Below are 72,089 nucleotides of genomic sequence, written 5' to 3'. Positions count from 1 at the left end.
AAGAAAGCAGATGCCATATGCTTTCTTTTTGTTGTTGATTTTCCACACTGATTAGGTCTGTGTATATATACACTGAGTGGCCTGATTATTATTGGATCGATATATATATTATAGGCTCAGTGCATGAATTCGTGCATGGGTGGGGTTCAGCCAGCCTGGCCCGGGGGAGGGGACATGGGCAGATAGCGGGCCTGCCTGCTGGTCAAACTCCTGGTAGAGGGGACAATTTGCATATTAGTTTTTTATTATATAGGATAGACACTAAGTGGCCAGATTATTATGATCTCTGAATGTATAATAATCTGGCCACTTAGTGTATAGGACATACTTTTATGCATTATTCATTTAATCAAACGAATAAAGAAAGCAAAAGAACCAGCAGCCTAGAAAATGGCATTACTAATATTCTCAGTGAAATGTGTTTACCATTCAGCATAAAGTTTCACACCAGTATGTTTTTATCCTGAGAAAGCCTCTGTGGAACCTAATGAAAATCCAGAGTATCTGTATCCTAATAGACATTCATTGCAGAAACCTTGGTGCTGGCCCACTGTTGAGTATGGAGAATGTCTACCACTGTCTTCAAGAACATTCTTCAGACATTCCAGAATCATTATGACTAGTGCTATGGAAAAACATATTTATCAAGGCTTTGCTGCAGACTATTGATTTCTTTTTTTCTGCAGTTGACGTGGAAGAGAATAGGATGGCATTCATTATGAAGTTAGAGGTCATAGTTGTTAAAGAAAGAAATATACATAACAAAAATATATTGCTATACAGACAAGAAATTCTGACTGTTCTATTGTAGCAGCAAACAAATGTGAAAAAATATAAAATAAACTCTCACAGGGATGAAAAGAATCATAAAGCCTATCCCATACATTATATGAGTAGGAAAAGGTTGAAAAACTACATGTTCTGAGTAATTAAATTGCATCATGCTCTGTGCTTGAGGCTTTACCTATGTGAACACATTTTAATCACCATACTAACCCTATGGGAAATAATAATAGCAGCAATAATAATAGTAATAACAAGTAGTTTTGGCCACTGGCTATGTGTCAGAACTAATTTTTACATATATTAACCCAGTATATTAAATTTTTTTCAACTAAGTTGAATAGTAAGACATATAATGATACCCATTTTAGAGTTGAAGAGATGGAATCACAGAGAATATGTTATATTCCCAATAGCTAGAATGTCAGAGACCTAATACATCCTACCTAATAAAAGAGTAATATGCAAATTAACCATCACTCCAGTACACTCACAAGCCACATCCACCAGTCATGCCCACCAGCCAATCAGAGTGAGTATATAAATAAACTCAACCAAGATGGCTACCAGAAGGGAGGATTGGGTTTCCCTGGCAACGCAGGAAGCCAAGCATTCCATACACTCTGTTGGGCCCAGGTCTCCACTCAAGGATACAAAGTTCCAATTATAGAAATGGCAACAGCCATGGATGGAGCAGGAGGCTTGGCTCCACTCCAGGCTACAAAGTTTCAATTGTAGAAGGTAAATAAATTCTAGATACCAGGGCCTCTGCTTGGGTCTCCAGGGGGCTTGGTTGGCCTGCAAACCACCACAGGCCCATAGTTCAGGCCATCCTGATTTGGGACATCCTTCAGGGCAAACCAGCTGGCCCCCACCTATGCACCAGGCCTCTATCCTATCTAATAAAAGAGTAATATGCAGATTGACCATCACTCCAACACACAAGATCAAGATAGCTGCCCCTATGTGGTCAAAGATCCTACCCCCATGTGGACACAAGTTGGCCACCACAAGATGGCCAGCAGGGGAGGGCAGTTGATAGTGACAAGGCTTGCAAAGGAGGGCAGTTGGAGGCAATTAACCCTGCAGGAGAGGGCAGTTAGAGGTGACCAGGCCAGCAGAGGAGGGAAATTGGGGGCAAACAGGCTGGCAGGGGAGCAGTTAGACATCAATCAGTCTGGCATGGGACTGGTTAGGGGGTGATCAGGCTGGCAGGGAGAAGTGGTTAGGGGCAATCAGGAAGGCAGGCAGGCGAGCAGTTGGGAGCCAGCAGTCCTGGACTGTTAGAGGGCAGTCGGACATCCCTTGAGGGGTCCCGGATTGGAGAGGGTGCAAGCTGGGGTGAGGGACACTCTGCCTCTGTGCATGAATTTCGTGCACCAGGCCTCTAGTATTATGTAAAAGCAGTTGGAAGATTCATTCAGGATAAAAAAAGATTCAAAATGGAATCAAGTTGATGGCCACCTCCAAAAGTACAGATGGGTGTCATCCAAAGGAGGTATTAGATTGGATCTCTATGTCTCCAAAATTTCTTGCCATGAACAATGAGTGCAGAATACAGAATCATATTCTGAATTGTTCAAGATTGAACACTGCCTCAGACAACTAGAAACTCCACAGAAATCTCTCCATCACAGGAGTGTTCAGGTAAAACTAAGCAACAACCAGGCAGAGTAAAATGAGGCAAAAAATCCAACCTTTGAATCTCAGTGATCTGGGTTCGAATGGAGGTTTTGCCTGGGAAAACTACTTAGGCACTCTGTGACCATTCTCTTGTCAACACAAATGTAACAAATAAAGGTACCTGATTCACAGATAAAAATGTTTGCCACATGTCGGTAAAGCTCAATACAATGCATCACTTGGCAAAAATGCCAAGGTCATTTTGACAACAGGTTTATAGTTAGCACATTTCTAAATTGTGAAATTGTCATATGCCCTGACTAGCTACATGTAAAAAAAAAATCTACCTGATGGTTTTTTCAATGTTTTTTGCTTTTATATGGATTTTGTTATTGACAGTTCTCTGAAAATTTTATATCTATGGACAGCACAAATAGACTAATGGTGAATATATTCAGGAGATTCTGGGTCATGATTTCTGTTTCTGTGAGAATGATTTATAAAAATTCACTTTATGTCATGGTGGGTGCAGTGGGTATGAGGGGCTTTCTAAATATTTAGAGGATGATGCCTAACTTTTTACTTAATCATTCTGCAATTTTCCTACTAGTGTTATTCATGTGCACAACATCCTCTTTTGTGGATTTTCCCTTTTCTTACATTTTTTCTGTTATGATATGTTTTCCTAAAATACAGCTGCCAGTTTGATCTACATGCTGTGTCAGCTGTGGGGATAGGAAATGCCTCTCTCACAATTCAGCTGGTCTAATGTAGTGGCTTTGATTTCCTTTCCCAGCTGTTGTGGAAATTAGCTGCTCCTTGAGTGTATTAGAACCAGTTTAGGTTTCATAGCATGTAATAGCTCTAGAATTACCAGAAATAGCTGTCATAACAAACATGAAAATGATAGCATTAATTCTTCTTGAAGAGAGAAAGTTTATTCCACACATTCCATCCCCTATTCTGACAGGTAAAGGAAACTACTGTGCAGCAACTATGATTCTAAATTTGCAATCAAGTATTTGTGAAGGTTCTGGAAAATTTATTTCTTTAATTCCTCCTTGCTTTAATTTTTAGTTGTTGCGTTTTCTTTAATTTTCCTCTCTCCATGCACTATTTATCTATATGAACATAATCCCTCACCTCCTCAATTTCACAAAGAACAAAAGATTAGATGCATATGACGTCTACTTTCTGTGTTAAATACGGTCTATTGCAAGGAAAAACAAAATAATAAAATAGGGAGTAGAGAAAACAGAATATACAATCTGAGATATATGGTGAGTTCCCAGTTACTTCATCCAGTGCTCTCTCAGCAACTCCAGGCCACCCAGGCCATTCAGTCTTCCTTTCTATCTCTTCCAATCCATTAAGAATGCTTCAGCTTCAAAATAAATTTTCTCCAATGGGCCATAAAATCTAATTATTTTCTACCTAAGATAAAGTCTTTCCTTGCTAGTAATAAACCAAAATCCTAAATAGAAATAATAACATGAAAAATATAACAAAAATTTAAAATTATACAGAAAATAGTTGTATCAGAGACATCCATCATTTTGGGATTATGCACTGGTCAGAAGAGTATGAAATGGAAGATGATACCTTTGTAGACAAACTAAAGACAAAGTTTTTTTTCAGAACTCTTACCAGAAATTGTCCTGTCCTTAATCATAATTCTGTCTTCAATTTGACCTTCAGGTTATCAGTGAGGGCATTTTTTTTTATTTATTAATCCTCATTATTTGAGTTAACCCTATTTATTCAGCCCCAGAACATCCCGTGAATCTAGCTTCCTGGATTCTTTTCCTCCACTCTCAAACTTGAATAATAATTTTTAAAAATAATATAAATACTAGTTATGCTTACCAATATTTAGACATAATACCTATTTCCTTCTGACCTTGAAAAGCAGTCTTCTTGGTCTTTTATTAAAATATGTATGGATATATTTAAAAATATTTTTTATTGATTTTAGAGAGGAAGGGTAAGGGAAAGAGAGTTAGAAACATCAGTGATGAGCTGCTTCCTGCATGCCCCATATTGGGGATCAAGCCCACAACCTGGGCATGTGCCCTTGACTGGAGTGGAACCTGGGACCTTTAGTCCACAGGCCCATGCTCTAACAACTCAGACAAACTGGTTAGGGCTTCTTGGTCTTTGATGAACTTAAGAAGAAGGTGGAGTGTCACAGATTATTTCAACATGACATTGTGCAACTCCATTGCCTTTGGAAAGGAATGGAGGTCAATTGATACCCTAAAAGTTATTTTTTTTAAAAAAATCCCAATTGTATTCTCCCTACCAACTAAAACTCCAACTTGGATCCAGAACAGTGGCTGTCACTGGGCTTTGAAGGATTTGTAAACCCCAGGACACTAGTTATCCCCATTAATCCTTGGTTTGCTTCTTTGTTTGTTTTTTGTGTGTGTGTTTTTTTGTTTGTTTGTTTTTTAGTTCATGTACTAAGGCCTTATGTGCCTATCCCTTGTTTTGGTTTGCTACAAAGAATTGCAAAAAGAAGCAGTCAGGCTTTTGGCATTTAAAATCCCAAGTGTGGACACTTGTTAACCTCTACCAAGGTTATTTTAACTATCTACTTTATGACATAGATTCTCTCTCTCTCTCTCTCTGTCCTTCCCTCCTTTAATTCTGTTTATTTTACACTCGAAGTATTCATTTGAGCATGGTCAGCTCAAGCTGATTCTTTTGATGGTGCCAGGTGGTATAGCTGAGTGTTTGACCTCCCTTTCATTAAAAAGGTTTTATTTGCACTGAGCCAAACCCAAACCAAGAACTGAACAGGCACAGGACAATTGGCTTGTTTGTAAGCATCTGGTTCAAGTCATTTTTTACTGTACCAAATCCATCTCCACCTGTGAATTCATCCTTGAAGGTAGCCAGGCTTTCCCTGAGTTACTGCCAAGTTAGCTTTCATATCTGAAAAGAAAGGTGCTTTCATCCAACTGACAACTCACTCACAGCAAATGCAAACTTGTTTAATTTTAAGATCCAGAAAAGATCTTGTTTAAAAGTGGCTTTATAAATACAGTATGATTTGGTGGTTGATAGTATTAGAAGAAATAGAAAACACAACTAGCTTTCATTCTTTGGGATGTAGTTGTCATCTCAGTGAAATCATATGTCCCAGGAGAAGACACAATTACATCTGACTGTCTTCTCTTTCTTTTCTATCTACACTGTAATAAATTCCCTCCACACTCTAAAAACAGATACAGAGCAGTGGTAGATTATTATTATGAATATCCGGGTCATTGCTGAGACTCACATGTACATGGTTTGATTGTGACTGAAGAATACTGTGTTTTTACAACATGAGCATTTATTTTCAATACTTACTTTGATATGTCACCATAGTTTTATTCTCTCCCTCTCATGTTTATTCATATCTGTTGAAAATGTTTATTTATGGGCCCAAGAATAGCAGCAGTTTGTTCTTTGATCATTCATAGTTGCCTCAAATTTATAAGATTATATGCATTGTTTTGCATTTAATCAATGTTTTAATGTTAGAGTTCAGAGCTAAGTCTTAGATTACTGAGACTGAGATTGAAAAAATGACAAAGTATCCATATTTGAGTAAAATCTTTTTAAAATTTTCATCTCTCAAACTAGCAATTAAAATAACAAAGAACAAACAAAAAGCACAATTGGTTATAATACTCAGGGTGGACAAGATTCGGGATATTTAATACTTTTGTATGATCTGAATGTTGTCCAGTTATATTTTAAATCAGTCTCTTTATTTTATAACCCATATTAGAATTTGTCATTATTTATTTGACTTTATATCTTCAACACCAGCAGATAAGTATCATGAACGTCCAGGCTTCAACTACTCTATTGTTGACTGACTATATATATATATATATTTGGACATCACATGCTCTCAAATACATTTATTGAATGTATGGAATACAATTAGTCCATTTTCAAATGCAGGAAAATAAACTTAGAGCCTTTGTTCATATTATGTTTTTAAGGAATTCGTTGTAAGAAAGATAGGACATAAATTATTCAGGTGTCTATTCATAAAATAATCGATTTATTCATAGTGTGAATTTCCAGACAGGCAAAACTAATTAATGGTAGTAAAAAATCAAGACAGTGGTTTCCTCTGGCATGTATGTGTAGGATTTGACTGAAACGTATGATGGTATTTACTGCAGTGATGATAATATTCTATATCTTGATAGGAGTTTAGTTTACATAGGTGTATGCATTTGTCAAAACTCAACAAGTATATATTAAATATTTGTGAACATCAATATATCTAAATTTTGACTTAAAATTAAAAGAGTTGTAAGCAATAATTAGTTACAAAATAAACCTGGACAAGGAACAGTAGAAACAGAGTAAGTCCGGAGGTACAGAGGTATGAAACTGTGTGACATGTTTGGAGAAATAAAAGGATGTCTTCCAATGGCTAGACTGAGAATTTTACTTCTCTCATGTTTATAGCTTTCCCCAAGAGAAAATTCATTTTCATTATCTCCAATGTGAAAGAAACACTGATAATTTTATAACAATTCCAAGGGAAAATTACAACCCTTTAAACCACAAAAATGCTTTCTGATACATGGAAATAAGCCTCCATCATTCTCTTTGACCTGGTATAGACTTCAGAACTTGAATATTAATTCTGTTCTCTATGACAATCTCCAGCATCATCCTGGAGGACCTCCATGTGGATTTCCATCTAATTTCTTATACAACAAGCTTCTTGATTTCCCAAACAAAACCTTGCCACACCTAAAACTGTAATGACCTTTGAGTCTAAAATATCACTTGAAACCTTCTCAAAAATGATAGCTCATAATTTCATTCCTACTTCTCTGATCATGTCTTTCCAGTTTCCTTTGTAGGCCTCTCTACCTTAACTTATATGCAAAGGATCATTAGCGAAATCATTCTGTCACTATACACATGTTCTTTATCCAATCTCATCTATGTCATGCCTTCACCACCATATATATTAATGATTTTTGGATGTCTATTGTTAACTCAAATCTTCTCCTGAGCTCCATTCTAGTATATAAGCTACCTAATGAGCATTCCTACATCCCATATAGGGGCCTCAAATTTACTACCTCAACCTGGTAATGGCACCACAGCTATGAAAATGAAAGTCATTTATCTGCTTTTCTTTACCTAGCCCTCCACATTAGGGGCTGTGTCCTGACAATTCTAATATGGTGTGTAATATACTTTATTTTTTGGGTGTGTAATATACTTTATTTTTATATTTTCCAGCATTGTTGAGGTATAGTACACAAATAAAAAGTGTATATTTAATGTGTACCACATGTTGTTTTGGTGTACATATACATTGTGAAATGATCACCATAATCAAGCTAATTGACATACCCATCACTTTGCATAGCTGTGTGTGTGTGTGTGTGTGTGTGTGTGTGTGTGTGTGTGTGTTGAGAACACTTAAGATCTACTCTCTTGCAGCAACTTTCAAGTTTATTTTATAGTATTAATAGCTATGGGCATCATGATATGCATTAGTTACACAAAACTTATTCACTTATAACTGGAAGTTTGCACCAACATCAACAAGTGGTATCCGCTACTCTAGCTCAATTCTTCTGCATGTGGATATCCACTTTTCCCAACACCATTTATTGAAGAGGCTGTTCTTTCCCCATTGTACATTCTTGTATCCTTTGTCATAAATTATGTGCTTCAATAAAAAAAAGAAAAGGTTCATTAAAATATTTTTGCATTCACCACAGAATGCCATATTACTATTATTTTTGCTAATATCCTGTAATAGGTACTACTCTATACATTTTTACTTACATTATTTCATTAATCTCCACCACAGAACTTAGATTTGGGTAAATATACCTCAGTTTTTCAAATGGTAGTGTTGAGGCTCAGAGGGTTAGATGCTCAAAGTGACATAGTCAAGACAGAGAAAACAGTCAATTCACATCTATGCATATGCTTCATTTCTCCATTTTTGATGGATCAATGGACCAATCTAAAGAAGTGATACATATTTTTGCCATGTGATGGTATAATAAGCAAAGTAAGTGCCAAAGATGGACATGTCCTAATCCCAGGAATTTGTAAAGATGTTACCATATATCTCAAAAGAGACTTGCAGCTATGATTAAAGGTCTTGAGATGGGGAGACCATCCTAGATTATCTGGGAGGGCAGATCATAATTACAGGATTCTCTATAAGAGAAAAAAAAAGAGGCAAGAGAGTTAGAGTCAGAAAAGAAAATATGAAAGGGAAGTGGAGGTTAGAGTGTGATTGCTGGAAGGAGGCCATCAGCCAAGGAGTGCAGGCAGCTTCTAGAGATGGAAATGACAAAAAATGAATTCTCTCTTAGAGCTCCCAGAAGAAATACAGATCTGTCGACACCTTAATTTTACCTTAGTGAGAGCCATTTCAAATTTCTAACTTTCAAACAAAATTCTATGATTATAAATTTATGTTGTTTTAAGATGCCATGGCAATTTGTTAGAGTGGTAGGTAACATTAAACTAATAAAGGAAGTAAAATAGAATAGAATAAGTTTAATTAGGTATGTAACCTAACCATATTTTAAAATTTCCCAATTTTAAATATACATAAAAATATATGGTTTATAAAATTTTATTGGTCTCACCCACATTGTCTCCTCTCTCCTCTCTCATGCCCACAATCTTTTTTCCTCTTCTGTTTTCCATGTCATATTGATTGCATGCCTCAGTTGATTCCTCTACGTTTACTATTCAATAATAAACTAAGTATAACACAAGCTGTAATATAATATCTATATACTAAATTTAACCTTACTTTTAGCTTTTCCTCCCACTAAACTCTTACAATCACACAGACCAACCATTTTCTGTCTAACTCACTTTTGATATCCATCCATGGGCCTGTGGACATGAGTTTTCCACCATTGATAATGGCTCTAAAATTTTCTCGGCTTTAGATGCACTCTATTAATATTCAAGGACTCTTTAATTTGAACCATTTTGCTCATTGTATCTTTCCAGAAGAGTCCTTTGTAAACTCCCGTTTCTCCCAAATACAGTATAGATACTATATACCAGGTGATATACCAAGAACTCCATGTCGATAAAATGCCCACTCTGACTAGATGAATTCTTATTTCAAATATCTGTGTGTATCACCTGCAATAAGTCCACAGATTCTTTGATGAGTGTTGTGGGCTGTTTATATCACACTAAAAGTGGTTCCTGATTCTCACCTTGTGAGTCTCTAAACCTCATTTTTCTCAATTGTCAAAATGCAGACCCATATTCACTTCTCCATTGATTGTTGTGAGAAGTAATTAATATGCTGTGTATAGAATTTATAAGGATAGGCCCAATATTATATTTTTACCTCCTCCCTATTTGTAACAGTGATTATTGAATATTTGCTGACTAGTAATTCTATGTATGTCACTCTTACTAAGGTTCATCTAATTTTTTTAGAAGAACATGTACCTGAATTATAATTTTTAAAATTTCAGATTATGTTGAATAAAATCAGAAAGGGATCTATACCTGAAGAAAATTCTGAAGCCTAATTTTGAACTTCCCACGGGAGGATTCTGAATCATCTTATACCTTCCAGTTCTCTGCCTGATGTAGCAGTTGCAATATTTTTACAGCTCTGGTTTCAAAGAACAGAAAGGACACACAGAGGACATCACACTTGATTCTCCAATTTCCAGTTTGGCACAAACGTTAGTATATTTTGAAAGAACTTCCCAGCCTTGAGATTAATTGTACTTACTAGTCAAACATTGTCTAAAAACCATGGGGTTTCACTTCCCAACTTTCTTTTAATTCCATCTTCTTGACTCCTTACACATTTGAAGGTGCCCAAATTGGGGTATCATTGTAATAATCAAATTTCAAACAAAGCTACCAATGGAGATAATTCTATTGTATCTCCAGGGCTCATTCACACTATTCATGGAATAAAACTGCTCTGTCAGGGACAAGTGGAGTATTTTTAAATAATATATCCAACTCGTTTTTCCTTTTAGAAATTTAAATGTGCCTTAAAAGCCAGGCATAATGTTTATCAATTTGTCTAACATTGAAATTTGCATAATCTGTGAAACCTGTTAGGAACATTTCTGTACTGAATTATTACTAAAAAGTTTTTTGTGTTTTTTTCTTTAAAAATCAACATAATTTTATTAAATTGGCTAGAAAATGTAATAACTGTGTTCTTTTGACAGTATGCTAAACCTAGGGACCTCATTTTTTATATAATCAAATGTTTTGGTAAATATTACAGATCCTATTTAATTCATTTACATATTTAAAGGTATTGCCTTTAACTTTTTTTCCTTGAAGTACTGCATACAAAATACAAATATTATGCCTCCTAGGTCAGTAGATAACCCCTTTACCCCATCAGTCTCATTTGTCCTTTCAGCATTTCTGAGGATGTTAGGGATTATTTAAAGGAATATTAATACAAATTTAATTGATCAGTGACATAAGTAAACCATTTCAGGTCAAGTGTGAGGGATAGCCAAACTTTAATAATAAGGTTCCAAAGAGATGTAAGAAAAATGCTTTCAGCCCAGGCCAGTGTATCTCAGTTGGTTGAACTTCATTCTATGCACCAAGAGGTCACAGGTTTGATTCATGCCTCGGTTATGAGCTTGATTCCCAGTAAGGGCTGTGCAGGACACAGCAGATTGATGTTTCTCATCCATGTTTTTCTCTCTCCCTCTCCCTTCCTCTCTCTCTAAAATCAGTAAAAACATGTGTGTGTTTTTAAAAGAAAAATGCTTTCAAGTATATTATATATTTTCCTTTACGTACAAAGAAATGCTATAGACAAAAGACCATCTAATCACTGCTATTAGAATAACTAGAATACATAACTTAATGTTGATGAGTTACAAGTTTAAATTTTAAAAATAAATAAATAATAGTAATAAAGTTTAAAAATCAAGTTAGTCAATTTCTTAACCTGTTAGGTTTTTCCGACACTTATGTAAATCGCTCTTGAGAGTATTTTGGGACAGATATTAAATCTGCTAAGTAGGCAGTTTAGGCATGGGGGAGATGCATTACTAAAAATACCCCATCCCCCTCACATTAAATTTAAACCCCAACACCCATCTTCAATTACCCATAATAGCTGATTCACTTCTAAGATGTACATATGCTGAATAAAATATATGTGCTTTTATATTTCAAATGGTCTGTACTTACATAGGGCCACTGACACACACACACCCACACACACACAGATTTCAACATAAGCTCCAATAAACTGGACTGAGGTGGCTTATGACTAAATTTGGAATTATAAAAAAAGTTAGTATCTTCTCAATATTTTACCTCCATGTTTAACTTTTGGCATCAAATGAATTCATCTGCTGACTTACACCAACATAGCCTACAACATACTGAGCACTGAATTACTGAACACAAATAGCCAATTCTACTGCTTCTTGGTGGGTTTTTAATCATGTTGCATAATAAGTGCTATTATTCTGTTCAGGTGGAGAAATCCTCTCTATGTTAGGAGCTATAAAACATCTAATATCACTCTTTTAAGAGTCTAATAGCAAAACACCAGTGTGAAGCAAATGTGATTCCAAAAGAGAGAGAGGGAACCCACCTCTGTACTATTGGGCAGATTTTCTGGGGTAAGCAAGAAAAACTCAGAACTTTCTGACATCCATGACAATAATAATGGTGGTTCAGAATAGCAGCTGCATTTATTGAATGTTTACCTGTTTTAAGCACTATCTTAGGTTAAGCTCCCCTAGAAATAGACTCTGAGGCAGAAGTTGTGTGCAGCAGTTTTATTGGAAGTTTACTTACTATCAACTGCTGTGAGCACCTGAGAGAAACAGGGCTGGGCAGCAAGAGAATTTGAGCACAGCAGCTGCAACAGAGGTCTCTGCCAATGCCATGTCTAGCTTGGAAGCTGGATGGCCCTTGGAAGCTGAATTGAGGAATGAGGACCAAACAAAACTGAAAAACTTATAGCCTTGTGCTGACACTCAAGAAGGGGAATAACCTTGTTCAATGTAGTTCCCTTGAGGTAAGAGCAAGTTCCATTGGAAGGACTCATCTGTGAGCCTTCAGCAGCCACCTCCCACCATCTGTAAAAATGTCAGTCATAAAGTTGATATCTACGTGGTAACCTATAGCAAACATCTTATGTGTCTTATATGTACTATTTAACCTAATGATCATGGCCATCCTATAAAGTAGAGACTATTCTTACCTCACTTTATAGATGAGGAATTTGAGGTTCAATCATTAGTAACCTAGAGCTTGAGCCTAAATTAAAGCATTTAGTCCTCACTCTCTGAAGGCAGGGTGTGCTATTCTAATGCCCTCAATTAATATATATATATATATATATATATATATATATATATATATAAAAGAGAAACATGCAAATTGAGTGTACCTCCACTACACTCACAGGTCACGCCCACCAGCTAATCCGTAGCGAATATGCAAATTAACCCAACCAAGATGGTGGTGGCCATGGAACTGTAGCTACCAGGAATTTGGGTTGCCCTGGCAATAGAGGAAGCCAAGCTTCCCACCCATCCTGGCTGGCCCTGGCCTCTACTCAAGGCTATAAAGCTTCAATTATAGAAGATAAATAAATCCCAGGTACTTGCTTCCAGCTGGCCCTGGCCTTCACTCAAGGAGGTGCTGAAAAAGGGGGGGGGGGGGGAAGAAAAAGAAAAAAAGAAGAGGCTGGGAGCTTGGGTCGCTGGGGGTGATCAGACCAGAATGAGATGGCAGTTGTGGGTGATCAGGCTGGTGGGCGATGGGGCTGTTGGGGGTAAGCAGATGAGCAGGGGGGTCAGTTGGAGGTGATCAGGACAATGGTGGGCAGTATGGAGTGAGTAGGCCAGAAGAGGGGCAGTTGGGGGCAAGCAGGCTGGCAGGAACAGTAGTTAGGGGCAATCAGGCAGGCAGACAGGCAGGTGAGTGGCTGGAGCCACAAATCCCGGATTGTGAGAGGGATGTCCAACTGCCGGTTTAGGCTCGATACCTCTAAACTGGCAGTAGGACATCCTTCAAGGGGTCCCAGATTGGAGAGGGTGCAGGCCAGGCTGAGGAATACTCTCCCCCCCATGCACAAATTTCATGTACTGGGCCACTAATATATATATATATATATATATATATATATATATATATATATATATATATATATATATATATATATATATATATATATATGCCTAAATGACTGTTAAGACCAAACGACCTGAATGATGACTGGAATGACCAGTCAACCAGTTTCATGACATGCACTGACCACCAGGAAGCAGATGCTTAATGCAGGAGCTGGCCCCTGGTGGTCAGTGTGCTCCCACAATAAGAGTGCTGCTCAGCCAGAACCTGGGCTCACAGCTGGCAAGCACAGCTGTAATAGCACGAGCCTCTCCTGTTTCCACAGCAGCACTACTGAGCAGTGGTGGCAGCAGGCTCAGTGGGGCCAGGATGAGTGGGAGTGGTACCTGCTGGTTAGTGCACTGCTACATCCCTCATACCTCATAAGCCAGCAATTACAATCTCCAGAGAACGGTTGAAGCACGGACACTCATGGAACCAGGACAAGCCTTATATCGCCACTGGCACCTTAGGCATCAAGATCAAATCTCATTCCTTACTGATTGCCCTGAAGTTACAGAGGTAAATTATATAATACTTTTCACTCTAACAAAAGTTTAAATATTTTTAAATAAACATTTTTAAAGTCCCAAGAACCAGAGTGTTTTCCATGTGAGTTCTAAGGGGACATTTTTAATTTAAATATAATCAAAAGTATTTCAGATAAATACAAAAAATAATAAAAATAAAAAGTTTTTCAGTATATTTGATGAAGCCAACAAAACTTTAAAGTTAAACCTAATAGCAATAGTTAAAAGTAGCCCCAAATCACTTATGGATAGAGATGAGTCATTCAAAATAAAAAATTAGGGAGTGAAATTAAAATATATATATATATATAGCACACTATGTATTGTTGGGGTTTAAACTAGGAAACAAGGGCTGAAACCGGTTTGGCTCAGTAGATAGAGTGTTAGTCTGCAGACTGAAAGGTCCCGGGTTCGATTCTGCTCAAGGGCATGTACCTTGGCTGTGGGCACATCCCTAGTGAGGGGTGTGCAAGAGGCAACTGATCAATGATTCTCTCTCATCGATGTTTCTAACTCTCTATCCCTCTCTCTTCCTCTCTGTAAAAAATCAATAAAATATATTTTAAAAAAGAAAATAAAATAAAAATAAACTAGGAAGCAAGGATGAGTCAATTACTATAAAAGATATCAACAAAATCCATTCTATCAAAAGTAAAGTAGGAAAGCCTCGCAATAACAGTAAATGCTAAATAATCATTTGATAAAACCCAGAGCCTTATTAATAAAATCACCATATAAAATAAAAATAAAAGGAGACTGGCAAGAACATACAGTGGGGTAAAGACAATCTTTTCAAAAAGCAGTGTTGGGAAAACTGGACAGATACATGCAAAAAAAGAACTTGAACCACTTTCCTATACCATATACAAAAATAAACTCAAAATTAATTAAAGACTGAAATGTAAGACTCTCATAAAACTCCTAGAAGAAAATATAGGTAGTAAAATATCTGACATATCTCTTAACAATACTTTTCTGATATATATCCTTGGGCAAAGAAAACAAACAAACAAACAAACAAATAAATGGGACTACATAACACTAAAAACTTTTTCACAGCATATGAAATAATCAACAAAACAAAAATATATACAACCATTTAAATAAGAAAACATTTTTTTGCCAATGACATATACGACTAAAGGTTAATATCTAAAATTTATATTTTTAAAAAATATATTTTATTGACTTTTTACAGAGAGAAAGGGGGAGGGAAAGAGAGTCAGAAACATCAATGAGAGTGAAACATCGATCAGCTGCCTCCTGCACACCCTCTCCACTGGGGATGTGCCTGGAACTAAGGTACATGCCCTTGACAGGAATCAAATCTAGGACCTTTCAGTCCACAGGCTGATGCTGTATTCACTGAGCCAAACCAGTTTCAGCTAAAATTTATCTTTTTAAAAACTCATACAACTCAATAACCCTGATATCCAAGGACTAAAAGTGGAAACTGCAGAGATACTGGTAGGAGGGTTGGAGGCAAGAAATAGCTGTAGCAATCTTGAGAAAGAAAAACAAAGTAGGGGGACTCACAATACCAGATTTCAAGTTATACTACAAAGCCACCATAATCAAAACTGCCTGGTACTAACAAGAACTGGCATATAGATCAATGGAATAGAACAGAGAACACAGAAATCAATCCAATTCATAATGCTTAATTAATATTTGACAAAGAAGGCAAGAGCATACAATGGAATCAAGAGAGTCTCTTCAGTAAACAGTGTTTGGAAAATTGAACAGCTTCATTAAAAAAAATGAAACTAGACCACCAAATTATAACTCACACAGGAATAAACTCTAAATGGATAAAAGACTTAAGTGCAAGTTGTGAAACCATAAAAATCCTAGAAGAAACCATAGGCAGAAAAACCTCAGACATCTCTCATAGAAATATGTTTACAGATACATCTCCTAAAGCAGAAGAAACTAAGGAAAAAATAAACAAATGGAACTACATCAAAAATGAAAATCTTCTGCATAGCAAAAGAAATAATCAACAAAACGAAAAGACAGCCTACTATATGGGAGCACATATTCCCTAAAATACATCTGATAAATGTTAATATCTAAAATATATAAGGAACTCACACAACTTAACAAAAGGAAGATGTCCATCAATAGATGAATAGAAAAAGAAGATGTAATCCTATATAATGAATATGTTAAGTGCCCGGTTGTCCAGTTGTCTGTTGTACCAATCAAAGCATAATATGCTAATGATATGCTAAGGCCACTCAACCACATGTTATGACATGCACTGACCACCAGAGGGCAGACAATCCAACTGGTAGGTTAGTTTGCTGCTGAGGTCTGGCTGATTGGGACTCAGTGAGATGGGCCAGACATGTCCTGGAGCCTTTCCTGAGTCATTTTTTGGCTGGTCAACCTCCTGCGTACCTCCCCAGCCCCAATCATGCACCAGTGGGGTTCCTCTGCCTGGCCTGCATCCTCTCACAATCTGGGACCTCTTGGGGGATGTTGGAGGGCTGGTTTCAGCCCAATCCAACAGGTCAGGTTGAGGGAGCCCACTGGTGCATGAATTTGTGCACCAGGCCTCTAGTCTATATATAAAAGCTAAGCAACCAGAAAGATGGAATGATCAGAACAACTGGAATGACCAGTTGCTATACAGCTGTGGTTCGCAACTTGTGGGTCATGACCCACAGGTTGAGAACTGCTAGCAGGGTCGCCTAAGACCATCAGAAAACACAGATGTTTATATTATGATTCATAACAGTAGCAAAATTATAGTTATGAGGTAGCAATGAAAATAATTTTATGGTTGGGGGTCACCACAACATGAAGAACTGTATTTAAGGGTCATGGCATTAGAAAGGTTGTGAACCACAAAACAACAGGGAGGAAAACGAGGAGGCTATTTATGGTAGGCTTCTTAAAAAAAAAAAAAAAAAAAAAAAAAAAAAAAAAGATATACCAAATGGTACTCACTGAAATAATTGTCCTGAAATAATTGTCCTTATAAATTAGGAAATAAGACAAGAAAATTTGCCTTCAGAAACACTACTGTTGTAACATCTGTGTGCTACTCTTCTACATCTGCTATAACAAAGTTCTACAAATAACATAAACAAGCTTTAAACAAGAGAAATTATTTTTTCATAGTTATAGAAGCTAGAATCCCAAATCAAGATGGTGGCAAGGCCATGCCCTCTCACAAAACCTCCTTGCTTCTAGTGTTTTCTGGCAATCCTTGATGTTCCCTGGCTTATAGATGGATCATTCCAATTTCTGACTTTATCTTCACATGTCATTCTTTTCTGTGTGGCTATATCTAAATATCTCTTTTCTATCTTATTAGGAGAAAAGTCATTGGAATAGGGCCCACCTTAACCCAGGATGACCTAATCTTTAATCTTATTTTGATTAAATCTGCAAAAGCAGGGAATAAGTTCACATAATTTTTTAGAGGACACAATTCAATGTGTAACAATCTATCAAAAGTTAAAATATATAGGTAACTTTGGCCTAGCAACCAATTCCACTTCTGAAATTCTACCCCATTAAAACAAAAGCCCTATTTTTAGAATATAGGAGAATGTATGTGTGCATGTGTGTGTGTGTGTGTGTGTGTATGTGTGTGATGATTAATGTTTAATTAATTTTAATTTTGAAAACAAATTGAATTTAATGAATTGAGGAATGGTGGCTTATCTACTCTATGCACCACACATAGAGATTTAAAATATTATAGAATAATAAATTAGAGTTGGACCAGTTGACCAGTTGGCATGTAGGGTACTCTACAAGGTAAATGATAATGAGTAAGAAATGCAAGATGCAGAAAACTTTTCATGATCATAATTTTTCAAAACAATGAAAGAGAATTCCCATGGAAGTATATACAATTTAATAGTGTATATGCTAATGTTACTGTGGAGAAAAATAAAGCATTCAAAGCTGTTAACATGGGTTACTTTCTTGGGAAAATACAATGGGGGTAAGAAAGATAAGAAAAAAGAAGCAGTAAATAAATATCAAAAGGAAAGCCCTAGCCTCTTGGATCAGTGGATAGAGAGCCAACATGAAAACTGGAGGGTCTCCAGTTTGATTCAGGTCATGGGCACATGCCTGGTTTGTTAGCTTGATCACCAGTAGGGAGCATGCAGAAGGCAGCCAATCAATGAATTTCTCTCATCATTGATGTTTCTATCTCTCTCTCCCTCTTCCTTCCTCTCTGAAATCAATAAAAATATATTTTAAAAAATCAAAAGGAAAAATAATACATTACAAGAACATGTATGATTCATATCTATATACAGTTTTGTGTATGTGTGTGTGAGTGTGTGCAAACACTCATACTCCAGGGCTAAATAAACAAATATTTAAAGAACTATTGTAGGTATTCTTACATAAATATTCCTAAAATTAATAAACTTGGAGAACTCTTAGAAGAGGAAATCCAGGTAATTATATTTCCATATATAATTTGGTCAAGATGTGCAACATAGTACAAAAGTGGGTGACAAAATTGAGTAAAAAAGTAATGAATGCTTATTAATGAAAATATTTTTGAAAGTATAATTTGTTTAAAATAAGTATACCATAATACTTTTTACATGTGCTACTTGTGCAAAATAATATTTTAAGAAAGTGAAATTATTTTAATTTCTATAATGCAATTTAGTGGTAAAATATTCCATGGTATCCCACAGATAGCATTGTGATTTCCAGACATCTTTCCCACTGAATTAGTATGAGAACCTCAGTTCTACAATATTTTACTCAATGCTAGGCCTATAAGTAGAGTGTGAGGTTAAAATAGTCACATTTTCAGAGGTAAAAGAGGGATAAGATTAATAATACTTCTTAGTTCCAGTGTTTAATCAGATGACAGCAGATAGGGAAGATATAGTGTGAGCTAGAGAGAGGGGTAAAATCAGAAGCAGAATAAAGAAAACCCAATCAGTGCTCTTTGAATATGTGTTTTGGTGAGTTTACTTTGGTGAGTTTCTTAAGTATTTTTTAGGCTGTATATGCAAGAAACTGGACTTTTAATATTTCCATATGTCCCCCCAATACTGCCCTAGAATTTACCTGAGCAGAAAACTAACTGAAGCATTAAGGTTAAAAGGGTCTTGCACTGTCAGAAGCAACTTTCTGAGAATTAAAAACTAATATAACATACTAAATATAATTTAAACCAAGACATTTTCCCCCAAACCACAACAGTAGTGAATATCCATGCTGAGTAAGCCACTTTACTAAACCCTATGCATACAATGTTGAATATGATGTGATACCTTTCTTTAAAGTATTACCAGTCCTGGAAAGTAACTGTCTATGCCTACAATTTACCAAAATTCAAAATAGAGATAAAAAGTTATAGTAGAAGAGTAAATAATGTATTAGAACAAGAGGAAGAGTAAGAATGTCCAAACTGGGTAACAAAAACTTGTTACAGGTTTTAATCCACTCATACTATGCTGCTAAAAAAAAAAAAGAAAGTGTTGCCATTTGCAACAGCATGGGTCAAACTGAAGAGCATTATACTAAGCAAATTAAGCCAGTCAGAGAAAGATACATATCACATGATCTCACTCATATATGGAATATAAAGAACAACATAAACTGATAAACTAAAATAGATCCAGATACATAGAAGCATCGAACAGACCATCCATCCTCAGGGGGAAGGTGGCGGTGTGGGGTGTAGGGGGTGAGAGGTCAACCAAAGGACTTCCATGTTTGTATATAAGCATAAACCAAGGACATACTCAGTAGCGGGAGGGGGAGGGCATGTGCTTGGGGGCAGACATGAGCAAGAAGAGGTCAATGGGTGAAAAGGGATTCATATGTAATACTTTAAACAATAAAGAATTAAAAAAAAAACTTGGTATACATAGTTAACTCCAATAACTATTCACCTACTAGTCAAAAAAACCCCAATAATAAAAAAATTACAAGATATGTTCTTTTTTGTTCTTATTATGCTTAGCAGTGCAGTATTTAGAATTACCTGCATATAAAGGGTGCAATTGATTGATGGACAGCAGTTTTGAGAACTTACTTTGTGCAGAAAGCTGCCCTGGGAAGCACACTTTGCAAAACTGAGAAGCAGGTGTGCATTTTTCTGTACTAAGAATAGTTCAGGCAGTTACATCAAATTGTTAGCATGATGCTAAAGGCAGCTGTTTTCTCAAATGAAGAAGAGTCTGTATGAGGTTTAAAACTATGAGAACTAAGTGATAGTTCTGATGTTTCTTCAGTTCATTCTCGTGTGCTTGAACAAATCATTTATCATCTTGGAATTCCAGTGGGAATTCCAAAGTAACTGAAAGTAAATCCTTATGTCTAGATCATACAAATGATAAAAATACTACATATATTACATAATAAAAGTGTTTTATCTGAATGTAAGATGATTATTAAAATAACTATCAATAGTACTAAGTACAATAAAGGAATTGAGCATAAGTTTCCTTAAAATTACAACTTCTATAAATAGGAATGACCTGTAGTTTGCTTTATAGTTCATTCTACAGTTAGATCAAGAAGTGAGAAAGACTTTCATCTATTTCATGAACTCCGAATGATCTTCAATGGATCATACAGCCGAAATCAATTTGAAATTCTCTAACATAAAAGGGATGGGAGAAATAATCTCAATTCATTTCAACCTCGAGTTAAATTATAATAGCTAATACAATGATGGTTAAATATTTTGTGGATGTCATATACTATGGTTTTGAATAATGAATGTTTGAATCTCAGAGGACAGAAGAATCTGAATTAGAAGACAAGTAACCAGAGTGGAAGGTGGTTGAGGGACTGGGTGAAAAAGGTGAAGGGATTGAGAAGTACAGATTGGCAGTTACAAAATAGTCACAGGGATGTAAAGAACAGCATAGAAAATATAGTCAATAATATTATAGTAACTATTTATGGTGCCCGTTGGGTACTACAAATATCAAAGAGACCACGTTGTAAATTATGATTGTCTAATCACTATGCCTATAGGTATACAACAAAATAATAATAATATAAACTATAAATAAAAATTAATATAATAAAAAGAAGACAACCACTGACTGATATATTAAAAATTAGATACCATCATTTATTAAAACTTCATTACAGGGACTTTGATTTCAGCTCAGACATATGAAGAGCTTGGAAACAATCATTCCTGTCCTTGCAACAGAAAAAAAAAATGGTACCTGTAATACAACAAACACCAAATACAACCCAACTCCTGGCCAGATTAAAATAAATGCTCACGTTACTGGTCTCAGTATTTAACTTGTTATTTTACGACATACCCAACATGTCTGACTTCTAGCAAAATATTACAAATCATGCCAAAGACTAACAAAACAAAAAATAATCTGAAGACACAAAGTAATCAACTGAACCTGACTCAGCTATGACATCAATGTTAGAATTATAAGAGAGAGAATTTAAAATAACTATATTTAATATGTTTAAGATCTAAAAGAAAAGGTAGACTTCAAGTAAAACAGAAGATGGTAACTATGAGAAAGTACCAAAAAGAAATTTTAACACAAAACCCCCACAGTAGCAAACACAAAAAAAAACCAAAAAACATATTTTAAGATTTTTTTTTTGAGAAGACTTGATAAGGTTGAGGATAAAATTGGTAATCTTGAATAAAGTTCAATACAAATTTCCCAAACTAAAATACAGAGAATAAAATGTAAAAATAATAATAATAATAATAGTAACAGACAACCAAGAATTGTGAGACAATAGAAAACTGTAATATATGTAAAATTGGAGTATTAGAAAAGAGAATAGAACAAAATCAATATTTGAAAAACTAATGGCTAAAATTTTTCTAAAAATTGTGACACAGAACACCAAACAGGATACATTCAACACACACACACACACACACACACACACAAACACACACACAATCTCAGAAAACTAAAGAAAAAGAGAAACAAATTTAAAGCAGCCAAAGAAAAAAACCAATAAAATTTATAAAACTCTATCAATCAAGGCCAACCAAAGAAAATTACAAAGATACAAAGTGCCAATATCAGTGAAAAAATAAGGGGTCAATCAAATCACTACTTATCGCAGAACATTAAAAGGATAATTAGGATAAGTAGGGAATACTATGACCAATTTTATGTCCATAAATTTAATAACTTGGATGAAATCAATTACTTAAAAGATACAACCAACCAAAATTCACATAAAAAGAAATAGATAGCCTAAATAAACATATATTTACTAAACAAATTGAATTTGTAGCTAAAAATCTACCCCCCAAAAATGCTAGTCCTAGATGATGTTACTAGTAAACTCTACCAAAACTTTAAAGAAGAAATAATTAAAATAATACACAATTGTTTTCATAAAGTAGAAAAGGAGTGAAGATTCCCCAACTCATTTTATGAAGTCAGAATTATCTTCATACTGAATACAAAGACATGCAAAAAAAAAAAAAGAAAGAAAGAGCAGATTATTATATCTCATGAACATAGAAGTAAAATCCTATATAATAAAAGGCTAATATTCAAATCAACCAAATGGGAGAACAACCAGTTGCTATGATGTGCAATGACCACCAGGAGGCAGATGCTCAACACAGGAGCTGCCCCCTGGTAGTCACTGTGCTTCCACAGCTGGAGCACTGCTCAACTAGAAGCTAGGCTCATGGCTGGTGAGCACAGCAGCTGTGGCAGGAGCCTCTCCCACCTCCACAGGAAGCAGGCCTAAGCTGGCAGTCTGACACATTCCAAGGGCTCCCAGACTGTGAGAGGGCACAGGCTAGGCTGAGGAATGCCCCTGAGTGGGCAATTTTTTTGCACCAGAGCTCTAGTCTTCAATAAAATATTAGGAAACCAAATTCAACAATTTACAAAAGAAATTATACACCATGGTCTAGTGGGTTTCACATCAATCAATTCATTCCACCATATTAATAGACTAGGGAAACAAGATACATGATCATATCAATAGATGCAGAAAAGTCATAAATAACATGTAATATGTATTCATGATAAAAGTTCTCAAAAGCCTTAGGAATAGAAGGAAAATTCCTTAACCTAATAAAAGGTAAGTATGAAAATCTTCCAGCTAACATAATAGTGAGTGGTGAGAGACTAAATGCTTTCTCCCTTGGGTCAAAGAAAAGGCAAGGATATCTTCCCTTACAACTCTTACTCAACATTATTATAGAAGTACAAGCAAGTGAAGTAAGGGAAGATAAATAATAAAAGGTGTACAGATTATTGCCTTTATTTGCAGATGACATGAAAGTCTACTGAGAAAACACGAAAGAACCTACAAAAAACAAAAATAAAACAGAACACCTGGAACTAATATGAAAGCTTAGGAGGATTAAAGGACCCAAGGTGAACATGCAAACATCAAGAGCTTCCCCATATACCAGCAATGAAAAAATAGAATTTTAGAATTTGAAATTTAAAAATTATGTCATATATATATATATATATATATATATATATATACACACACACACACACACACACACATAATATACAGTGAGTGTATATCCTATATAATGAAAGGCTAATATGCAAATTGTCCCCTTGACCAGGAGTTTGACCAGCAGGCAGGCTACCCAACCACCCATGTCCCCTCCCTCAGCTGGCCAGCCCCCATCCTGCATGATTTTATGCACCAGGCCTCTAATCTACACTAATAAAAGAGTAAGATGCAAATTAACCATACCTTCACAAAGCCCACCAGCCAATCAGGAGTGAGTATGCAAATTATCCTAACAAATATGGTGTGTTGATTTGCATATGCAGGCACCCAGCAGCTGGGGGGCGGGGCAGGATGTTTGCATCATCACCATGGCAACGATGTAGGCTTTCAGCACCACCCCAGCTGCTCGGGGCCTCTAGGTAGTGTGAGAAGGCAGAAAGGCAACTCCGGGACAGAGAAAAGGCAGTGCCAGTAGCCAGGATAAGAAAGGCCCATTCTTGCAAGAATCTTCATGCATCAGGCCTCTAATATATATATTGAGTGGCCAGATTATTATTATGCGTTCAGAGATCATAGTAATCTGTCACTCAGTATATATATATATATATATATATATATATATATATATATATATATATATACAATTTATAATAACATTAAAAATAAAGTAGTTATAAAATTAACAAAATATATGCAAGACCTATGTGTGGAAAACTACAAAATGTGATGAAAAAAATATAAATCCATATATTCTTAGTTCTGCTCAATAGAGGGCATGTAAGCAAATACATCCCAGTAACAATGGAAACAAAAGAAATAAAGCAGCACTGGATTATAACCCAAAGTATAAAATACATTTCTCTAAGTCAATACTGATATTAATAAATGATTAAGTAGAAAAACAAATGGTAGAGAAAAGACAAATTCTTATTGCAGAATTCCAAATAATTTACAAATGTACTCTGCCCTCAAAGAGGTAGAATATAATTCTACACTTCTTAATTCTACACTGCATATGAAGAATTCCTTCCAAAGAGGTCAGTATGAAAAAAGAAAAAGAAAAAAAGAAAAGAAAAGAAAAATGAGTAACTTTGCAATGGAAAAACCATTTAAATACTACCTCAGCCAGTTGGTCAAGGTCAACATCAACAGTGATAAGTCATCTCAAGAGTATTTTCCCTTAATCTGATGTAAAGAAAATGGCACTTTACATCTGTGGTATTTCTACCCTAAATACATAACCCCTGTCTAACCAAGAGAAATATATCACAAACCAAAACTGAGGAGCGATCTACAAAATATGATGGGCATTTCTCAAAACTTACAAAGCCACAAGAAAACAGAAATTCTGAGGAATTGCCATACATCAGAGAAGATTAAGGAGACATGACTGAATATAATGCAGTATCCTTCATGTGATCATGGAACAGGCAAAAGACATTACAAAAAAGTTAACAGCCAAGCTTATGTGGCTCAGTGGTTGAGTGTCGACCTATGAACCACAAGTTCACAGGTTCAATTCCCAGTCAGGATACATGCTAGATTGCAGGCTCCATCCCCAGTAGGGGGCATGTAAGAGGCAGCCAATCCATGTTTCTCTCTCATTATGGAAGTTTCCATCTCTCTCCATCTCCATTCCTCTCTGAAATCAATAAAAATATATTTCTAAAAAGCTAACAAAATCCAAATAAAGTGTGGAGTTTATCTTAATGTACAAATGTTGGATTCTTAGTTGTAATTGGTGTACCATAAAAATGTAAGATATTTAGGATAGGAGAAACTGAATACGTGGTATATGGAAACTATCTATACTATTTTTGCAACTTTTCTGTAAATCAAACCTATTCTAAAATTTTAAAAGTTTACTTTAAGAAGAAGACAAGTGCTTTGAAGATAAGTAAATGTAAAAATAGGAATGAGGAGTGCAGTGTAGGGAGGGATTGAAAGTTGGAGATAGGCATGATTGATAAAGTGATATTTAAACAGACAAAATAATGTGATTACCAGTGGGGGAGGTAGAAGAGGGTAAATGGAAAATAAATGGTGATAGAAGGAGACTTGATCTGGGTGGTGAATACACAATATACAAATGATGTATTATAGAATGGTACCCCTGAAGCTATATAATTTTATTAACTAACTAGGGGCCCAGTGCACAAATTCATGCACCATTAAAAGAACTGTGGGCTGTGAGGATGTAGCTGGCACAGGAGTGGGTCTCAGCCCATCCTTTGCACCCCTGCTTGCACCCTCCCACCAGGGCCCCAGTTTCCTGTCTGCCAAAAACGAGTGCCATTGGGGCAGGTGTAGGCAGCAGGTGCGAGCTCTCTGCAGGACTATGGCATGCTGGAGCAAAGAACTTACAGTAACAACCAGAGGCTTGCCCCAATGACAGCTGACCGGTGCCCCGCCTTGGTCTGATGCCCCCACTCTCTACTCCACCATCATGCCATGGCCACTGCTGATGCCCACCATGTTTCCAGGTGCTCCCTCTGGTTGTCAATGCATGTTATAGCCACTGGTTGTTCATTTGTTCTGCTGTTCAGTCTATTTGCATATTAGGGTTTTATATATACCCTGTTTCCCCGAAAATAAGACAGTGTCTTATATTAATTTTTGCTCCAAAATATGCGCTAGGTCTTATTTTCAGGGGATGTCTTATTTTTCCATGAAGAAGAATACGGTACACATTTATTGTTAAATGAAAATAAAGGAAATTTATTACCTGTATAAGGTACAGTAGTACGATAGTTGTCAACACAAACCAGACAAACTGTGAATCCTACAGTATCAAGAATTTACTCATTTATTCAATGACAATCATGTCATCATTTTCTGGAACATCATCATAACAATCCAATTCCTGAATTTCCTGATGAATTTCTTGTGACTCCATTTCTTTCAGAATCAGTGGACCAAATCGCTCATTTTTAGCCTAGGGGAGCCTTATTTTTGGGGGGATGCCTTATATTTCACTCAGAAGGAAAACTGTAAGTAGGTCTTATTTTTGGAGGATGTCTTATTTTCGGGGAAACACGGTATATATGTGTGTGTGTGTGTGTGTGTGTGTGTGTGTGTGTGTGTGTATAAAATCACCTCAATAAATTCACTTAAAAAGAAAAAATAGCCCTAGCTGATTTGGCTCAGTGCATAGCATAGGCCTGCAGACTGAAGGGCTCCTGGTTCAATTCCAGTCAAGGGCTTGTACCTCAGTTTGTGGGATCCTCCATAGCCAGGGCCCTGGTCCGGGCTCGAGCAGGAGGCAATCAATAGATGTGTTTTGCTGACGTCAATGTTTCTGTCTTCCAATCTCTAAAATGAAGAAAAGGAAAGAAAGAAAGAAAGAAAGAAAGAAAGAAAGAAAGAAAGAAAGAAAGAAAGAAAGAAAGAAAGAAAGAAAGAAAGAAAGAAAGAAAGAAAGAAAGAAAGAAGAAAGAAAGAAAGAAAGAAAGAAAGAAAGAAAGAAAGAAAGAAAGAAAGAAAGAAAGAAAGAAAGAAAGAAAGAAAGAGAGAAAGAAAGAGAGAAAGAAAGAAAGAGGGGAGAGAGCGGGGGAGGGAAGAAGGAAGGAAGGAGGGAGGGAGGGAGGGAGGGAGGGAGGGAGGAAAGAGATCAATGGAAGGACTTGTATGCATGCATATAAGCACAGCCAATGGACACAAGACACTGGGTGTGGGTGGGATGAGGGCCTGTAACAGGGGGTAGGGAAGATTGGGGGAAGGTCAATGGGGAAAAAAAGAGATATATGTACTACTATATGTAATACTTTAAACAATAATAAACAAATAGATAGATAGATAGATAGATAGATAGATAAACTATTAATAAATGGTCATCAGCATCTTCAACTTCCAGATGTTTTATCACCTCCATGTCTAAGATGCATAACTGAATTGTCATTTGCTTAAGGATTTGAGCTTTTCTGCATTCATTCTGGTCACTTTTTTCCTATTAGAATAAGCTGCTTCCTCTCCTAAAATCCTTTCTATCTATCATGCTACATTGCTTAAATTTCTTATTACTTGCAATTTAGCAATAACAAATAGTGGCATTTGCACTAATTGTAATTGATACTAGTTTGTGGAGTATGGTGAGAAATACTTATTTACATTTTTATATTTGTTGATCACTCTTTATTGTTGCAAGTATCGATATTACAGATGTGCACTGTTTTTCCCCATCTAGCTCCACCCGACCCCCACACCAGGCCTTCAACCCATTTTCTGTGTCCTTGGGTTATGCATATATGCATACGAGTTCTTGGGTTGATCTCTTCCCACCACCCACCCCAGCCTTCCCTCTGAGATTCAACAGTCTGTTTCATGCTTCTATGTCTCTGGATCTATTTAGTTCATCAGTTTATTTTGTTCTTTATATTCCACATATGAGTGATATCATGTGATACTTGTCATTCTGTGACTGGCTTATTTTGCTTACATAATACTCTCCAGGTTCCTGCATTCTTTCCAAAAGACTAAGAGATCCTTCTTTTTACTGCTCCTTAGTATTCCATGTTATTAATGTCCACTCATCTACTGATGGGCACTTGGGCTGTTTCCAGATCTTAGCTATTGTAAATTGTACTGCTATAAAAATGGGTGAGCATGCATTCTTTCTGATTGGTGTTTTAAGTTTCTTAGGATATTTTCTAGAAGTGCAATCACTGGGTCAAATGGAAATTCCATATTTAATTTTTTAATATATTTTATTGACTTTTTACAGAGAGGAAGAGAGAGGGATAGAGAGTTAGAAACATCCATGAGAGAGAATCATCGATTGGCTGCCTCTTGCACACCCCCTACTGGGGATGTGCTAGCAACCAAAGTACAAGCCCTTGACCTGAATCCAACCCGGGACCCTTCAGTCCACAGACCGATGCTCTATTCACTGAGTCAAACTGGTTTCGGCTATATTTAATTTTTTGAGAAGACTCATATTTTTTCCATAATAGCTGTACCAATCTGCATTCCCACCAGCAGTATCCTAGAGTTCTCTTTTCTTACACCCCCACCTGCACATGTCATTTGTTGATTTGTTGATCGTAGCCATTCTGACAGGCTTGAGATGATACCTCATTGTTGTTTTATTTTGTGTCTCTTGTATGATTTGTGACTTTGAGCATTTTTTGTCTTTGCCCATCTGTATATCCACTTTGGAACAGTGTCTATTTAAGTTCTTTGCCTAGTTTTTAATTGGATTATTTGTCTTTCTTTTGACAAGTTGTATGAGTTCCTTATATATTTGGGAAATTAACCCTTTATCAGATGTATTACTGGGAAATATGTGCTCCCATACAGTGGGCTCCCTTTTGGTTTTGTTAGTTTCTTTTGCTGTGCAGATGCTTTTTATTTTAATGTAGTTCCATTTGTTTATTTTCTCCTTAGTTCTTTTGCCTTAGGAGATGTATCTGTAAACATATTACTATGAGAGATGTCTGAGATTTTGGTTTCCTATTGGATTTTTATGGTTTCATGACTGGTTTGTGACTGGCCTTGAGAATCCTATTTGGAGCTATCAGCAATCCATAGCTTATGACTCCCTCTGCTGGGGCTGTGTACCTTTATAAAGGACCTAAATATGCACAAGGGTCTGCTTTTCCTAGCCCTGGGTTTAGAAGGATATCAAGCAGAGACTCAAATCCTCCAAAGAACCACCTTTGCCTATAGTCTGGTTTTTGTTCTCAGTCTTAATTAGCCTAGGGCTATGGACCATAACAAGTCATGGACTCAACAGGGTGGAGCTGGATGTTTTCCAAGTGAATGGGACAATTGCTTCCCTATCCCCAGGAAAAAGCTGCCTGGATGGTAAAGGTTGGGTGGAGAAAGGTGTCCTCTTCAGTATGAGAGAATGACTCAGTGCGCTGCCTTTTGAGCTCCAACTCCAGAGCTTCCAAGTCTGGTTCTCCTCACATAGCTCTATACCACTCTGTCCTCCTGCTGCTGGAGCCCAAGGTGAGTGGCTGCACTGGAAATTTTGTGCATCGGCCTGCATTTTTAGCTGTCTCCCTTGCAGACAGCAACCCCACTGCTTTTCACAGCCAGATGTTATGTGGGCACCTATATAAGTTTAGGTGCTCTAGGCTGGGGAGCCCAAATTGGGGCTTAAATCCCAGAGTTATCAGTGGGATCCCCTCACAGCTCAGATATCCTCCCAGAAATTCAGTTGCTGTCTGTGGGAATCCAGCTAGTCCTTCGACACCTCACTATTTACTAGTTTCTATGTGATCTCCACTTTCCTTGGTTATCAGGGTTCTCTCCAGCTAGTCTTCATTGATTTTTCAGGGGGTATTTCTGTATTTTAGTTGTATTTCTAGTTTGATCCTGGGAGAGTGACAGTGTAGCTTCCATTTACTCCACTGCCATTTTGAAACCAAGAAGAATTTTTTTTCAAAGAAAATCAAATCTATCTTTTATGTTAAGTAGCAATGTCATCCTCATTTCTAGTAGTGAACAACCTTTTTTGAGAAGATAACTTGTCCCAGTGAACTAGCACTCATATGTGGTATTATGCATAAGTGGGTCATTGTTGCTTTTTGTTTTTCTGCATACCATATCCCTATTAACTTTACATTGGGGCGAAAAATGAAATGTTCTAACTTACAAAGTGATAACTTACTCAAAATTGGATGAATTACTTTTTTTCTAAGAAAAAAATATCTCTTTAGAAGTATCCATTTATCCTTAGGGACTCCAAGGGCTTTGAAAGGCATGAATGAACTTCACATTACTGTCACTATTTTTTAAGAAAACATCCATTTTATTCAAAGTAAGCTAAAGGGGTGATTCAGAGACCCAGCAAAGTATTTCAATAAATACCTCCAAATATCTTATATAGTTGTTTATTATTTATGATGCTTCTATAATGTGTTCTTCCTTTTATAAAATGCAGTGACCCTAGGTCTTTTCTTTAGAACATCAAAATAAATAAATGATTGTAAAAGCTGAGCTAAAAGTTCATCTTTTATAAGATTGACATCTTAAAGCAATTTGTAGAATTAAGGAAAAGCTAAACCTATCTAGTAATAATAAAAATAAGACCATATGTTTTAATGCTTTATTAATTACATAATACAGTTTTATAAATTAACTTGTTTGAGCCTTAGAATAACTCTGAGATATAGTTAAAACAGATATGCCATCTCCATTTTGTAGATGGGGCAACTGAAGGTAAGAGAAGTGTTGCAATTTTCCCAAAGTACACACATTAAAAAGAAGAAAAAAAAATAACAAATAAACTACTGTTTGATATTTGATCCAATGATCAATGTCAGGCTACAGAGCTTTGAGTGGAATTACTTGTATTAATATAAAAATGTATCACTTGGTTTTCTCCTTCCCAGATGAAACTGGAAAAGGCTTAAGGTAATTTTGTAATTGTGTGTCTTCCTGTCAATATATTACAAATTATTTGCAAGTATCCTCACTTGCTTTCACATCACATCTTAAAAAAGAAGTATAAACAGATAGAACTCACTGTGATGGTTAATATTGCCTTAACAGATGGACACCTTTCTCCTGAAATGGATGTGTTTAGAAGAAATTATAGCCATCTCCAAGATATGCATCTTTTAAGCCCACAGATACATATGAAATTGCATATATTCCTAGAAATTCTGCTGTAATTTGTGTTTCCTAAATGGGTCTCTTACCCAATTTAGTATTCTGAAGGTGAGTATAGGAGACTGACTAGAGGGGAGGGCAAGGTACTCACACTGGCACTGTTACTTTCTAGGTAGGGTGACTTTATGGATAATAAAAATAGAGGATAAAAAGGAAGATCAGAATTACTATAATGCAGAGACTGTTATATTTCTATAGCTACCTCACTTTTATAATCAAATTTCATTGTTCACTATTTAATTGACACCCAACTTAACATTGTCTCTCCAAGTATGAGTAAAAAATGTACCTCTTGTACATTCCAGACAAATGTTTCCTAATATTTAGGTTAGCTCAAATAGCTCACTCTTTAGAAAGGCCTAATATGCAACAAATTACAGTGCTTCCTAATAAGTAAACAGCAAATGTCTTGTCATGAACTCTAAGTATTTATTTTAAAATAAAACAACAGATCTTTATTGTTCATTTATTATGAACCAAGAAGAGTTCTACACACAATCATCATCTTCACCATCATCATCTTGTTTTTCAATAATTTTAATTAATAATAGAAACGGTGTAAATTCCTGATTATTATATCAAAGTTTAAAATATATTAGGTTAAAATTAAGTTTTTCACCTACCTTAGAATCTACTGAATCTTAATATTACCCATAATGTTTGATATGGCATTAATTTATACCTATGAAGCAAGGAAAGTTTTTCATCAGCAAATAATTACATGTAAAATTGACAAGGGAAACAGTAATCTTAGTATTTGGGGTGATGACTACAATTTTTTTAGACAAACATATGGACTGAGGAGAGTTTTACTTCATTATCAGTATTTTTAGCTCCATTAAATAAAATAGTGGTAGAAAATCCATCCTAAGCTGGGGCCTTTTTTCATTCCGCACTGCCCCCTGGTGGTCAATTCACATCATAGCAAGCATTCGGTCTCTTGGTCAAATTCCTGTGGGGACAATTTGCATAGTAAGCTTTTATATATATAGATAATACTCAATGTCCTGGCCACAGTGATCTGAAAAGAACAAAACATAAAGGCATCCAAATTTGTAAAGAGGAAGTAAAACTCTTTATTTACAGATGACATGCTACACCAAAAAACACACTAGATATAATAAATGAATTCAGCAATGTAGCAGGATACAAAATTAAGACCCAGAAGTTAATGACATTTTTATGCACCAATAATGAATTCTCAGAAAGAGAAACTGAAAAAAAGAAAACAACCACATTTACCACTACAACAAAAAATTAAGATACTTAGAAATAAACTTAGCCAAGGAGGTAAAAGACCTGTACTTAGAAAACTACAGGCTGTTGAAAATGAGATAGAGGAAGATATAAACAAGTGGAAGATTATATTGTGTTCATAGACTGGTAGAATCAACACCATTAAAATGTCCATGCTACCCAAAGCAATTTATAGATTTAATACAACGCCTATTAAAATACTAATGACATATTTCACAGATCTAGAATGAACACTACAGAAATTTATATGGAAACAAAAAAGACCCCAAATAGCCACAGCGATCTTGATAAAAAAAGAACAAAATTGAAAGGATCAAAAACCAGATATCAAATTATACTACAAAGCCACTATAATCAAAGTGGCCTGATACTAGCACAAGAACAAGCACGTAGATCAATGGAACAGAATAGTGAATCCACAAATTGACCCAAGCCATTATGCTCAATTAATATTTGACAAAGAAGACAAGACCATACAATGGAGTAAATACAATCTTTTTAATAAAGGTGCTGGGAAAATTGAAGAGATACATGCAAAAAAAAAAAAAAAAAAGAAAGAAAGAAAGAAAGAAAGAAAGAAAGAAACTAGACCACCAACTTACACAGTACACATGAATAAACTCAAAATGAATAAAGGACTTGAATGTAAGTCTTGAAACCATAAAGATTCTAGAAAAAACCATAGTCAGCAAAATCTCTGACATATTTCATAGCAATGTATTTGCCCATTCATTTTCTAAGCAAAGAGAAACTAAGAATAAAATACACAAATTGGACTATATCAAACTAAAAAGCTTCTGCACAGCAAAAGAAACCATCAACAAAACAACAAGAAAGCCCACTGCATGGGAAAACATATGTTCTAATTATACATCTGATAAGGGGTTAATTTCAAAAATATATAAGGAACTCATACAACTTAACTAAAGGAAGACAAACAACCCAATTTAAAAATGGGCAAAGTATCTAAATAGATACCTCTCCAAAGTGGTCATACAGATGGCCAAGAGACATATGAAAAAATATTGTAAGTCACTAATCATCAAAGAGGTGCAAATTAAAAAAAGAATGAGGTATCACAACACACCTGTCAGAATGGCTATTGTCAACAAATCTACAAATGACAAGTGCTGGTGAGAGTGTGGGGAAAAGGGAGCCCGAGCACACTGCTGGTGGGAATGCAGACTGGTTCAGTCATTATGTAAAACAGTATGGAGGTTCCTTAATAAATTAAATATATTAATAGAACTGTCATTTGACCCAGTGATCCCACTTCGAGGAATATATTCTAAGAAACTTGAAACACTAATCAGAAAGAATGTATGCACCCCTATGTTCATAGGTGTGCAATTTACAATAGCTAAGATTTGGAAACAGCCTACTGTAAGTGCCCATCAACATATGAGTAGATAAAAAGCTGTGGTACGTCCACACAATGGAATACTATGCAGCAGTAAAAAAGAATATCTTACCCTTTGAAACAGCATAGAAGGACCTGGAGGGTATTACGCTAAGCAAAATAAACCAGTCAGAGAAACAGAAGCATCACATGACCTTACTCATATGTGTAATCTAATGAACACAATAAACTGATGAACAAAATAGATCTAGAGATAAAAATGTATGGAACAGACTGATGAATCTCAGAGAGAAGGTAAGGGTGGGTGGTTGGGAAGAGATTACCCAGTATACACACACACACACACACACACACACACACACACACACATATATATCCTCATGGAGAAGAATAGTGAGATTTTCTTTGAGCAAAGAAAAGACTATGCTGTCTAGAAGATAAAAAGACTAAATGGCAAGCAATAAGAATATACGGATATCTACTTCAGCAACAAATCAAAAGATAGAATTTCTTAATCTAGCTCAAATAAAGGCCCAAAGCATTAACCTTAGTTTGTAAACTAATGACTATTGGTTGCCCATAAGCTTATCTCAGCAGCATCACATACTCATAATAATTATAAAGTTCTCAAAGGTCACTTAGAACATTCTCTCTGTCTGGGCATGATCACTTTTAACACATAACCATGGAGACTGTGCCAGAAAATGTCCTGTGATGGAGACCAATGACCTATCACAGAGGTAGTGTAGCTCGGTGGTTAAGAACATGTTTTCTGGAGCAAGGCTGTCTGAATTCAAACTGTATATTTATTAAAAAGATCATGTCCTTCTTATTCATAAACGCTCCATTCAAGGCCCCATATTTAACACCTGATGTATTTGCTCAGGATCTATGTGCTGAATGACTGGCAACCCTACCTACTTTTAAAGGACAGTCTATCTGATTTCTTATTGTTCTGATCTTCAAGGTAAACAGTTCTAAATTTTTCACTAATTCTTCATATGTCATCATTTCATCTCCCACTCAGTTTCCTTTCAACATATTCCAATCTTTCAAAGATTCTTGTAAAATGTGGCAGCCAGAACTGTACCCAACGTGGTACATATGGCTTGACAAATACTAATATAGATTCATCAGTTCCCTAAAGTGGACATTATTTTTCTATAAATGCATCAAGTATCAAATGCATTCGGAAGAATAGCTGATATATTTGTATTGCACCACTACACCAGTAATGTATTTTCCTAACAGATGTATTTCATATAAAAAGCATGTATCATCCATACTCAAAATATAATGAATATATTTGTGTTTTATGAAGGACTAAGGTTGACTTGATATTTAAATACCTACATGCTTCTAATTCACCTTCCTGAGGTCACCTACAGATTCATAGTCATGAATAACTACTAAAGTATCTGAAAGTATGAATTTAATCTCTCTTATGAGGCTATGTTTTCTGCCAGTAAACATACATGGACAATAGATTATAGAATCTATATTGAAAAAAAATTGTGTAATACTCACCATCAGCTCATGAGTATATATAACAAGATATAATCAAGGATTGATTTATTTAACAGGCATTAAAGTATCAATGCCTGTGCTACCAGAAGCATCCGACCTTACATTTTCTACTAGTTGAAGGGAGGCTATTGAAATGCAGCTCAAATCTATCAGAAAATGGGGGAGGGGGAAAATACTGTCATTTTACCTAATGGTATCATATAGGAGAATGATAAGGATTGTTTATTTATTTCTTTATTTTTTTCCCCACTTTTCGGAGGTATAATAAATAAATAAATAAATTGTATATACTTAAGATATATTTAAGGCATACAACATAATATTATATATATATATATATATTGTGAAATGATTATTACAATCAAGTTAGTTAACTTATCTGCTGGAAGCCAATTATTGTTTTAATAATAGAGAACTTTGGACAGGGAATTTGGAGGGCTCGTCAACCTTGATTACTCCCAGGCATCTTCAAACTATGGCCCGTGGGCCACATGCAGAGGAGTCTGATCCGGCCCGCCAGGTTTTTTGGGCAGTGAGCGCAGCCGAGGTGTTACAGTAGGAATTAGTAGTTCATATAGTCCGGCCCTCCAGCTCTCTGAGGGACCGTGATCTGGCCCCCACTTTAAAAAGTTTGAGGACCCCTGCAAGGGTCAGATATTGGTAGTTGAAGCAGCTCCCACCTGTTAGTCCTAAATTCACTCATTGGCTTTTATTGGAGTTCCTGCCTAGAGGATAAGGATGTATCCTATCATTTTAATCTTAATAAAAGGGATGGAAAAGCCAGAGCCAGTAGTACTGGTAGTTTTCCCACTAGAGTTAGACAACTGCCTGGCCCCCATTTCCCAAATTAAATATTTTCTAAAGTCTCTTTTTTTTAATATATTTTATTGATTTTTTACAGAGAGGAAGGGAGAGAGATAGAGAACTAGAAACATCGATGAGAGAGAAACATCGACCAGCTGCCTCTTGCACACCCCCTACCAGGGATGTGCCCGCTACCAACATACATGCCCCTGACCGGAATCAAACCTGGGACCTTTCAGTTCGCAGACCTACGCTCTACCACTGAGCCAAACCAGTTTCGGCTCTAAAGTCTCTTTTTCATTTGTGTGTGGCCTTTTCCAGAACTTGAACCATGAACCGGAACCCTGAATCATGTGTGACATGAAAGGGGCTTCCACACATATCCATTATCTTACATAGTAACCACTGTAGTGTGTGTATTGAGAACATTTCAGATCTACTCTCAGCAGATTTCAAGTATCAATATTTATTCTCATGTAATAATCTCAATGCATTTACTTTGGGTAAATAGTGGTTTTTAAAAAATAGTAAGATCTATTAAAAGTCAGTGAATATAGGAGTCCTACCATGGGAATTTCTTCTGTGAGAAGACAGAGTTTGTATCAACAACAATGAGATTAAGTGTCCTTAAGGGAGTAGGAAGCACAGTCTGAGATAATGCTTTAATCATAATGCATAAAATGTTGTATTAGTTTAATTTTATCACTATTAGTATATATCCATTTAATCAGTCAGAAGACAGATAAATATTTATATATGGTATGTCTATATATAACAAATTAATTTATAAGTGAAGAAAAACTCAAAATTCCTTTGGGACTGTCATCTATAGTGGCAGAACAATTATAATAGAAATCACATTACTTTTCAAGCACATATTTGAGGATAGTATTGAAGTGAAATCTTGTGTTAAAATTTCTTCTGGACTTAGAAACATGAAATGCAATAATCAGACGATGACATAAGTGAAAACCATTACATTTGTGGGCATTAAGCCAGGGTTTTGAAAGTAGACATTATAGGGAGAAAAACATAAAAGAGAAAATTAAAGTATCAATGCCTGTGGCATCCATTTAGAACACTTTTCATTGAATAATGTGATTTTATAATGATTTAGGTCATTCTCCTATATGATACCATTAGGTAAAATGACAGTATTTCCCCCCTCCCCCATTTTCTGATAGATTTGAGCTGCATTTCAATAGCCTCCCTTCAACTAGTAGAAAATGTAAGGTCGGATGCTTCTGGTAGCACAGACTAATGAATGGCACTGATGCCCCTCAAACTCCTGGAACATGACAGTCCTAGACAAAATTGTTCATTCACAGCCTAGCTATACATAGAGAAAGAAAATATTCTTACTTTCTAGAAGTAGAAAGGCAAGTCAGTACCACAGTGTTAATTTTGCAGGCTCATTCCATGGCGCTTCAGGATGTTATCAAGCCTGAAAATAGGCTCTGGTTGCACAAGGGTGGAGTGGTGATGCCCACCAAGGATGTGATCTTATGCCTGTATGAAATTTGATGTGAGGAAATGGGACTGAAATGCCAGCAAGCAGATATTAAAGGGGGTTGGAAAACTACACTTGTCACCTGCCCAGTCTGGGAAATAATTAAGACGTCTCTGAGAAATTACACTCTGCCACACATGATTGGAGATCCAAATTCCTACCTCTAGTGAGACAGAAGAATCCCACAGTTCCACATTAATGTCAAACTCTCATCTAATATGAAACAGACCTGTTGTGGGTATCAAACCACAAGGAGAACACCTCCACAAACCTGGAAACCCTTCCTAGAAAAAAAAATCATTCTAAAAAACATAAAAGAGGGAAATTTCCCCAAAATATTTTCGAAGGTTATGGTGATTAAAAAACCAGTTTGTCCCTTACCATGCCAGTGCCCAGGTCAGTGCAGAGGATGATTATGGTGCCGAGAGGCAGGGAATTTCTGAAGATGATAAACAGGAAGAGGAGATCTCTTAGGGGTGTTACTGGTTTGGGTGCATGTGGTGGATTTTTTTAGGTTGTCAAAGATGAGGCAACCTGGAGAGAATGGTCAGCGTCATGTGGGAAGCATTGAGAGGACACACCTCCCACAACTAGCTCCTGGATAGAAAAACCACTATGAAGAAGTATCATGATCTATGAAAGGATCTGGAGGTCTCAGGCCTCAATTATCCCAGTTTTGTTTCTAAATTGTGTGACTATTAGTTAGAGCCAGGATTTATTAGTGTGTCATATCTGTATACTCTTTATTCTTGGGTTCAACATGGCTAATATCATTTGATCTCTGAAAATTAAGCAGGATTGGGCCTGGTTAATACTTAGAGATGTTTGTGAATGTCAATATAAAAGCCATAAAAAGATTAAGATTGAGATAGAAAGAACCTGAGCTTGGGTCTCAATCCCATTTTCTGCCATAATTGGCTTGTGACTTTGGGCACCACTCACCTATCTGAACTTCATGGCTTGATTTCTTCCCTGATAAAACTTTCAAAAACTAATGTCTCCCTGAACCCTCTGCATTATTTTTACCATTGTACTTATCTTATTTTAATATACTATGTAATTTACTTTATTGACTGTCTTGTTCCACCTAGAAATTAAATGATATGAGAAGAGGGATGCATGTCTTTTTATTCCCCACTGTTGCATCCCCAACATCCAGAATAATACCTGCTACATAGTCTGTGCTCAAAAAACTAATTAAATGGAATGGATACAAAATAATGAGCTGTGATGAGATCATATGAGGTCTCAATAAAATGATAACTATTACTAGTATATGGATTGTCATAGGTTTTAATAAGATAACTGCAGGAAGAAAGCAGGGAGCCTAGGATGTATAATTCTAGGGTTCTCCTGTTTACCAATGTGTATTATTTTCAGAATCCTATGGAAAATAGGGTAATAATTTTGGCTCATGCAATCAATTTATAGTTCAGGCTTCAACAAAAAAAAAAAAAAAAAAAAAAAAAAAACACAGTTAAAAAGGGTACGTCCGCTTTTTTTTTTTTTTTTTTTTTTACTATTTTTATTTTTGACATTAATTTTCATTGCAAAGCATAGAAGAAGGGTTTCTGCAGGATTATTCTTGATATTTTTCTGTTGTTAATACTTTATTATTTTATTATATTCCCATCCCCAACCTGATTTTAATAATCCAACATTTAAAAAATAATAGGGAAACAATATAATATGCCCATTTTATTTAGAAATGTAATATTAAATATGAAATAGTACATTTGGAAACTGAATATATCATTGTATTAAACAAATCAAGGAGTCCATTTCTATTAGTATGTTGAACAATTCTGTCATGGAAAACCACAACAATGCATAAGTTTTTTTTAGTCATAATTCAGTTTAAAATGTCATGAATTCTCAAATGCCAAAAAGAAATAGAAAGATGAACTATAGAGAACTGAGCGGGAGAAACTAAGATGGCTACATAAGGTATATACACCTGTACATGCTGCCTCTCACCACCACACTAAAACTACATCTAAAAGACAAAACAACTATCACCCAGAACCATGGGAAAGCTGAAAGCGTAGAAGTTCTACAACTAGAAGTAAAAAAAGAACCTCATTTAGACTGTATAGGAGGTGCAGAGGCTCAGAAAAGCAGAGGTATAGAGGCGTGTGCGAATTGGGCTGGTGACTGTGTGCACTGTTTTTTACAATTGGAAAGGATATATAAGCTCCAGACTCCTCTGAACTCCAGTTTCCAGTGAGACTCTGGGTACCCAGATGCATATGGGGAGAAACTGGACAGTCTAGCAACAGGCTGGAAAGTGAAGGTGGCTTTCTTGCAAAGGTGCATGCATGAATTATTGTTTACTGTGCTGGGGTGTGGGACGCGGGACGCAGACACACAGAGACGGAAACGTGGAGACACAGAGATGGCTGACTGGCAGCCATCACTGTTTTCCATGCCTTAGTGATTCCCTGAGACCTCACCCCAGCCAATTTAGAAACCCACTGAAGCTGTGCAAAGTGGCTTTTGTATATGAATGGCCTGTCCTTTTCCAGCTCAACCTAACAAATTGCAGCTGGGACACACAGCTCCAAAACTTCCAAACCCCAAGCAAAGAGGAGAAATCTGGAGATCTCCCTGTAGCTCCTGCTGGGTGGTCTCAGACAGTAGCTGACTTGCATCTCCATGGAGATCCAGGAGCCAGTGTACCTAGAGGTCAGTGTGAGATGACATCAGATTTCAACTACTCACACACATAAGTGACACACTCAAGAGTCAGACTCAGTGAGCAGCAAAGCCCACTGAAGCAAATCTTGCCCCATAAGGGTGTGTACAGCACAGGAGTTCTTCCATTATAGACACAGGCGATCCTCACAGCCAATTGGCCTGGAGGTCAATTCCTCCTACTGTACCGAGAGCAATCAAAGCTTAACTACAACAAGACTGTGCACCCAGCCCACAAAGGGGTGCACCAAGAATGTATGCCTCAGGTGATTGGGGAGGCTGAGCCACTGGGCCATATATGTCACCTATCACACAAAGCCACTCCATCAACACAGGGAATCAGCCAAAATGCTAAGACAAAGACACAGGGCACAAATGAAAGAAATGGAGGAAAGCAAAGTACTGGATATAGAGTTCAAAACAACAGTTATAAGGTTACTCAAGAATATTTTAGAAACTGCCAAGAAACTTAGGGAGACCTCTGAGGAACTTAGTGAGACCTTCAAGAATCTTAATGAGAATGCCAAAAAATGGAAAAGGACCAGTCATAAATTAAGCATGCACTGTCTGAAATAAAGAATAATATACAGAAATCCAACAGTAGACTAGAGGACCCCAAGAATCAAGTCACAAAGATTTGAAATATGAGGAAGCAAAAAACACCCAACTAGAAAAACAAAAAGAAAAAAGAATCCAAAAATATGAAGATAGTGTAAGGAGCCTCTGGGACAACTTCAAGCATGTGAACTATCTGAATTATGGGGGTGCCAAAAGAAGAGAGAGAGCAAGATACTGAAAACCTATTAGAAGAAATAATGACTGAAAACTTTCGTTACCTGGGAAAAGAAATGGACTTACAAGTTGAGGTAGCACACAGAACCCCAAACAAAAGGAATCCAAAGAAGATCACACCAACACACATCATAATTAAAATGCCAAAGGCAAAAGACAAAGAGAGAATCTTAAAAGCAGCACGAGAAAAACAGTTATCTACAAGGGAGTACCCATACGATTGTCAGCTGATTTCTCAGCAGAAACTATTCAGGCAAGAAATATTTAAAGTATTGAACAGCTAGAACCTACAACCAAGATTACTCTATCCAGCAAAGCTATCATTTAAAATTGAAGGTCAGATAAATAGATTTACAGACATGAAAAAACTAAAGGAGTTCATTACCACCAAAAAAGGAATATATTAAATACTAAAGGGTATTCTTTAAGAAGAGGAAGAAGAAAAAAAACGGTAAAGATAAAAAATATGAACAACAAAGTGACAACAGATACATATCTATCAACAAGTGAATCTAAAAATCAAATCAGCCGAAACCTTTTTGGTTCAGTGGTAGAGCGTCGGTCTGCAGATTGAAAGGTCCCAGGTTCGATTCTGATCAAGGGCATGTACCTTGGTTGCTGGCACATCCCCAGTGGAGGGTGTGCAGAAGGCAGCTGGTCAGTGTTTCTCTCTCATTGAGGTTTCTGGCTCTCTGTCCCTCTCCCTTCCTCTCTGTAAGAAATCAATAAAATATATTTTTTAAAAAATAAAAATAAAATCAATAAAAAATCTGATGAACAGAATAAACTGGTGAATATAATAGAATCAGGGGCATAGAAAGGGAGTGGACTGACAATTCTCGGGGAAGGAAGGGGGCATGAGGAGTTTAGGAAGAGTTTGGACAAAAATCTTACACCTATGGATGAGGACAGTGGCAGGGGGTAAGGGCATGGGGTTGGGGGGAATTATGGGGGGAAAAGAAGAGGAACATCTGTAATAATCTGAACAATGAATATTTATTTATTTTTTAAAAGTGAGCAACTTTAGAAGGCAGCTTTTAAGTGGAAGCCATGTACTCAACTCCTGCTTGGAGAAGGAGGGGAAAATATCCCCCTCTCCCCGCTTGGCATTTCTAAACATACACTGTTCTGAAACAGGAAGATCTTAAGCTCATTGTCACACTACTTGCAAGGAAATATGAATCCTCCTGGAGAAATAATATTTACTCCAAGGCTGCATGTAACCCCAAGGAATATCCACACAAATACAGTACTGCAAGGAGTTTATACAGATAGATAAAACTCCATAAGGTATATAAGGAAATGAGGCCTTAATATTAAGTCTAAAAAATGTAGAAACAAATACAGAATAATTCATATGTAGGAACCATCAAACACAATAAAATTATCTAAAATATTTAAAGAAATAAAAGAAGAAATTAAAATTATCTGAAAGAACCTATAAAAATCATTAAACAAATAACCAAAAAAATCAAATATACTGTCTCAAAATTTAAATACTATTAAATTTGAACTTCTATGCATAAGATCAGCTAAACAATAGAGTCAATAGAGGTAAAAAAAATAATTGATACATATGAAAAAAGTATCCAGAATATATAATAGAGAAAAAAGATAGTAAACATACTACTATCAGGAGAAGTTAAAGACAGAATAAGAAGGTTTAATGTGTTTGAATATTGTTCTTCTATCTTCTTTATCCTTTCTTTCTGGAAGTCCAATTATAGATATATTAGTAGGCAATTTTCCAAAATTATTGAAATACACCAAACCTCAGTCATTCAATTATACATAAAACGCTTTATAATGGCCATACATTTTATTGTGAAGAAAATACACATTTTAATAAATTGTAATCATACACAATATGTTCTCTGATACAAAGCAATTAAATTAAAATAAATAAATGATAATTAGAGAAGACTTGTGTATTTATAAATTATAAACATATTTCAAACATCTCATTGGTAAATGAATTAATCAAACTGGAAATGTAGTTAGATAATAGATACACTTTTAAAAGTACATAAGCCCTTGCCTGTGTTGCTCAGTTGGTTGAGTATCTTCTCATGCATCTAGAGTTCCCTGGTGTGATTCCCATTCAGGGCAATAGCTGGGTTGTAGGGGGTGTGCAGGAGCCAGCTAATGTTTCCCACATAGATATTTCTTTCTCCCTCTCTCTTCCTCTTCCTCTAAATCAATAAAAACATATTTTAAAAAGAGTACTAAAATACTATATATTGGGAAACAGAAAGATTGAACTTTATGATTCAAACATATAACAGAAAAAGTTTGAAAAAGAAAAGAATCTTAGGAAAGTAAGATGAAGACATACTACAGGTATAAAGACAACTTAATAAATTAGAAACAAATAAGAAAATGATACAATTAGAAAATAAAAATGACACATAGAAAATCAATAATATTAATAATTTGAAAAGATTAATAAAAGTGATAAAACAGTAGAGAAGCCAAAATAAAACATTAGAAAAGGAAGAGGGACATTAAAAATGTTTAAAAAATAAAAAGTAGAGATGATGAAATTATTAGCTGTCAATAAATATAAAACTTAGCTCAAGCAAACATATTTATAAAAATATCATTAAATACTATTGTCACAAAAGTATATGGAATATATAATCTTTTAAAATATCTAAATAGTTTAAAAATTTATATTAGAGGTTTAAATTTTTCCCACAAATTCAAGACTCCAAGTTTTACCCATAAGCTTTAAGAAAAAATTTACCAACTTATTCAAAATATTCTAAAGTCTAGAAGAATACAGAATATGCCACTTGATTATACTAATAAAAAATCAAAATTTGCCCAGCCAATGTGGCTCAGTAGTTGAGCATTGACTTATGAACCAACAGGTCATGGTTCAATTCCAGTCAGGGCACACACCAGGTTGTGGGCTTGATCCTCAGTATGGGGCCTGGAGGAGGCAGCCAATCAATGATTCTCTCATCATTTATGTTTCTATTTCTCTCTCCCTCTCCCTTCCTGTCTGAAATCAATAAAAATATATTTTTAAAAAAATCAAAATTACTATTAACTTGGTACCAAAAAGAAAAGAAATTTAAAAAAAAAATCTCAACATGAATCTAGAAAAAGGGTTTACAATAGTTTCTATAAAGGGCCAGTTGGCAAATAATTTATGCTTTCTGAGCCAGATAGTTTCAATTGTAACTACTAGCTTATGCCCTTATAGTACAAATGCAACTATGGACAATATGTAAATGAATGAGCACTGCTGTGTTTAAGTGTTTCAATAAAACTTTATTTACAAAAACATGTTGTGCCCATGTCCTGCCATTAATATGCCCTGTACATGTGCTACCCTACTGGGAACAGCCACTGATTAAATTACAAAAACTCAACCCACCTGTCTTAAAGCAGGAAATCTGTGGACTGGTATTCCAAGAGCACATCCTTGCTTGGTTCTGTCCCCTTCCCTCTATAGACTACTCTCTCAATAATTTGCAAGTGAACATCTGTCCACTTGTAGTTTTCTAAATTAAGACAGAAATTGAATCAAACAATGTGAAAAAAAAACATGAAATATACTAAAATTAGGTTTGTTCAGATATATAATTTACCTCAGTGACAGAATTAAAGAGAAAAAAAACAGTATGAATTCCAGTAACATTTAAATACATTTTATAAAAAAGAATCTACCAGAAAATTTGGTATATAAAGGAACTTTAAAACAAACAAACATCCAACTCAATGGTGAAATGAAAAAAAAATTACTTTTAAAGATAATGACTAGGACAAGAATACCTGTTATCACAACTTCTGTTGAGTATAGTAATGGAGAACTCAACTGGTAGCACATAAAAGGAAAAGCAAATCAAAAATTGAGTGATTGGAAAGGAATACATAAAATTATCTGTATTCCTTGAAGATAATTGTCTAAATAGAAACCCAAAAGTAACTATAGTTACATGTACATAATGAATATGAATATTAAGCAAAATTTTTGGGACATATACAAAAATCAAGTACAATCTCATTTATACACATGTAAATCCTATAATTATTTAAGAAGACAGTTTACAATAGCAACAAAATATAGCTAAAAATAAATCTAACAAAGTTTTGCAAGGCCTTTTTAGAAGCAATTGTAAAGCTTCTTATTAAAGAACATTTAAATGAGCCGGGACCGGTTTGGCTCAATGGATAGAGCGTCGGCTTGGGGACTGAAGGGTCCCGGGTTCGATTCCGGTCAAGGGCATGTACCTTGGTTGCGGGCATATCCCCAGTAGGGGGTGTGCAAGAGGCAGCTGATCGATGACTCTCTCTCATCGATGTTTCTAACTCTCTATCTCTCTCCCTTCCTCTCTGTACAAAATCAATAAAATATATTTAAAAAAAATAAAAATAAAAATAAAGAACATTTAAATGAATAGGTAGACTTCCATTTGGAAGATACAATAACATAAATATGTAACTTATCCCCACATTATTTTATAGTTTCAATCAAAATTTCATCTGGCATGAAAGAGTAGTGCAATATTTATTGATGTTATTAATGTTTTTTTTCACAATCACCAGATAAAACATAAGGGGAATATGTTTAGGAGTATAGATTTGAAAATCAGTCAGCCAAGGTTAAAAGCCCAGCTCCCCTACTTACTGATGATGAGACTTCAGTAAAGTTACTTAACCTGTCTGTATCTCAATTTCTTCATTTATAAGATAAATATAAAAATATTTATTTCTTATAAGTGTTGTGAACATTGAGTTAGTATGTGTAAATTAATGTGATGTTTAATTTTATGGGCCAAGCGATGACCAAATAGTTGGTTAAATGTTATTTATGGATGTGTCTATGAGGGTGCTTCTGGAAGTGGTTAGCATCTGGATTGGTGGGCTCAGTAAAGTAGACAACCAATTATATCTACTTTTAAAAAATAGCATTGATTATATTTAAAAGACACCTAGGAATAAATCTTTGAGTTGGGTTCCACCAAGGAGAGATACTAGCAAGAAACTGGAGGACAAAAATAGTGAGGACAGAATACTGATTTGCCTGTATCACCTCCTAACCTCCTACAGGCTCCTGTGGATTGCCTGCTTTCCTCTATGGGAATCCACAGATCCTCTCAAAAACCTGTAGCCATCTCCTTCAGGCATGTGGTAGTATGAGTTCTCTACTGTTTCTAGCCCAGAGGTATTGCACTATCACAGGTTGTTCTGCCTAAAGCATATTCATAATTTTGCAAGTGATAAATTGCCATTCCATAGTATTAGAAAATAGAGAACCAATTAGACTTGTTTTTAAAAAATAGCATTGATACTATTTACAAGACACCTAGGAATAAATCTAATAAAAGATGTCAGACATAATAAAGAAAATAATAGAAGCTTATTGATATAGCAAAGGAAGAGCTAACATTTTTTAGATAGGCAGATTATGTGCATGGGTGAGAATACTATATATTGTAAAGATCTCAACTTTTCTAATTAATCTATGAATTCAATAAATTTCACACAAAAAAAACCCCACAATATTTTTGCAGGAATAGAGAAGCTAATTCAAAAATGCATGTGTAAGTAGACTAGGCTTCATATGGTGACCACACAAGATACTATACTGATGTTGCATTATAAAGTTGTACGACTAAAATTTATGTTATTAACCAATTTTACTCCAATAAATTTAATTAAAATGCATATGAAAATTTAAAAAGGACATTGAAGTGAAGAGAAAGGAGCCATAGATCACATTAAAGTTTAAGTTAAAAATCACAGCCTGGCCCTAACTGGTTTAGCTCACTGAATAGCATGTCAGCCTTCAGACTGAGGGGTCCCAGGTTCAATTCCGGTCAAGGGCATGTACCTTGGTTGTGGGAACATCCCCAGTACTGGGTGAGCAGGAGGCAGCTAATTGATGTTTCTCTCTCATCAATGTGTCTAACTCTCTATCCCTCTCTATAAAAAATCAATTATATAATATATATATAAAATCATAGCCTGGAACTTGGAGCTATGATCAATGTTGAAGATAACTGGATTGGTAATCAGGATGATTTCATCCAGCTTCTGGCTGAACTGAACAGTTTTTATGGGCCAGAATCAACAATCTCCCTTTAGGACAAAAGGAAAATAAATCTTCCAGCCTTAAGGAAAAGTCCAAATCTCCAAGAACCATATTCACAACAGGGAAGGATCTTATCATCTCAGAACAAAAAAACAAACAAAAAAAAACCTTGACTGCATTTTTGGGAAAAGACAGTAAATAGACTCCTTAGGATTATTTCAGCCTTGCCACTCCAAATAGAATGGAACCTCCAATGCCATTGCCAGTGCCTTCACCATCCAGGAATATTTTGTCAAGCTGATGGCAGAACTAAACAATAGGCCATAGGCCCTGGTTGCATAATCTGGCCTTCCAGAGATCCAAATAGAGAGGAAAAGGGGAAAGAAACATAAGAAAAAGGCAGAAGATAAAAATGTGGAGAATTACACCCAACCAAAGACCAAGAAAAAGGGAGACCAAGTTGAGGAGCAGCAAGGAGACTGTAGTTGAGATGAGAATCCTGCTGAGAATGGAGAGGATTGTGTGTGGTCACATGATGACCATGACTTACAATCAAAGCCCCCCCTCCCCCCAAAAATAGAAAAAATAAAACACTACAAAAGCAAGTTAAGGCAGCAGTAGGTGCTATGCTTGATTAAACACCAGTGGAAAAGAAGGAGGAGGAGGAGGAAGAAGAGGAAGAGGAGAAGGAGGAGGAGAAGAAAAGAAGAAGAGAAGAAGAAGAAGAAGAAGAAGAAGAAGAAGAAGAAGAAGAAGAAGAAGAAGAAGAAATATTCCAAATAAATTCTCCTAAGCCAGGGTCTTCCAACCACTCAGGGGGTTGACAGGCAAGCAATTTTGGCCTGAAGCCAGAGGGTAGTTCATCCAGAGATTCATGTACATCTTTTAACATGGATTGCGGAATCTTGACCTCTCACTACATTTTCCCCAAATCATATCCCCAGAACATTTTAATGGCTCAAATCATGGCTCTTGCAAACAAATTTCCTTGTATACTCTTAAAAATTATTCTAGTATCTGATTAACCAGGAAAAAAAATAATTATAAGAAAAAATTTAGGTCATCCTAACCTCATTTTTTTATTTTTCATTAAATTTATTGGGGTGACAATGGTTAATAAAATTACATGAAAAACATCTGTATATTACATTGTGTACCTATTACCCAAAGATAATAAAATAAGGCATATTTCTATCTTAAAAGCCATTCTCTGTGTGTGATACGCTAGCAGGACTTCCATTTGTACAGCCTCTAATATTAACAGAAGTAAAATATCTCAAACTTGACAAAGGAAAAATCTCTCCCAGGAAAAGGAAGTGTTTCCAAAAATTGTAACAATTCTCCATAAATAGCATCATGTAAATAACCATTTTCATAAATGTCAATATGTAACACTCTAGATAATGTTTCCAATAGTTTTATTTCCCTAGACCCAACAACACATTACAGAAAATCAATGAAATCCACTGTATTTCCCTTAATCAGTTTGAACAAATTCTCAAGATAATATGATGCTTTCAGATATATTTTGAGATAACAAATTGTTTTGAATGACTTTCAAAAATTTCAAACAGAACAGATGAAGATGGAGTAAAAATGTAAAATAACTCTTTCCTTTGCAGTAACAACTCAGCGTTTCAATTAAAATGTTTACTATAATGAGCATCATTAAAATAGCTTATGCATCACTGAGCACACTGATTGTGATTTTTATCTGTATATATTGTTTTTAAGATCTTCTTTGTTGAATGTATTATATTATGTCCCCCTTTTCCCCAGTTTCCCTCCTCAACCTGTTTCCTGCCTTACCCCAAACTTTCATCATCCTATCATCTGTATCCATAGGTAATGCAAATAAATTATTTGGTGAATAGCTTCCTGCCACCTGTTCCATGTTTTATGCCTCTGGTTCTATTTTATTCATCAGTTTATTTTGTTCATTAGATTCGTTATTCATTTATTTTTAGATCCAATTGTATTTATTGCCATTTTATTGTTCATAGTTTTAATCTTCTTTTCCTTCTTCTTGAATACCCTTCAGTATTTCTTGTCATACTGGTTTGATAGTGATGAACTCCTTTTGCTTTTGCTTTAAAAAAATATATATATTTTATTGACTTTTTTACAGAGAGGAAGACAGAGGGGTAGAGAGTTAGAAACATCGATGAGAGAGAATCATCGATCAGCTGCCTCTTATACACCCCCAACTGGGGATGTGCCTACAACCAAGGTACATGCCCTTGACCTGAATCGAACCTGGGACCTTTCAGTCAGCAGGTTGATGCTCTATCCTTTGAGCCAAACCAGTTTTGGCCCTTTTGCTTTTTCTTATCTATGAAGCTAGATCCTTGCTATCCATCACTTTTAATATTTCTTGCCACTCCTTTCTGGCCTACAAAGTTTCTGTTGAAAAATCAGCTAATAGTTGTATGGACACTGTCTTGTAGGTAACTAACTGCTTTTCTCTTGCTGCTTTTAAGATTCACCCTTTGGAGGAGAAACCAAGATGGCTGCATAGGTAAATGCCTAACTGCAGCCTCGCATAACAATTTCAAAAAAAATACAACGAAAATACAAAATGGACATTTTCCAGAACTATAGGAATGTTGACTGACTGGAAATTCTACAACTAGAAGGAAAGAGAAAACCAGAATGAAAATCAGAGGAGCTGTAAAAGCCTAAGGTATGGAAACATGGTGAGCACATGGGGAGAAGACGAAGCTGGAGACGAGGGGGTGGCTGAGTGTCTGGCTGGTGTTCCCTAGCGGGAAGGAGATAAAAGCTCCGGACTGTGCTGAACCCCAGTTCTGGGCGAGACCCTGGAACCCAGACTCATACAAAGGGAATCTAGGCTGTAGGGTGGAAACTCAGGGGAGGGGCAAAAGGCAGAGTCCCAGAGGCATGCACATTGCATGCAGAGTAAGGACTGTTGACTGTGCTGCTAGATTGCCCTAGCGGGAAGGAGACAAAAGCTCTGGACTGTGCTGAGCCCCAGTTCCAACTGCACTGACCTCCAGTTCTGGGCAAGACCCTGGGACACAGACTCATACAAAGGGAATCTAAGTTGTAGGGTGGAAACTCAGGGGAGTGGAGCGGAGCGGCAAAAGGCAGAGCTCTGGAGGAGTGCACGTGAATGTGCACAGATGACAGACTGTTGACTGTGCCACTGGATTGCCCTAGCAGAAAGGAGACAAAAGCTCTGTGCTGCTCTTAAACCCACTTCCAACTGCACTAAACCCCAGTTCTGGGCTCATTGGGGGAGAGATTAGAGTGTCTAGTAATGGGTGAAACTTGAGGGCACCTTTCTCTCAGAGGTTCTTGTAGCAAGTACCAAAAAACACTGAGGAACACTGAAACTCAGGAACCTCATAGGGTGGGGCTGACGGGAAGCCAAGGCTGTAGGCTCCACCCTGAAACTCTGCCCCATTCAAGCTGAGCACAGAGGCTTTTGCAATTATCCAAGTCTAGTCGAATAAGACTGTCTCCCGGCATAGACACAGCTGATCCTCACAGCCAATTGGCCTGGAGGTCAGTTCCTCCCGGTGATACCAACAACAATGAAGACTTAACTAAAATAAGGCTGTACACACAGTTCACAAAGGGATGCACAAAGAGTGTCTACCTCAGATAACTGGGAGACTGACCCACTGAACCATATAGGACACCTTAGCACACAAAGCCACCCTTCCAACTCAGGGAAGCAGCAAAAATGTTGAGACAAGGAAACAGATCACAAACGAAAGAAATGGAGGACAAAAAGCGACTGGATATAGAGTTCAAAACCACGCTTATAAGGTTTTTCAAGAATTTCCTAGAAAAGGCTGATAAAATAAATGAGACATATGAGGATATGAAAAGAGATCAACTAGAAATAAAAAGAGAACAACTAGAAATAAAGAATACCTCGTATGGCCGAAACCGGTTTGGCTCAGTGGTAGAGGTCTGCTGACTGAAAGGTCATAGGTTTGATTTCGGTCAAGGGCATGTACCTGGGTTGCGGGCACATCCCCAGTAGGGGGTGTGCGAGAGGCGGCTGGTCGATGTTTCTCTCTCATCAATGTTTCTAACTCTCTATCCCTCTCTCCCTCTCTGTAAAAAATCAATAAAATATATTTTTTAAAAAAGAATACATTGTCTGGAATAAAAAATAAAAAAAATATATACAGAGTCTAAAAACAGAATGGAAGATCAGAAGAATCAAGTCAAAGATTTATTGTAGAACACAAAGAGCCAGAGGACACTCCTCAGCAGAAGCAAGAAGACAAGAGAATCCAGAAAGTTGAAGATAATGTAAGAAACCTTGGGGATAACTTCAAGGAACCAACATCAGAATTATGAGGATCCCAGAAGAAGAGAGAGAGCAAGATACTGTAAACATATTGAAAGAAATAGTGACAGAAAATTTCCCCCACCTGGTGAAAGAAATAGACTTACAAGTCTAGGAAGCACACAGAACCCCAAACAAAAGGAATCCAAAGAGGACCACACCAATATACATCATAATTAAAATTTCAAGAGCAAAAGACAAAGAGAGAATATTAAAAGCAGCAAGAGAAAAGCAGGTAGTTACCTCTAAAGGAGCACCCATACAATTGTTAGCTGATTTCTCAACAGAAACCATGCAGGCCAGAAGGGGATGGCAAGAAATATTCAAGGTGATGAATAGTAAGAACCTACAGCCAAAAATAAGCTACCCAGGAAAGCTATCATTCAGAATCGAAGGCCAGATAAAGAGCTTCACTAATAAAAAAAAGCTAAAGGAGTTCATCACCACCAAGCCAGAATTATATGAATTGCTGAAGGGGGTTCTTTAGGAAGAAGAAGAAAATAAAGATAATAATTAAGAACAAAAAATACATAACTATCAACAGTGAATCTAAAAACCAAGGTAATTAAAAAATCTGTTGAACAATATTAAGTGGTGAATATAATAGAATCAGAGGTATGGAAGGGGAGTGAACTGGCAATTCCCAGGGAAAAGGGGAGTGGGGGGTGTGGGAAGAGACTGAACATAAACTGTGCACCTAGGTATGTGGACAATGGGGGGCGGGGAAAGGGCTGAGGGTGGGGTGGGAAGCTGGTGGAGGAGAGCAATGGAGGAAAAAAATGAGGAACATTTGTAATAATATGAACAATAAAGATTTATCTAAAAAAAAAAAGGAAAAGAAAAAAAAAGATTCACCCTTTGTCTTTAACATTTGGCATGTATGTGTCTTGGTGTGGGCCTCTTTGAGTTTCTATTGCTTGGGACTCTATGAACTTTCTAGACTTGTAAGTCTATTTCTTTTATCTTGTAGGGGAAGTTTTCTGTCATTATTTCTTCAAATAGGTTTTTAATATCTTGCTCTCTCTCTTATCCTTTTGGCACCCCATGATGCAAATGTTGGAATGCTTGAAGTTGTCCCAGAGGCTCCTTACACTATCTTCATATTTTTTATTCTTATTTTTTCTCTTCTGAGTGAGTGTTTTTTTACTTCCTCATATTCTAAATTGCTGATATAATTTTCAGCATCCTTCTCTGTACTTTTGAATCTCTCCCTGTAAATTATTATTTCTTTTAGTTAGTGTATGTTTAATTTTTGACTGGTCCTTTTTCGTGCCTTTGATGTTCTCATTAAGGTTCTTGAATTTCTCTAAGATCCATGAAGCTCTCATTAAGTCCCTTAAAGTTTTCATTAAGATACTAGAGCATTCTTATAGCCATTGTTTGAACTCTATATCTAGTCATTTGTTTGCTTCCATTTCATTTAGTTCTTTTTCTGGTGATTTCTTCTGTTTTTTCATTTATAGCATGTTTCTTTGTCTCCCCATTTTGGCTGCTTCACTTTGTTTATTTCTATGTATTAGGTAGATTTGCTATGTCTCCTGGAATTAGTGGAGTGGCCTTGTGCAGTGGGTGTCTTAGCCTACCTAGTCACCTGAGCTGGGCACTCTAGGTGTGCCCCTGTGTGGCCTCTGCGCCTAGGCTTGTTGTAGTTGAGCCTTAATTGCTGTTGGCATCCCTGGGAGGAATTGAAATTTCATTCAATTGGCTGTGAGGACCAGCTGTGACTACAGTGGAAAAGCTGTTGTGCAGGAGACATACCTATGAAGCAGGACTTGCTTCAGTGGGGCTTTGGTTTCCTCCTGCATCTGCCTCTTGAGTGTGTTGTTCATAGATGTATAGAGTTATAATTTGGTGTGGTTTTAAGATGTCCACTGGGTTCACTGGCTCTGGGGCCTCCTGGGTGTTACAAAGTCAGCCATTGCCTTGGGCCACCCAATAGTTATAGAGTGACCTGCAAATGGCTGCCACTTTTGTTGGGCCAGGAAGTGACCAGAAAAAGCCAGGATTTCTTGGACCTTTTATTGATAGGTATGGGGCATGTTGAAACCAGCTGCTACTGGTTTAAAATGTTTTAGGAAAGTCTGAAGCCTGAGCCATGACAGGCTAGTCATATGGAAAAGCCTCTGAAAACAGATTGGGGCTGAATCTTAGGAAATCATCGGGGGAGAACAGTGTGAGCCAGGCTGATGGAGACTAAAATCTGGCTGTCAGTCAGCTTTGTAATGGAGGAGGTCTCAGTATAGGAACTATGACCTCTGGGAGCACTCCTGTCTGGGAAAAGCCACTATCAAGTTCTTGCTCTTATGGTAGACAGTCCAGTTCATCCTATGTTCCTGGATCTCCCAAATCTCTGCCTAGCACTGAAGCTCAGAGGAAGTGAGACAGTGTACTAGTAAGTCTGTGTGCAGATCCTTTAAAAGGAACTTCCTGGGACTCCAGTAGTCTCCATGTCACTCAGCCACAATCCCTGCTGGTTTTTACACCCCAAAGTTACAGGGACTTCTCTTCCCAGCTCTGGAACCCTAGGCTAGAGGTATGGTTTGTGGCAAGGAATGGTTGCTCCTCACAGGAGGTCTCTGCAACAGAGATATCCCTCCCAATTAAAATATTGACACACATGGGTGTTGGACCAGCCCAGGCCATGCCTCCACCCCTCCTACCAGTCTCAATGTGCTTTCTTTTTTTTTTCTCTAGTTGTAGCGTTTCCAATCATCCAGATTTCAGGCAATTCTGAATGATGGTTGTTCTGTATTTTAGTTTTAATTTTTATTTGGTTGTGGAAGGCAGAGAGTACCAGTGTTTACCTATACCACCATCTGGGTTCCTGTTAGGGATTTTTAAGTTAGATATCCAGAACTGGAATTGATGGATCAACACATACACACTTAAAACTTCAGGAAATTTAGCCAAGGTCTTCTGCAGAGTTTATACCAAGATATACTCAAATTAAGTATGTGGGAATCCACATATCATCACCCTCTTGCCTGCACAATTTTTAAAAACTTTTTACTGTGTAATAGACAAACATAAGTATGCATTTATGGTCTTACCTGTGATGCTAAACACCTTTCCAGAGATGTACTGGCCCTTTGAAAATTCCTGCTAATCTCTTCCTGGTCATATTCTTTTATTGATTGTCTAATGTGTTTTTTCATGGACTTGAATTGAATCATACTATTTTCCCTACTGTAAATAAATAATGTATCAATAATATTATAATTTTTTATCATTTGCTGAATATTTTATAAATATTTTCCTCTGCTTTACTCATAATTTTGTGTTGGCTTTGATCAGACAAAAATAGTTCCTTTTTATATAATACTATTGAATTATTTTCTTATGTCTTTGAGATTTGGAGTGCCATTTAAGAAATTAAAATCAAGGATAGTAAAATATTCTCTCATATTATCATCTAATCATAATGAAAATTATTTAAACCTAGAATCAACAGCAATTTTCAACCTTTTTCATCCATGATACATGTAATTATTAAAATTCTGTGGTATACCAACAAATATATATCTTACTGATTTGACAAAAAATAGATATAATTTTGATTCATTCACATTGAATGGCTATTGTTGTGTTGCCTGTTATCATTTTTTATTTGACAATCTAAGAGAAAATAAATAATTTCTCCTGACTAAATAGTCAGATATTGCATGTTAAAAATTCTTGGGGAACACTGGTTGAATTCCGCTGACCTAAAAGTTATTGTCATATATGGGGTATAGCAGGTAATTAAGATTTTCTTTTTAAAAGTATGGACAAATTGCTACAACACCATAGAATAACCCCCTCACCCCCGTTGCCCACTCAATATAAAACAGGATCTTAGCCATTTATTAAAATTTATATATCTACACTTACATATAAATATATTTACAAACATATATATGAGTTTGTGTTTCAATTTTCTACTCCACTTTATTGCCTTTTTATGCTTTTAGTACTATCACACTGTTTTTTTTTAAATATATTTTATTGATTTTTCACAGAGAGGAAGAGAGAGGGATAGAGAGTTAGAAACATCAATGAGAGAGAATCATCGATCAGCTGCCTCTTGCACACCCCCTACTGGGGATATGCCCGCAACCAAGGTACATGCCCTTGACCTGAATAGAATCCAGGACCTTTCAGTCCGCAGGCTGATGCTCTATCCAATGAGCCAAACCAGTCCCGGCTTATCACACTGTTTTAATAGTCTCTTTATACATAGTGGAAAAATATTTTTCATTTAAAAATATATATGTATGGTGCATTAGCTTTACATAGCCTTTCTTCATGATCATTTGAAAATCCTATCATGTTGTAAACAACATCCTTTTATTAAATTGCATTTGTCTAACACGGATTCAGTGTTGGAGTGATGGTCAATCTGCATATTACTTTTTTATTAGTTAGGATAGAAGCCTGGTACACGGCTGGGGGCCAGCTGGTTTGCCCAGAAGTGTGTTCCAGATCAGGGTGGGGGTTCCCTTGGTGTGTGGGGCAGCTTGAGTAAGGGGCCTGTGGTGGTTTGCAGGCCAGACATGCCCCTGGCGAACCAAGCGTAGGCCCTGGTATCTGGAATTTATTTACCTTCTACAATTGAAACTTTGTAGCCTGGAGCAGAGCAAACCAGCTGGCCCCTACCCATGTACCAGGCCTCTATCCTAACTAATAAAAGAGTAATATGCCGATTGACCATCACTCCAACACACAATAGATGCCCCCATGTGGTCAAAGATGGCTGCCCCCATGTGATCAAAGATAGCTGTCCCCATGTGGACACAAGGTGGCCATCACAAGATGGCCAGCAGAAGAGGGCAGTTGAGAGGGACCAGGCCTGCAAGGGAGGGCAGTTGGAAGCGATCAACCCTGCAGGGGAGGGCAGTTAGGGGTGACCAGGCTGGCAGAGAAGGGAAGTTGGGGGCAAACAGGCTGGCAGGGGGTAGTTAGGGGGTGATCAGGCTGGCAGGCAGAAACAGTTAGGGGCAATCAGGGAGGCAGGCAGGTGAGCAGTTGGGAGCCAGCAGTCCTGGATTTGGAGAGGGATGTCTGACTGCCTGTTTAGACCTGGTGGGATTGGGCCTAAACTGGCAGTCAGACATCCCTCTATGGCAGACGTCTTCAAACTACGGCCAGCGGGCCATATGCCGCCCTCAGAGGAGTCTGATCTGGCCCGCCAGGTTTTTTGGGCAGTGAGCGCAGCCGAGGTGTTACAGTAGGAATTAGTAGTTCATACAGTCTGGCCCTTCAGCTCTCTGAGGGACCGTGATCTGGCCCCCACTTTAAAAAGTTTGAGGACCCCTGCTAGGGGTCCCAGATTAGAGAGGGTGCAGGATGGGCTGAGGGACCTGCCCTCCCACCTCCCCTCCCCGGCTCTGTGCACAAATTTCGTGCACCGGGCCTCCAGTTAGATATAACAGATATTAACTTTTTAAAATATTTTATGCTATTACTTTCAACAAATATTTAAACTTCCATTGTACTACTACTATCAAGATAAACAATAGCTATGCAAACCACCATAGTCATAGTATATTACCATTCCTTTAATTTCTTCACCAACAAGTTCCATTATTTTTCATGCAAGGTTCTTTGTTTCCTGATTGGCTTTTTTTAATATTATACATCAGCAATTATTTAATTTAATTAACATTTCATTGTCTGAGTGTCTTGTTTTGCATATTTTTGTTCTTTTGTTGAATTACAGCTGTTGGGAAACTCTTACATGTAAAGTGTACAGGAATTAACAGTTTTAATTATTCATAAGATAAAAATGCCATTATTGTGCTTAGTTGGTTTTGGTATATTGATAGAATAAGAGTTGGTAAATCATTTCATCTCAAAGTTTGAAGTTTGATAATTGTCTTCTAGCTTCCACTGTCAATGATGATAAATTTGATGCCAAAAGGATTACCACAGTTTTATATTGTAGTTAGTTTTTTTCTGACTGCCCTTTCCCATGCTGTTAGAATTTCTCTTTGTTCCATGAATTTCTAAGGTTTGTCTAGATTCTGCCATTAGCAGTGGGTCTTTTTACATTCATCCTAATTTGATTAGCTCTTAAACCCCAGATTTTACCTGTTTTTAGTTCTTACAAATGTTTTTCTCTTATTTATTAATAGAGTATCTCTTGTTGTTTTATTTAAATTTTATTTTGTTTTTGCTTTCTGGAATTTATTTTAGATATATTCTGACAAGGCTGACTCTCCATATCTACTTACTTTTAGGACTTTATTCCATATTGGTATGCCTCTTCCTCTTTGCTCATGAGCGTTTTGTTTTTACCTTCACATTCCTAACTTGTTTTTTCCAGCTCTGTCCATTCTATTGATCAGATCTTAAAACTTATTTTCAATACATGCTTATGTATTTTTAATGAGAGCCTTTTTTTGTCTTTGCCATTTTTTGCAGCTTATTTTTGTATCTAATATCTCAGAATCTCCCTGGGAGTACTGGTTATCAGCTTAGAATTTCCATTCTAATTCTAAATTCTCTTTTTCAGAGTCAAGATCTGTTTTTCCTTTTTCTCTTAAGGTCTTTCTTTCTTTTCTTTTCTTTTTTTTAAATAAATTTTTATTGTTCATGTTATTACAAATGTTCCTTCCCCCCTCCCCCTCCATTGCTCTCCTCCACCAGGTTCCCACCCCACCCTCTGCCCTTTCCCCACCCCACATTGTCCTCATCCATAGGTGCACAGTTTATGTTCAGTCTCTTCCCACATCCCCCACTCCCCTTTTCCCCAAGAATCGTCAGTCCACTCCCCTTCCATACCTCTGATTCTATTATATTCAACAGTTAATATTGTTCATCAGATTTTTTTTTAAATTTCCTAGGTTTTTAGATTCACTTGTTAATAGTTACGTATTTGTTGTTCATAATTTTTATCTTTATTTACTTTCTCTTCTGAAAGAACCCCCTTCAGCAATTCATATAATTCTGGTTTGGTGGTGATGAACTCCTTTAGCTTTTTTTTTTTATTAGTGAAGCTCTTTATCTGACCTTCTATTCTGAGTGATAGCTTTGCTGGATAGATTATCTTTGGCTGTAAGTTCTTACTATTCATCACCTGGTGAAAGAATTAGACTTACAAGTCCATGAAATGCACAGAACTCCAAACAAAAGGAATCCAAAGAGGACCACACTAAGACAAATCATAATTAAAATTCCAAGAGCAAAAGACAAAGAGAGAATATTAATAGCAGCAAGAGCAAAGAAGGTAGTTACTTATAAAGGAGCACCTATACGATTGTCAGCTGATTTCTCAACAGAAACCATGCAGGCCAGATGGGAATGGCAAGAAAGGTCTTTCTTTTTAATGCTGTAGGTATTACTACCTATTCCATGGTTCTTGATTTTCAATTAATTTTATGAATTAAAGATTATGTTGGTGATAGGAGACAACTGATGGAGGTTTTCTTTGTGGCCTATCCCACCTGCAGCAATAACAGCACAGAGGCAGAAAGAGTGGTCAGGCAAATGTTCAAGATAGGGAACAGCATGCATGGTCTTATTTGCTAACAGAAGGAGCATCTTATTTGCCACATGAGGTATGTAGTGTGTTTACCTCCTGAGAAGACTAACTTTTCCATTCACTCATCCTCTGCATGTGTTTTGGGGATTCTGAATTATCTCTAGATTTACTCTTCTCTCTCAAACTCTGCATTAATAAGAGTTTTCCCCAGAGAAGTAATTCACTCCCTTTAGTGCAGTGGATCTCAATTTTGGTTGCACATGGGAATAGCCTAAAAAAACTTTAAGAAAATCCCAATGCCCAGACTTCAATCAAGAGCAACTAATTCAGTCTTTAGGAGAGGAGCCCAGGCACTAGTATTTTTTGAAACTATCTAAATATTTCTTCTTTTTAAAAAAATATATTTTATTGATTTTGTACAGAGAGGAAGAGAGAGGGATAGAGAGTTAGGAACATCGTTGAGAGAGAGTCATCGATCAGCTGCCTCTTGCACACCCCCTACTGGGGATATGCCCGAAACCAAGGTACATGCCCTTGACCGGAATCGAACCTGGGACCTTTCAGTCCCCAAGCCGACGCTCTATCCATTGAACCAAACCAGTTTTGGCCTATCTAAATATTTCTAATGAGAAACAAGATTCAGAATGTTAACTGAATTGCATGCAATATAGCATGGAATAGGAACTTTTCACTCTTTCTCTTTTTACAATGCAGTTCTTTAATTAATTATCCTGGAGAATTGTCTCTATTATTTTATTTTTAATTCTATTTTAATATTTCTTAGTATATGTTCTTATTTCACTAAGGTGATTTTTAAAAAATACATATGGAAGGTCCGCTTTGTTAATCAATTTCTTCCTTTTCACCAACTTCTAGAAAATTCTCTAAATGTATTGGCCACCCATCCCACCAATTTTGTGGGGCTTTTTTATTTGTTTGTTTGTTTTTATCAGCATTCTATGGCGTTTGCTTTTTTTCTATTATTTTAAGGAATACTACATGGGTGGGAAAGTGCATAAGTACAATCAGCTTGCCATAATGATCTAATCTCCAATGTTGGCATATTTTATAATACTTTGAGTCTGTATTCTCTATGCTTCCATGAAATTTGAGTTATTTTTAAAGTCTCACTCACCTTTATTTCTAACCTTACATTTAATTATTCATAAATACACTTAGTCTTATTGATAGTTTTTTTTACAGCAAAAAAAAGAGCACCATAATTCTCATCAATATGACTTATGCAGTCTTAAAATAAATTTATGTATACAACTTTGACCTTTTAAAATATTTACATTTTAGAAAATTATGCTCAAACTTTAGTAGTTGTTTTCAAAATTTGGACTTTGCCTCACCTCTGATTTCTTTTATTTCAAAGAATGGTCCAATCAACCACTTACCTCCTTAAAACTTGTGTCCTCAATTAGTCCCATATTTCTCATAACCAAAATCTCACCAATTTCTATGGATTTTACTTTCTAAATATTTCTAATTTTATTGTGGTAAAATGTATATAACATAAACTTTATTTTAACTATTTTGAGGGAATGATTAAATAGTATTATTTAGACTCTTGAATCAAAGTTTGCATAGCTACTATGATTACCCTCTTGTAGTTACTTCAAGATTATATAATTATTATCCTGTCTCCTGCCATAAATGATGGGTTATCAATATGATTAAACAATATTAAAAAGTATTATAAAATAATTACAATGATATGAAAATATTCAAAATATCTTGATTAGTTTTATAAAGTACATTATAAAATGGTATTTTCAGAATAATCTTTATTTTAAAAAATATATTTGTATAGCAACTGTGTGCACATTCTATATATTACTAGAAGTTAATTTTCCATACTGAAGGCAATGCTTTCTCTGCCTGAGAGATTTATTTAAATATGCTTTCTCATTTTTTTTCTTGTCTTTTAGTTTTGCTTCTTTGTAATATTTCACAAATTTTCTAATACAATCATATTCTTTTGAATAAAACTTTAAAATTTTGCTACTAAAGGTAAAAATACAAAGGAATCAAGAGATAGAAGAGAAAAATAATAGCAATTATCAATAATCATTGAGGGCTTATTGACTGACCTTATTAATTTAATCCTTACAACAATCCTGACAATATCTTTCCCTGAATTTTATTTTGTCATATATATTTTAAATAATTTATATTGAAAATTGTATTTTTTATATATCCTAATATGTACCATTTCTGTTGCATTTCCTTTATTCCTGAGGTTCCATATTTCCCTCTGGTATAATTTCCCTATAATCTGAACAACTTTCCTTAGCATCCTTTTTAGTACAACTTACATTGCTATAACCTTGTACATTTCTTTTGTAGCTCTTACCAAACTCTAATTAAAAGGTTTTTTTTATACAATTACAAAGCAGTTACCTATAAAAATAATGATTGTCCATAGTCTGTATCATCTTCATTTATATCCAGAAAATAGAAGGCAAGGTAAAAGTATTTACATTCTTACCGGTGATATAAATGACAGAAGTTATCTCTATCTTGATGAATCCTAAATCAATATCTCTAGGGTATGTTTTGTTTGTTAACCAAATTTCTAAAACCTGGTGAGACATATCCAAAAATATATAACATTTTATGTAGGAATATCTCTTTTTCTACTTAAGTTTTCTTAGTTTGTTAGAAATGCTTTATTAACTATAGATGTATATAGTTTTAAACAAAGACATGTGTAAGCTAGAAGTTTCCACTTTGATCATGTGCTATTAGTGTTAGTTTTTTGTAATTTTTGTTTTTAGCTTAGAGTGCTTCTCTAAGCTATTTGAATATGTCTTAAATATATTCTTCTTTTAAGGCTCAGCCTAAATTCTGTTACCTCTGTGGCATTTTCTTATCTTCCCCTTTTTAATATTCCTTTTCTATACTTCCATAATGTTACAGGTGAGATGTTTGTGGGTTTTTTAAACATGTTATAACATTCTCATTGGTAATGATATATATGCAGGTATCTCTTCTGTTAAATGTGAGTGACTTAGACAAAATATATGTCTAAAAAAGATGTAACATAAAAGTGCATGAACCTAAAAATTGAACTTAAAAGTACATTAAGAAAATATTGATAGAACTGAAAGGAGAGATATATGAATCACAATTAACATTAGAGATTTCAACACTTCAATCTATTCAATATAATAATTAGTAGTAAGTATACAATAAAGTATAAGAATAGAGAAAACATAATAAACTCTATTGCTCAACCTAACCTAATTGCCATTTATAGAATAAACAAAACAGAATTAGCTAAATACACATTCTTTTCATATCCACATGGAATAAACACTAAGATAAATCATGTCTTAAGTCATAAGACACACCTTAACAATTTTAAAAGGATTGATATCACAGAAAATATGTCTTGTGATCATAATAACATTAACTAAAAATAAGTAACAGTAACATATATGGAAAAAGTCACTAAATATTTAGAACCTTAAAAATAATGATTAGAGAGGAAGCCACAAGTAAAACTATAAGTTATTTTAATGGAATGAATAATAGTTTTATTCATAATCACCAGAAATTGAAAATAGTCTCACAGTCTCACTGCCCTTCTACTAACAAATGGATAAACTAACTGATACATCCATAACATGGAATAAGCTTCTGATATATACAACTTGATATATACAACATGCTGAATCACACTTCAGTTTCCTTTTCATGTTAGTGTTTTGCTTTTGATGAACCAGCCTGAAATGAGCTATATCCTGTATAAATTCATTTATATAACATTCTGGAGAAGATAAGTTCATAAAAACATTAAAAATTCATAATTTCCAAAGGCTGAGGGGAACCAATTTTAAATGAGCAGCACAAGGTTTATGCAACTTGTATTTTATTTCTAGGGACTGATATAAAATTGTATTTGTCAAAATCCTAAAAATGTACAAGTATGATTTCTACTATCTATAAATTTTTAAAAGTGAATAAAATGTAAATATATATATGAGTTTCAAATATATTTGAAAGTTATATGAATAAAAGCCTTTCAAATTCATTTTACTATAATAGTATTTGATCTGTCTTATTCGGTCAATTGAAGCCAAGATCTCCCCCACCTAAATTAAGCAAAAGAAAACAAAAAGAGAGAATTATCATGTCTTCATGCTAGTTTCAAAGGGGGTGGGGAGGAAGAAATATGGGAGTTGAATGTATGACTAGAGTTCTCCTAATGTCTTCTTTTAGCCCTATTTCATTGTGGGGAATTTTTTACTCCCGCATTGTTTCAGCAATACATAATGGGGAGAGGCTCATTTGTTCATTGTGAAGCTATAGCCCCTTCTGTTTCCAATCTGTCTTTTGAGTTCCTCCAGTTCTGAGTAGGTACCCGCTTTGGTGTTCTGCTTAGCCATGAGAATTCCTTTTATCTTTACTATTATCCTTATCCTGGCTGACACTCCAGTTCTTTCTTCCAATGAATGGCTCCAGCTTGAGGTAGCCCAACCATAACTGTGGGAATCAGCTGTTCCTTACCATCTAATAGGCATGAGTAGATTGCTTTGATCCCTATACCCTCCTCTGGTAACCTCAACAGCTGGAGCATGAAGTCTTGGATTACAAATCAGTGCCCCCTCACTGAAGCAGTGGACAGAGACTGAAAACACCAACTCAAGCATCAAAGGAATTGAATAACAAAAGAGACAGGGTCATATTTTTAATGGGGGGAAAATGTTATCTTCAATGACCAAATGCACATAAATGTTGCTTTAAAATTGATTTAGTGATTCTAAAATTGTGCTAAAATTTTTACATTTTATAGAGCAAAAAGACACTAAGGGTCCAACCAATACTTGTCCAAGATTCTTTGAACAGATTCCTTCTTTCTGCTGGTAACTATCTGTACCCACTGTCTAAATGACAAGAGTGCAATGAGGCAACTGTGATCTGTTAATTGTCCAGTAGGAACTCAGTGTTGTTATAGGAGAAGAAATGGTCCTGTACCTGTCACATGTTTACCCTCTTCCTTTCAGCCTCAGATTCTTATTGAATGTTAACTCCAGGAATAATTGAATGTTAACTCACAGAGTGACAGCTCTGTGGAACACAGGGTACAGGGCTCTGAGTCACATTTTAGTCCTACTTCAAAAGAGTAAGAAATAAATCACACTTCAGTTTCGTTTTCACATTTGTCTTTTGATAAACCTGTTAACCAGATCTTTGTAAATAGACTCTATCACTTTATAAATATAAATTATATATCCTCAAATTCAATTCAGTGAAATGCTAAGCTTCTTTTCTGTCTATCTGTTTACATAGTAAATTTATTATTTTCTGACAGAAAACATGAAATACAGAGTTAGCTTAGAATAAGTAAATAATATTTGAATGATAGCATAGAGATGATATTTCTGCTTATTATTCACATTTAAGATTTCCTCTCCCACACATTTTCCATAGAAAAAATCAGGGAAGAAAGCTTTCCATGGTGAAAAAGCATGACATTGCTGCCATAGTTGGAGCACTTAAAAGTTGTCTCTCATCTGCAAAATCATAGCTGAAACATGAATACTGAGGAGGGAGGGTTGCAGGGGTTTGTGCAAGGCAGGAATGATGAGTACCCCAAGCTAAGCTTCTTTCATCATTTTGGTTTTATTGAAGATAATAAATATACAAGTATCCAGGCTTTGGTTTAGGGCTCTCCTACAGTAATGATATTGAATATGCTGAGGAAATACCTCAGGCTGCTTGTTGAGTGTCGACCTATGATGCAGGAAGCCACAGTTTGATTCCCAATCAGGCACATGCACAGTTTTCAGGCTTGATCCCCAGTGTGGGGCATGCAGAGGGCAGCTGATCAATGATTCTCTGTCATCATTGATGTTTCTATCTTTCTCTCCCTTTTGCTTCCTTTCTGAAATCAATAAAAATATATTTTAAAAAAGAATTATATGTAACTCATATGACAAAATATTACTAGAAACTCTGAACTTTTTCATCCCTATTTCTGCCTCAATCCTGCACAGTATCCACCCTACAGAAACCTCTGGCATGCCAAAAATGACATGCTAAAAAAAGAAGCAAACTCTGTTGTAGGAATCAGCTATATAATAATAATTAATAGGTTGCCATAAATATAACAATAAGAATGACCTTCATTTTGAATAATCACAGTGATATTAACAGGAAAAATTAACAAAGCTTTTTATTTATGAGCCAAACCCACTTCCTGATGGGCATATATTGAATATATTGCCTAATATTAGGATTTAAAAATAAAACCAAAGGATTCCAAAATGGTGGCAAGTAAGAGAAAGCTATATTGACACTCTTCCAGGACCAAACTGGAAATATAACTAAAATAAAGAAAAACCCATCCTAAAAAATCAACTGAAGACTAGCTGGAGAAAACCCTCATAACCAAGGACAGCAAGTAGTGATCACATAGAGATTGGTAGGAAATGTGGAGGTGAAAAAGGGCTGCCAGGGTTCCCACAGACAGCAGCTAAAGTTCTGAAGGGATATCTCAGCTGTGGGGGTTTTCCACTGAGAAATCTGGGATCTAAACCCCAAGCTTGGAACCCCAGCTCAGAGCACCAGAACTGACAAAGGTGCCCACAAAACTTATGTCTGCCAGGGTTGCTGTCTTCCAGGGAGAAACAGCTGAAAATACAGCAACACTCTTAAAGTTGCCAATATACAAAATTCCATGTGCAGCCACTCACCTTGGATTTTGGCAGCAGGAGGGCAGAGTGGTTTAGAGCTGTGTGAAAAGAATCCAGGTTTGAAGGCTCTGGTTTTCGAACTTGGAAGGCAGCCATGCTGACTTCCTGTGTTGTAACATTCCCTCATATTTCAGAGGATAACTTTCTCTAGCAAACCTTTCCACCCAGGAAGCTTTTACCTGGGAGGGAAGCAATTGCCCCACCCTGTTGGAGAATCTTCTTCCTCACCCTGTGGAGTCTTTGCCTTGGTGTGTTCCATAGCCCAGGGCTAATTAAAACTGAAATAATAATCAAACTGTAGGCAGAGTTGGGTCTCTAGAGATTTGAATATTTGCCTGATGTCCTTCTAGGCCCAGGGCTAGTAAAAGAAAACCTTGGTACACAGGTTGGTCCTTTCCAAAGATATCCAGGCCCAACAGAGGAAAAATAAGCTATGGATTGTGTATAGCTCCAAACAGGGTACTCAGAGATAGTCACAGATAGTGTACAACATTGTCCTGTTTTAAAGATTGGGAGTCTTAGCATATCTACTGAATGCATATACACAAACCCAAACAGGCAGACAAAATTGGAAGACAATAAAATAAGTCCCAAATGAAAGAATACATGAATTCTCCAGAAGAACTATATAAAATGGAGATAAGAAATTTATCAGATAAAGAGTTCAAACTAATGATTATAAGGATGCTCTACAGCATGAGGGAAGATATAGTAACTATGAAAAATGACATAGCACTAATAAAGAACACATGGAAGGAATGCACAGCAGATTAAAGGAAGTGATAGCCAGATCAGTGAATTAGAAGACAGGGTTGAAAAAAATCACTCATTCAGAGAATCAAGAAGAAGAAAAAAAAAAAAAAAACAGGAGGACAGTTAAGAGAGTTTGCAATACCATGAAACATAACAATATTTGCATCATAGTAGTGCAAGAAGGAGAAAAAATATAGCAAAGGATAGAGAACTTGTTTGAAGAAATAATAGCAGAAAACTTCCCTAACCTGGTAAAGAAAAAAGCCACACAAGTTCAGGAGGCACAGAGAATCCCAAGCAAGAAGAACCCAAACAGGCACATGTCCAGACATATCATAATTAAAATGCCAAAAATTAGAACCAAGATGGTGGCATAGATAAACACCTGAACTTGCTGCCAAGCAAAAACATCAAAAATTACAACTAAAAGACAAAATGAATATCATCCACAACCACAGAAAGGCTGGCTGAGTGGAAATTCTACAATCAGAAGGAAAGAGAAAAAGCACATTGAGTCCAGTAGGAGGTGCAGAAGTGAAGTGCAGAGTTATTGAGGTGCATGCAAAAGGGGATGGCAACTGAGTACACTGTTGTCTTTTTTAATCAAGAGGGCAATACAAGCTCCCAACTGCTCTAAACTCCAGTTCTGGGTGAGAGTCTGGGGACCAAGACTCATACGGGGAGAAAGTAGACTGTTTGGCATTGAGCCTGAAAACAAGGGTGGCTTTCTCTCGGAGGTGCTTGCAGCTATTATTGTTTCAGCACTGTACCATGGGACACATAGACCTGGGTCCTCTTTGGGGCAGGGCTAATGGGAAGCCATTGCTGTTTGCTCTATCCTGGTGATTCCCTGAGACCTCGCCCCACCCAATTTACAACCCCACCCAAGCTGTGGACAGAGACTTTTGCATATGAATGGCCTGGCCTTTTGCAATCTACACCTAACAAACTGCAGCTCTGTGAGTGAGCCCCAGAGCCACCCTGGTTATATGAACCCATTCATTATAGGTCTTCCTGAATATATACAATCACAGTAAGGACTTTAACACCTTATTGACTTCACTGGATAGATCTTCCAGACAACAACTTAACAAGGAAATAGTGACTCTAAAGGACACACTGGATCAGATAGATTTAATTGACATTTATAGAACACTTCACCCCAAATCTGAAGGTTATACATTCTTCTCAAGTGCACATGGGTCATTCTCAAAGATAGACCACATGCTAGGACACAAAACAAGTTTCTGAAAGTTCAAGAATATTGAAATTACGATATATATAGCATCTTCTCAGATTCAATGGAATGAAATTAGGAATCAACCACAGTAAAAATATTAAAACGTCATTCAGCCGAAACCGGTTTGGCTCAGTGGTAGAGTGTCGGTCTGCGGACTGAAAGGTCCCGGGTTCTATTCCGGTCAAGGGCATGTACATTGGTTGCAGGCACATTCTCAGTAGGGGGTGTGCAAGAGGCAGCTGGTTGATGTTTCTCTCTCACCAACATTTCTAGCTCTCTATCCCTCTCTCCTCCTCTCTGTAAAAAGTCAATAAAAATATATTTAAAAAAAAAGTCATTCAAAGGCATGGTGTCCAAATAGTGTGTAATAAACAATGAATAGATTACCAATGAGATCAAGAAAGAAATCAAAACTTCATGAGGACAAATGAAAATGAACACACAACAATCCAAATTATCTGGAACACAGCAAAAACCATCCTGAGAGGGAAGTTCATAGCATTATAGGCCTACCTCAAAACAAAACAAAACAAAACAAACAAAAAAGACAATTAGTCATAAAATATTTAACTCTCCAACTTAAAATATTATAAAGAGAACAATAAAGAATGGTCATAGTCAGAAGGAAATCATCAAAATTAGAGCAGAAATAAATGACAGAAACTAAAAGAAAGTCAATGAAACCAAGAGCTTGTTCTTTGAAAAGAGAAACAAGATTGATGAACCTTTAGCCAGACTCATAAAAACAAACAAACAAACAAACGAAAACAAAGAGAGAGGACTCTAATAGAAAAAATCAGAAATAAAAGCAGAAAAGCCACAATTAACACCACAGAAATACAAATGATTGTAACAAAATACTATGAACAACTATATGCCAAAGGACAATGTGGTTGAAATGGAAAAATTTCTCAAAAAATAAAATGTCCAAAAATTAAATCAAGAAGAATCAGAAAACCTGAATAGGCCAACAACAGCTAATAAGACTCTAGAAGCAGTAATAAAAAAAATGCCCAACAAAGTAAAACCTAGATGGCTTCACAGGGGAATTCACTAAACATCCAAAGCAGAATTAACACCTTTATTCCTCAAACTACCCCAAAATAAACAAGAGGAAAGAACTTCTTTTTCTTTGTTTTTTAAATAATATTTTATTGATTTTTTTATAGAGAGGAAGAGAGAAGGATAGAGAGTTAGAAGCATCAATGAGAGAGAAACATCGATCAGCTGCCTCTTGCACACCCCCTACTGGGGATGTGCCCTCAACCCAGGTACATGCCTTTGACTGGAATCGAACCTGGGACCTTTCAGTTCACAGGCCGACACTCTCTCCATTGAGCCAAACCAGTTTCGGCAGAAAGAACACTTCTAAGATCTTTTTATGAAGCCAACATTATCCTAATTCCAAAACCAAATAAAGACACTACAAACAAAGCAAATTAGTGGCCAATATCCCAGATGAACATAGATGCTAAAAACCTCAAGAAAATACTAGCAAATAGGATCCAGCAATATATTAAGACCATACATCATGACCAAGTAGGATGTTTTCAAGGATGCAAGACTGGTACAATATTCTCTAATCAATAAATGTGATACATCACATAAATAAATTGAAAGACAAAAATCACATGATCATAACCATATATGCAGAAAAAGCCATCTACATAATCCAACACCCATTTTTGATAAAAACTCTCAGCAAAGTGAGAATTTTATCTCAATATGATAAAGGCCATATATGTCAAACCTACAGCCAACATCGTACTCAATGGGCAAAAACTAAAACTATTTCCCCTAACAAGAGAAACAAGTCAGTGATGTTTCCTTTCAAAATACTACTGGAAGTCCTAGCCATAGCAATCAAACAAGAAGATGAAATGAAAGGAATCCAAATTGGAAAGGAGGAAATAAAACTGTCATTATTTGCAGATGTCTTTATGTTGTACATAGAAAACCCTAAAGACTCTATTAAAATACTGCAATATTTAATAAATGTATTCAGCAATATAGCAGGATACAAAATTAACATAAATCAATGACATTTTTATACACCAATAATGAATTCTCAGAAATACTAAACAAACAATCACATTTACGATTGCAACAAAAAAAATAAGATACTTAGGAACAAACTTAACCAAGGAGGTAAAAGATCTGTACTTGGAAAACTGTGAGACATTGAAAAAAGTGACAGAGGAAGATATAAAGAAGTGGAAGAATATACCATGTTCATGGACTGGTAGAATTAACATAATTAAAATCTCCATACTACCCAAAGTAATATAATATTCAGTATAATCCCTATGAAAATACCAATGACATATTTCACTGGTCTAGAACAAATACTCCAAAAATTTATATGACCCCTAATTGCCACAGCAAACTTAAGAAAGAAAAACAAAGTTAGAAGGATCACTATACCAAACATCAAGTTATACTACAAAGCCACTGTTCCAAAACAGCCTGATACTAACACAAGAAGAGGCATGAAACAGAACAGAAACCCCAGATTTCGACTCAAGCCATTACACACAATTAATACTTGACAAAGGAGGCAAGAACATGCAATAGAGTAAAGAAAATTTCTTCAATAAGTGGTGTTCTTAAAATTGGACAGAAATATAGAAAAAATGAAACTAGACTACCAACTTATGCCATACACAAGAATAAATTCATCCAGAGACAGAGAAGCATTGAAAAGGCTGTCAAACTTCTGAGGCAAAGCGGGGGTAAAAGATCAACCAAAAGACTAGTATGCATGCATATACCGTATTTTCCGGCGTATAAGACGACCCCCTAATTTTTACAGTTAAAACATAGGTTTAGGCCTATATTCGCTGTATAAGACTACGCCCCACTTCCGAGGCAACACCAGTTCTTTTTTTTAATAGACCACCTCTCTGACTCTGGCCAATCTGAGCAGGCTTTTTACTAAAACACAGTGTTGTCTTATACGCCAGAAAATATGGTAAGCACAACCAATGGACAGAGACACTAGGAGGGATGAGGGCAAGTGCTAGGGAGTGGGAGTGGCTGGGGAGAGGTCAATGGGAGAAAAGGAGACTTATGTAATACTATATGTAATACTTTAAATAATAAATCAGGGAAAAAAGAATAAATTCAAAATGGATAGAAGACATAAATGTAAGTCATGAAACCAATAAAATCCTAGAAGAAACCACAGGCAGCAAAATCTCAGGCATCACTTGTAGCAATATGTTTAGCAATACATCTCCTAGGGCAAGGGAAACTAAGGAGAAAATAAACAAATGGAACTACATCAAAATAAAAAGCTTCTGTACAGCAAAAGAAACCATCAATAAAATGAAAGGGGAGTCCACGGTAAAGGAGCATATTTCCCAATAATACATCCAATAAGGGATTAATATCCAAATCATATAAGAAACTCATACAACTTAACCAAAGAAAGAGAATCCAGTTAAAAAATAGGCAAAATACCTATATAAACACATCTCCAAAGTGGACATACAGATGGCCAAGAGACATATGAAAACATGCTCAAAGTTTCCGGAGCTGACCAGCAGACATTGAGCAATGGATGAATGGATTACTCCCACACAATGTTTACTGAGAAAGAGGCCAAGAGACTGCATGGCTAAAGGAACCAGACAGCCTCAATTGCCTGCCTCATTAGACTTTTATTGTAATAACAGTTTGAGATAAAGTTTATTTTTTAGAGAAATTCAGTGGGGTAAGTAGTATTGGGGGGACACATGTGTTCGTAGTGTCCTTTAAGCAAGGACACCCAAAGACTAAGCATAAGGATTCCAGTAAACATTTGGGGGTCTGCACATGCACAGACTTGTTTGGAAAGGTCAAGGAATAATTAGGAGTGCCTCCTTTAGCACTCCCCTAAGTCAGAATTCCAATAAACAGGGTGGGTGGCCTTCTGCACACTTCCCTCTTCTGAGAATGTCCTCCTTACAAACTCTCCAACCAAGTCTCATACTTCCCAACAAATGTCACTGATTATCAGAGTTGTAAATTAAAATGACAGTGAGCTCACACCTGTCAGAATGTCTATCACAAACAAATCTACAAACAACAAGTGCTGTATAGAATGCAGAGAAAAAGGAACCCTAGTACATTGCTGGTGGGAATGCAGACTGGTGCAACCACTGTGGAAACAGTATGGAGTTTCCTCAAAAAATTAAATATGGAATTACCATTTGACCCAGTGATCCCACTTCTAGGAATATATCCCAAGAATCCCGAAACACCAATCAGAGAGAATATATGCACCCATATGTTCATAGCAGTATAATTTACAATAGCTAAGATCTGGAAACAGTCCAAGTGCAAATCAGTAGATGAGTGGATAAGAAAGCTATGCTACATTACACCATGGAATACTATGCAGCTGTAAAAAAGAAGGAGCTCTTACCCTTTGAGGCAGCATGGAGGCTCCTATAGAGTGTTATGCTAA

General features: G+C 36.2%; 1 pseudogene; it reads left to right on the top strand.

Moving 5' to 3' along the window:
- Positions 1–37,527: 37,527 nt before the first annotated feature.
- Positions 37,528–57,936, top strand: LOC118720202 (annotated as a pseudogene).
- Positions 57,937–72,089: the final 14,153 nt, after the last annotated feature.

The sequence above is a fragment of the Pipistrellus kuhlii genome, unplaced genomic scaffold, assembly GCF_014108245.1.
Source record: "Pipistrellus kuhlii isolate mPipKuh1 unplaced genomic scaffold, mPipKuh1.p scaffold_m20_p_16, whole genome shotgun sequence".
NCBI classification, from domain to species: domain Eukaryota; kingdom Metazoa; phylum Chordata; class Mammalia; order Chiroptera; family Vespertilionidae; genus Pipistrellus; species Pipistrellus kuhlii.
This window is presented reverse-complemented; position numbering and strand designations above follow the sequence as displayed.